Genomic DNA, 72,089 nt, shown 5'->3' with positions numbered 1-72,089 from the left:
GACATTTCAGTGAGTGGCCACTTGGCTCACACCCCTACTCTCCACCTTTTGAGCTAGCCACCGTTCCCATACCCTGAGAGTGTGCCACATACCTCTAGATGTGACACTAAATTTCCGGTCAGAGAAACTGCTCCTTCGGATTAGAGGTTCGCTCATTTTTTCCAGAAACAACTTAATTGTTTCTTTCTTTTCTGGGTTCATGCTTGTCAAGTTCAGAACCTTTCCGTGCACTTTTACGGTGGAATTGCTGAGCCCAAACCAGTAAAGGAAGTCAAACAGGGCGTCTGCCTTGAACTCATAGGCGAAGCTCAAATTCTCTCCATTGAGCACTTTAGTTCCTGGAGGGAAAAAATTCTTCACTACTTCCTGGAAATCAAACTGAAAGAGAGAAAATAATTCAATGACACGGAGCACAAAACCACCGTGGACATTACAGAATCAACCGCAACCCGAATGTCTGCAGCCTTGCTCACCGAGAGGGCGGTCCATCAGGAGGGAAGCGGTCCCTTTGCAAGGAGGTAGCCCTCCTGCTGAAAGCCCAGCTCACCTGAAGTCTGTAGCTTTCTCCAATCACCGAGGAAATGACCATGTCCATCCCCTGCTCTATCTGTCTTCTTATCTTGGGGTGCCTTGTGTTCACAAGAAACGCATAGGTCCTTTCTAGAAGTCAAGCAAGCAGCAGTCAGAAAAAGTGTCTGTGCGACAGGAACGTGCTTCTTCTGATCCGCAAAGGCATGCCTGGAGCCGCTTTGGAAGATTTCATACAGCTACTTTCTTTGCCGCCTGCTTCCTCAGATGTCCTGCGAGATTTCTAACAACGTTCCCCAAAACTTTGTCCCTTTGAAAGGTGCTCTGGGTTACTGTGAAAGCAGGTCTAGGGATCACCTTGGAAGTCAAAAGCGCCTTGCAGAAGAACTTCCCCTCCACAGCGTGTCTCCAGTGTGGAAAAGGTTCTTACTGTAATTTTTTTTTTTTACATTCGTTTATTGATTGTGTTTGTGTGTGCACTCAAAGGTATGCGCACAGAAGTCAGAAGAGAGCTTGCTCCAATAGGTTCCTGCCTCTACAATGTGGTTTCCAGGATGGTTTTTAGACTCCCTAAACCTGTAAGCCAGTAGTTCTCAACCTGTGGGTCACAACCCCCTCAGGGGTCACGTATAAGATATTCTGCATATCAAATAGTTACATCATGATTCATAACAGTAGCAAAATTATAGTTATGAAGTAGCAACTGTAGTTTTATGATTGGGGGTCACCACACCATACAGAATTGTATTAAAGGGTTGCAGCATGCTGAAGGTTGAGAACCCCTGCTTATGCCCTCTCTGTTGCTCCAGGCTGCAGTTCCAATCACCAAGGCACTGGAGGTGGCGTCTGCCCCGAGTCTTCCCCAACACACACAATAGAAACAAAGGGAGTCTTCCCCATTTCCTCATTTTTTAAAAATTGGAATCTTATTAACTGCTAATCTCTTTTCCAGACCCCGGAACCAAGCCCAAATTACTTTATCAAGTGAGGCAAGACAGGCACGCCAGTCCCTGTTTAAGTGTGCGACCAGCTGTTATGTGATTTTGAGAATATTCTGTTGCCTTTGAGATATCTCAGAGGCAAACGCTGTGGGCCAAAGGCGTGGGTTTACATTGTTAAGGAATGCGTTTTTTGAAGATTTATTTATTCTAATTTTGTGTGTGGTGTTTTGCCTGCATGTATATTTATGTACCACTTGCATGCCTGGTGCCCTCAGAGGCCAATAGAGGCTGTCATGTGCCTAGAACTGGAGTTATAGCTGGCTGTAACTCCACCTGGGTGCTGGGAATTGAACCCAGGTCCTCTGGAAGAGCAGCCAGTGCTCCTAACTGCTGAGCCATCTCTCCAGCCCTGAATGCATTTTATACCACTCTTACTCATTTTTAGTTTTCCTACCCATGTTTTCCCTTCTTCTGAATTTTTAAAAGGAATTTTAGATAGAAACCACCTTATAGGCTACTTGAGACGAGAGAGAAAAATAAAGCGAGCAGGCTAGTTGGAGCTTGGAATTGAATTTCATGCAAATCAACCAAGACCTTTGAAAGGCTCATTAAACACCCAGGTTGAGTCTATCCCACAGCGGGGCAGGTTGCACACTACACATTTACAGATCTGTCAATCTGCATGTTTACTATGACAGACTTCTCAGTGCTGGTCTCGAGGACATGGTAACTCCTAATTTGCATAAAATGTAGTCTAGAATAGCAGCAGGGCTGACATGTTCCCTTAGTTACAGTCATCATTGTGTAAGATAAGCCATCTTTTCTTTTTTTATATCATATAACTTTTTGCATGCTAGCTTTTCTCACAGTTGGCTAGCTGTTGGGGTCCCATACCTCCTCCCGTAGACATTATCATACAGCTATGCCCTATCCATGAATCTCTTACAGATTCCTTCTTGCGCCATTCTTAGAACTTGGATTAAAATGCTAAACTAAGAGTTCTCATTCTTTCTGTAGATCCCCCTGGGGGAACAAGTCAGGGGGGGTGTACTTGTATATCTGTCAGTTACAGTCCTGGAGACCTGGCCAGCTTCCTGCACATCACCAAGCCAGAGCACACGTGGTACTAGGGTGGGGCTGGTCGCCGCTGGCTGTGCTCTGGCCTCTCCTGCCAACAGAACATTCTGACTTTGAGTTGAGAATGAAGAACGGAGAGTGCTCCAATAACTAACTGAGAGAGGAGGCTTGAGGGGTCTGTCTGAAATGAGCCTGTCACTACTTATTACCCTGAACTCTCTTTAGACTATATAGGCCAGGTGGCGCATGCCTTTAATCCCAGCACTTGGGAGGCTGAGGCAGGTGGATCTCTGAGTTCAAGGCCAGCCTGGTCTACAGAGTGAGTTCCAGGACAGCCAGAGCTACACAGAGAAGCTCTGTCTCAAAAACAAAAACAAGTAAATAAAGAATACTACTTAGACTCAAGTTCTAGAACTTTCCTCTTATCACAGAGTGTTATGCTGGTGACTCTCCAGCATTATCACTGAGCAGAAGGAGAGAGGAAAAATGGAGAAACGTTCATATTGGAATTTGAGTTACAGGGTTGTTACCACTTACCCTGAAAACCATAAAGAGAAGTGTTTAAACATGCAACTCTAACACCTAGGGACACAAAACTTTAAGCACCTACAACTACCTTCAAAACAAAAAAAAGGAGGATTACTCTGCATCCTACCACAGTAGAACTTTATACCTCTAGCCTAGAAAAATTATTAACTGTGGGGACAGAGAGATGAGTCGGGAGCTAAAAGCATGAACTGCTCTTGCACAGAACCTGGATTCGGTTTCCAGCACACACATCAGGTGGGTGACAACCATCTGTAACTCCAGTTCCGGGGACTCCAATGCCCTTGCCTAGTCCCTGAAGATACTGTACTCATGGGCATATACCACACTGGACATACACATAATTTAAAATAAAATTTAAGGGCTGGAGAGATGGCTCAGAGGTTAAGAACATTAGTTGTTTTTTCAGAGGACCTACATTTTATTCCCCACACCCACATGGGGGCTCACAACCATCTGTAACTCCAGTTCCAGGAGATCTAATGCCCTCTCTGGCCTCCAAGGGTATATCAGGAATACAAGTGATACACAAATATATGTGAAGACCAAACATCCATCTACATAAAATTAATTGAAAAAATAAGAATTTTAAATCTTTTCAAAATAAGAATTATCAACTATACCTACTTTTATGTTCAAAAACAGCCCCATTTGGATGACAGGTTCCCTACATTGTTGGGTCAGCTAGTGATGATGAAGCATGCCTCAGACACAATATGTGATACATGAGGGTTTCACCACTCCAACCATTCCTACAACTCCAGAAGGCCCAGAATGTCAGATCATTTCCTGTCTAGAAAGGAAGTCAAACCTCTGAAGGTTCCGTGTCAGGTCACTTCCTGCCTGAACAGGAAGTGATAAGTCAAAGACGGGTTTCCATCATCAGAAGTTCACTGAGCCAGTGTGTGCAGTTCTCCAAATGGATGCACAGAGCAGTTAGCTTGCTGCTGCCCTCTGTATAGCTGACATCTACCCTCCCTTCTTCCGGCCTCTTTCCTACCTTAGCCCACCACCCAGCAAGGTAGAACCAAATGAAGATTACTGATCTACCTACCTTTTGAGATGTCCTTCTTGGTCTGCACATTAATAAAGAATAGCATGGGCTTGCTCAGTATCGTTTCCCTGTAGTCTTTATAATCAGAGTAGGTGGTCAGTTCCACATATCTATGGAAAAAGCAGAAATAACTGCAGATGTAACATCCACTCCCATGTGAGGAGCGGGATGTTCAAACTGGACATGCACCTACCTCAGCCGTGGCCTTTGAGGGATGTTTCCTAAAATGTGTCCTAATAGAGGTCACCACATTTTATACACATAAGGAAATCACCTTCGGGTCATTGCTGAGTGGCTGAGGGTTCTGTGGTCATTGGAGTGGCTTGGTATCAATGTGTTGCTTTCAGAGAAGCCAGAGGAGACCAACGTCATACATCGTGCGGGCAAAGAGTTCATCTGGAGTCCTAAGTTCCAGTCAATAATGAACCAACCCCCTCCCCCTGTCTTTCTGTCTCTCTCCCTCTCCCATGATCTCCCTTTCTCTATGTTCCTCTCCCTCTCTGTGTCTCTCCTCTCTCTCTCTGTCTCTCTCTGTCTCTCTCTGTCTCTCTCTCTCTCATGTGTGTGTGTGTGTGTCTGTGTGTCTCTCTCTGTCTCTCTGTCTCTCTCTGTCTCTCTCTCTCTCTCTCTCTCTCTCTCTCTCTCTCTCTCTCGTGTGTGTGTGTGTGTGTGTGTGTGTGTGTGTGTGTGTGTGTGTGTCCCTCTCTCTCTCCTCTGTTCTGCTTCTTCTTCTCCTATGGCCAGGTTCATTCTGCCAGCCGTCTTTCATCTATTACTTTCTCTCCCCGCTCTGGACCCTTCTAGATGCCTCTGGCTATTCTCTCTCTCATATCTACAATAAAAAACCTTCCCCTTAACCATAAACACAACACAAAACAAAAGAATAAAACTGAAGAAGTAGAATTCACTGAGTCTTCTCCAGTGGTTTCATCCTGCCTAATAGGTCTGGAATTTTCTATCTCCTCCCCCACCACCCCCTTCTAATCCCAAGATTAGCACACCTTCCTGCGTGGATCATACCATTAATCATTTTTCTTACAAACTATTACTAATTCACATTTCCTCCATTGTGTGTGTCACTGGGGACAGGTTTCAAAAGCCCATGGCTCATGTAATTACAAAAATCAAACTGTTAATGGATTTCTGCCCATATCCTCATTAAATTTTGTTATTCTCCTCTAGAAAGGTCTCCCGGAGTCCTGACTCATCCTGTGAGTTAGCTTTCCCTCACTACCCTCCAGTTTTTCCAAACAGCCTTTCTATGGCTCTGTGTAGGTAACAAAAACATCCAAATGCAAATTGGCTTATTTTGGGGGTGTGGTAGTCTGAATGAGAACGGCCCCCTTAGAATCATACACTTGAATGTTTGAGAACTAGGAACTTGGTCTTGTTGGAAGAGGTGTGTCACTGGGGACAGGTTTCAAAAGCCCATGTCAGGCCCAGTCTCTCCTCTCTGCCTACAACCCTGACATCAGGATGTAAAGCTCTCAGCTACTGTTCCAATGCCATGCCTGTCTGCTTCCCGCCATGATGGACTCACCCTCTGAAACTGTAAGCAAGTCTCAATGAAATACTTTCTTTTACGAGAGTTGCCTTGGTCATGGAGTCTCTTCACAGCACAGCAGTAACTAGGACAGAGGGGATGGTTCCTTTCCTAGCTGTCCCAAGCTCAGAGTCTGCGTGGGTGCAGGCAGGCGGAATGGCAGCCAGCAGGTGGATGATGCCTCAGCCATGGTCCTTCTTAAGCTTGGGTTGGTTCTGAGTTGATCCAGATGAAGCATCTGCCTGGAGTGAATGGGCCAGCTGACCAACAGCAGGGGCTGCCTGTGGCTACACTGGGCAGACTCTGCCATTCAGCTGTGATCAGACAGCTCCAGGTGTTTCTTGTCTGAAAGGCAGTCAGTCCTTCAGGGCTTGACGGGAACACCACAGCCTTGGGAAGCAGCTCCCTGCTACAAGGGGCGCGGCCACTCACTAGCCCTGAGTCCCTCCCATGCTTACAACTCCCACAGACAGGATGCAGGCGTGGGTCAGAAGTGCAGGGGAGGGTGCCCACCTGGAGGCTTTTGCTTGCTTGTCTCCTGGCTTGATTTCCCAGAAATATTGAATTATCAGACTGGAGTCGGAGAGTGATTAAACCGAGAGCCTTAGCTCACTAGCCTCTGAACTGTTTCCTGCTTTCTGTTTCGCTCCGTGTGTATGTATGTGCATGCGTGTGCGTGTGTGTGTGTGTGTGTGTGTGTGTGTGTGTGGCGCCTGTGACCCACCCACCCAGATAGCACTCTCACCACCTTTTCCAAGGCAATTCCTTTGCCTCTGTTCTGCAATCTGCTGGCTGCGCTCTGGAGGAAGGAAGCACCTGGTGCTCTTGTACAATGGAGCCCCAAAGGAGCAGTTTCACAGGACGACAGTGTGGCCCGTCCTTCTCCCTATAACGTCAACTGAAGTCTGACCGGAGACATCGCTGAATTCTGCTATCATCAAATTGTTTTCGAACAAACCCACAGTACAAGAAAAAGATTAAAAACATCAAGTCAGAAACGATCCTTAGCTGGAAGAACAAGGGGGCCCCTTAGAATTCTGTGGAAGGCCTTCAGAGAGCCATGGTTGGATGCAGAGAAGAGGATCTAGGAAGTCACATATAGAGTCTATGTCTAAACTACACATGATCACATTCTGTATAGTGTGAGCTGAATGAAATAACTGAACAGTAAAAACAGGGGCAGCAGACTTGACCTGCCTTTGGTGATCCAGAGGCCACTTCAAGCACCATTCATCCCAGGTGTGGCCATTCATCCCAGGTGTGGGCAAACACTGCACATCGGAGAGTTTTGAGAGCATAATTTATAGGAAAGAGATACATTCCCTATATCTAACCCAGTCACAAAGAAGAACCACAGGGATCCCTTCTTATCCATGCAGAAGGTGTTGGAACCATTGGATGGCACCACATCTGGACACAGGGCTGCAATCTGTAATACCTAGACAGTGGAGCTAAAAAGCTGGAAGTCTAAATGATGGCAGACGGGTAGTGAGCACAGCCTGCAGACTCAGGACAAAGGGATAAGCCGCACGCTGGGGTGGAGAGGAATGGAACAAAAGATTGTGTCATGCAATTCACAACGGTACACAATTTAAAATGCACCATTTATTAATTTTTTGAAGCTTTCAGTTTTAGGGTTTTTGACCCGCGTTAACCACAAGTAACTTAAGTGAAAGGATGCTACTCTACCTCATTAATTCCTCCATTCCCAGTTCCCAGTTACGGTCTCTTTGTCTAACGTGTCAAAATTCCAATGAAATAAGTAAATGTGGGTGTTTATTAAAATATAAAATTCATTACAAAAAAAAAACAAGATCAAAGGGTCTCATCATTCAGTTCCATAGGTGTTTCAGTATCTGTCTGGCATTTAGTTATTGCTTTTAATTCAAGATGTCTTACTAGATGGCATTAGGGACTAGTTATTCCATGTTTAATCACGAACACTTCTGAATTAGTAATGCAAATGTCACCTCTGTGCACTGAATATTATATTTGCTAAAGTTATCATAGGGGATGGTAAAATGTAAACAACTTTAAGATAACAGGTCCTTTTAACTATCATTTCTTCATTTTACACGGTCCCCAAATTACTTTTAGACTATCACTTTCTAAGCCTGACCTCAGGGCAAAGGCCAGAGAGCAGGACAATGTCAGAGAAAGCCATGTTTCAAACTAAGACGTAATTCATGTCCAAGCTCAGTGATGTGTGAACTCCAGTCCAGAAACAAGCCTCACTGTGACCCTTAGCCATAGCTCTCTGTGACCCACTGTGAGGTGGGCCTGCTAACACCAAGATGAGAAAGAAAATATCTCTGCCACCAGGAGCCACGTGGTGCATCTGAGAACCAGGTCAAACATGTTGATTCAGTGTGCAATGGCAGAGGCAGAGTCCTTCTTGCTCAGGGTGTGGTCCCTGGACCAATAGCATCAGCATGGCTGAGACCTCATCCAAGTGCAGAACTCAAGCCTCTGTCCAGTTTCATCCAACCAGAATCTGTGTTTTATCAAGAACCCCGGGAAATCTGCATGTTAAGTGGCCAACCGTTTGAGAAACACCAATGGAAAAGGGCGCCGCACCACCTAGACTTAAAAGTTGGCCCATCATTCTCACACAGAGACCTCAGGGGAAAGCCAAGGTAGGTACAGGTGAGACACTGCTCTGTCAAGCCAAACATACATACACAGGCAGTGAGCAAGAGGGCTGCTGTGGCCGGGTGGTGGTGGCGCACGCCTTTAATCCCAGCACTCGGGAGGCAGAGCCAGGCGGATCTCTGTGAGTTCGAGGTCAGCCTGGGCTACCAAGTGAGTTCCAGGAAAGGCGCAAAGCTACACAGAGAAACCCTGTCTCGAAAAACTAAAAAAAAAAAAAAAAAGGGCTGCTGTGGCTGGAGGGGGAGGCTGGGGTGGGTGGCTGGGTGTCAGCAGGCAGGCAGGCATCTAACAATGACCAGGTGTGCTGGGACTAGGAAGCAGATGGTGTGGCTTAAAACCATAGCGAGGCTCCGGGGAACAAGCCAGGAAAGGATTCAGTGTGTCTGAAGCCTTAGAGTGCCTGGGCTGGGATCTCTGAGGCTATTTAACTTTTCTGAAACTCATTTTCATCATCAGCCAAATAGGTGAGCTTCTCATGAGAGGGTGACCAGATCAAATCCAGTTCCAAGGAGGCTTCTGGGGCCCCCATGTGAGGCTTAGTAAAAACACAAAAACTAACAGCGGATGAGGGTTCAGTATGTACCAGTATTTATTTCTTCAGGACTTCACCAATTCTAATTCTAATAACTGAGATGATTATTTTTAATAGGTTTTATTTTTAATTATGTGTATACATGTTTCTGTGGATGTGTTTGGGCGTGTGAGTGCAGTGCCCACAGAGGCCAGAAGGGGGCACACCAGATACCCTAGACCATTGTGAGCCATCTGCCAAGGGTGCTGGGAATGAAATGCCTGTCTTCACTAAGCCATCTCTCCATCCCTATTTTATTTTAACACTTAATTTTTATTTTATAAGGTGGTCATTATTCTCATCTAACAGCCAAGGAAGCTTACTTTAAAAAAAGTAAGAAAATGTCCTCAGGGTCCCTCCACAGATGCAGGGCAGAACTTGCCACTCAGGCTCACACACACCTCCTCTAGGCTGGATCTCACCCTGCTCACAGTTCAGTGTGCAGACGGGCGTCATTTCACCAGTGTTGTGTGTCCTGGAGAAGGGTGCTGCACACGTCAGTTTCTACATCTGAGACAGGAGGGAGAGGAGGGGGTCGCAGGACAGGGCCCAAGCGGCCGAGTAGAGACCTGCAAGCTGACTCAGGGAACTGTGGCCCCACCAGGGCTGGCAGCCGGCTGTCACTCCTCCCTGTGGGATGGAGGTCAGGCTTGGACAGCACACACCTACTCATCTCTACCCATGATTCCAAGCATTTTACCCCACAGGGCGGGCACCCTGACAGGGTTGCTTATCTCCCAACTGTTCAGCTGTAGATAGGGCCAGGCAGATTCTATATTTTCTTCCTTAAAAACCTCTGCCCTTCGTTCCTTTACAAGGCCAATTTATGGTCAATGTGAACAGCTGATGGAAACCCAGTTATTTATTTGGGGGCCTCTGGAAGTGCGAGAAGCTACCACCAGCCATTGGAAGGCAGAACCGCTTCTTGTTTGTGGCAGTTTCCTGGAAACACAGGCATAGTCTGACAGCGCTACTTAGAAACCACGGTTCAGCTGATTCCAGCGTCTTCCACAGGTTCATTCCTTATTTTCCAGTCATAAAAAGCAAGCAACAACAATAGACCCCACTTTGTAAGATTTCACAAGCCGACAACTGTGAAATACTTCGCACCCTTCTGGAGACTCAAGTCAACCAACATTAGCAGGCACACTTCTTTTATCTGTTTAGATTACCCAGCAGCCTCTTTCATGCCAGGGGAACAGGGCACAGTCAGAATGCGAGGTCACGTTTGCCAGACTTGCCAACGCATGTCGGTAAGAGGCTGCATCCTAGGGGGAAGACGAGTGTGTGTGTGTGTGTGTGTGTGTGTGTGTGTGTGTGTGTGTGTGTACGCGCTGGTCAATGTGGGTTGGCCTTTCAAGTCACTTGGTAACCATTACATGAGCGTAGTGTCTTGAGCAGGCTTTAGATATGACATGGATAGAAATCTTGAACTTAAAAGAAAAATAATGATGCTGGTAAAGATTTGCTCATAATAACTCCACAAATTAAGACAGATTTTTTTGTTTTGTTTTGTTTTTGTTTTTGTTTTTGTTTTTCGAGACAGAGTTTCTCTGTGTAGCTTTTCATCTTTCCTGGAACTCACTTGGTAGCCCAGGCTGGCCTCGAACTCACAGAGATCCGCCTGGCTCTGCCTCCCGAGTGCTGGGATTAAAGGCGTGCGCCACCACCGCCCGGCTGGCTCTTAGCATTTTTGAGGGGTTCTGGGAAAGGGCCCCAGGAAAGGAAGAGAACACACCTTTGAGGCCCTGCCTCTTGATTACACTGTGGAATTATTCTGCACCCAGAATGCTCATCATGGGGGATATAAAACCTAGTTAATTAGTAGAGCAGGATCCTTACCCACACATCTGAGTCGGCCGGGGACACTGGGACTGCATCTACATTTCTGGGAAGGTCTCTGCCCAGTTTTCAAAGGCCCAGGGGTCCAAAGTGCTTAAGAACCTGCCCCTGCCTTTCCCAATCCTTAACCACCTTGGCAGCTCTTCTTGGTTAGAAGCCATCCCACACCTAAGGCTGTAGTGGCTGAAAAAAAAAAAATTTGCTGGAGCCCATCACCTCTAGGCCTCCCCTTGCTATGACAAACGTGAAGTGTGTTCTGTGGACACGCAGATTCTGCAGATGCCAGACACGTTGAAAGCAGGCCACTTGGCCACTTGCCTACACCAGCTTTGAGGAAATCCAACTGGAGCGCCAAGTCAGGGACGGTCAAAATTGGTGCCCTCTATCTTGAATCCACTTGGTTTGGGCTATGCTGTGGACACACTCTCTTCTAATATTGCACTCAGCCACTTGCAACCCTTACCTGCAAACTACACACACACACACACACACACACACACACACACGCACACACACACACACATGCACGCGCACGCACACGCACACGCGCGCACACACACCAAAACAATGCACCTAGCAACCTGTTAGCAATCTAGAATATCCACCTGCATCGAGCTGCAGCCCTCCACTGGGAACAGGGGAATAACTTTCTCCCCCATTTAACAGCCATCAAACTTAAATTCTAGTTAATTATACACCAGTCAGACCAGTTGGGAGGACGGCAATCTGGCTTGAGCTAGTTTTGGGCACATTCACAATAAGGCCAACTGTGCCCTCTGATGACCTATGAGGGAGAATCTTCGAGTTACTACCTCATGCCTGTGCATCATCAACAGTGTGGATGATGAAAATCAGATGCAACATGGAAAGGGGTGTGTGCAGTGAGCAACAGCTTGCATAATCCAACCTGTCAATCAACACAGCCACCCAAACTACGTCCCTGAGAAACCAGCTCCTCTGTTCTCTTCTGGTCTCCATGGGGACCACACACACACATGACAAACATACATACAAGCAGGCAAGACGTTCATACAATAAAAATGATTTTTAAAAAGGAAAAGATATCAGCTCCTCCTTCCTTCCCACCATATAAAGAAGCCTAGGGTAACATTGGGCTCAGATATCTTCATTCAAGTGGTCCACTGCCACTCTTAGCAGCATATTCGTGACTAATTTGTATGATTGCTTTGCTTTGAAGAAAGTTTTCCTGGGGCTGGGGAGATGGATCATCACAAGCCTCTGTGACTCCGGCTCCAAGGGATCTGATGCCTCTGGTCTTCACTGGCATCTGTACTCACATACACACACACATTCCAATACACCTACACATAATTTAAAAATAGTTTAAAAAATTCTCGTAGAAAAATAAAGCTTCCTTGCTACTTTGCAATCATTTCTTTTCATCAAATTCCAAGACACTGGAAACAGCGAGGTCAGACCTGTGCCACAGGTAATGCTATCTCCAGAGTCAGTGCCAACTGGATCCATCTTGCCCATCAGAGCAGGAGACTCTTGATTAGGCTAAGTTCAGAATGTTTCCACCTTCCGGCTGCTGCACAGAGCCCAGTCCTCCATCAGACTCAGTTCCCTCCCAGCCCTCCTCAGGCTGCCCACACAGTTAGACAAGATCCTACCATGGCATGCCCCCTACAAGAAAACACTTTGCTAATTCCACTGTTTAAGTCTTTCTTGGTGGAGCCCTCATATCTCCAGGGTGTGAAATCCTTCACACAATAGTACATGTGAGGAGAAGCCAGTGTGTATAAAATTGCACCTGCACCCTGCTCTGTGTCACCCAGTCACGGTGACTACACTTTGACTTTCCCAGGAACCACAACTAGTTTTTATTTGCTTTTATAAAGCTGTTCAAAGAAAAATATTAATGACAAGCCTCAAATCTATTCTAAAATTTCTAGTATCCTATTACTAAGATTGGGGGAGCTGATTCCGTCAAACACCTTACCTTGGCTTCAGTTCATTGGGAACATTTTAATTGGTTTTTTGTGCATGCATATATGCATGTGTGCATGCGTGCGTGTGTGTGTGTGTGTGTGTGTGTGTGTGTGTGTGTATAAGAGTATGCAAGTGCACCAATGCATACATGTCCACCTTATTAGTTTTGAATGGGTTCTCTTACTGATTCTGGAGCTTGTCAGTTTAGGGACAGGGTGGAGGCCAGCAAGCCTCATTCTTGTCTTCATGCCCCTAGCGCTGGGGTTCCAGGCACACGGACATTTTCACATGGATGGTGCGAATTCGAACTCAAGTCCCCTCACTTCAGGCACTGAGCCATCTCCCCAGCCTAAACCTGCTTTCTAACTTAGCTCTTCCCACTTCCTCTTACAAATTGGTATTTTTATTTACCTACCAAAGAGAAATTCTTGGTAGGGGATGTTTTCTCAAGCATTCAAAACCCATGCATTCCTGAGGGTCCTACGTGCAGTGGGAAGAATGGACTGTCAATGTCTCTCCTTTGCTTGGCCCTTGGGTTCCACCCTTTCCACAGAGTACACATCAACCTTTCCTGGTGGCAAACGCATTATATCTTCACATCTGGCCTGTTGCATTGCTCAGACTCCCGACCTACTTCTGGGACACTCAGCACCCTACTAAACATGTATAAGGGTCTTCCTGCAGGGTGACCCAGCCAAGTGGAATCCAGCATGGACAGTCCTCCCTTATGCCACTGAGATCAAAGCCTGCTTCGGCATCCTTGACTCCTTCAAGTCTACCAAGCAGTGTTTGAGTCGCTTTGGCCACAACAGTTCGGGAGAAGCATTGGATGAAGGCTGGGGTCTCGCAGTACACTCTGCAGCAAACCAGGAAGACACACTTTGCATTTATTTCTGCCCTAGCTGTCAAGCCGACAACGGCTCTGGATTGGGCTTCTGGGGGCTTTGCTTTCTTCTCCACTATGACTGATTGGTTTAAGAAACATCAAGAGAGCAACTACTACCCCCAAGAAAATGACCTTTCTGCATGCTTCTGCTGAATAGTTATTAGTGCTCAGGACTAAAGCTAGGTTGGGGATCTGCGTTCTAGTCCTCCCCTGAAGGGTGTGCCTGCGCACTGAGCTCATCTGACCCAGTTAATGGCATAATGGAAAAAGCAGCCACCAGCTGGCGTGTTGGGTGGGGCTGAGTGTGCTCCCACCCTGTCCTCACTACACTGTCAGCAAGACGCCCTTCTTAGCTGCAAAAAAAAAGCGGGGGAGGGGGGATTCAAGCGGATAGATGGCAGGTAGGATGGCCAGGTCTCCTAGAGAGGGAGGGGACCGCAGCCAGGTAGAAGATTTGCAGGGGCAGAGCTACGGGCTAGGGCGCACAGCGTGGCCACCCACCTCTTGATGTAGCTGCTGAGGCGGTACAGCTGCCCGTCGAAGCTCACTAGGCCGTCCCCGAAGACGTTGAAGCCCCCTCGCGCGTCCGTGGCGGGTTCCCCCGGCCCGGGCACCACGAGCTGCTCACCACGCAGCTGGAAGGCCCCAGGCTGCAGGCGGAGCAGCTGCGACAGGGGCAGCAGGGCCAGCTCGCAGTCGCACGTCCACAGGCTGCGGAGCTCCCCGGACGATATGGAGGTCAGGCTGGGTCTAGCCACAGGTTCGCACGCCGCGGCGGCCATAACCAGGCTGTGGCTCGGTCCCCTTCCTACCCAGAAGGTCGCCAAGTGGGAGGATTAAGCCTGTCTGTCCGAGGACTACTGCATGCAGCAGTCGCTCGGGAGCCCTCCCGTCACCCTGAAGGCTGCTCACCCTGGAGGAGTGCTGCAGGCAAGGCACGGAGGAGAAAGCGGTCCCCGCGCTGGGCAGCCCCTTTTATCAGGCACCGGGCACGCCCCTCCGGCCCCCAGGCAGGACCCCAGATGCTCCACTCCAGCAGAGCAATCAGCGTTTCATAACTTGGCGCACTCCCACCTCGCCTGCTCACAGCCAAGACGAACTTAGTCATCCCACTGGGGTCAGACACTCAGCCCCCGAGTGGGGCCCTCCCTGCCTGGTGCGCACTGCCCGGTGCAGCATCTTCCCCGCGACAGATGCCCAGGCCTGGTGCAGTGCCCATCCATCCCTCAGGTACCATTGCTCCCAGAGGACTACACAGGGTTACCGACCACCTCTCCACCTGGGGCCCAGGGGCTTTCGGAGCTCAGGCTGGGAGCTCCACGGCATCTACATTCCCCATCCCATGCCCAGTCTCGTCTCCAGCTTCCTCCACCTCCACCTAGATGATCTGGCTAGTCCTTCTCTCGGCCCTTCCTGGAGCGGGTTCCCACCCACCCAGCATCCTTCCACGAGCAGCCAGCCACTTTCCCACAAGGCTTTTTTGCATCCCCTGTGCACCCCATTTCTCGACCCTCTTGTTCCTGAGGCTCCCGGGAATCCTTGGTAGCTATGTGCTTGGATCCAAGTCAGAAGACCCTAGCAGGCCTCCCCTGTGGGCTGAGCTCCCCAATACCAGAATCTGATCATCAGTTTATAGTTTATAGATACTTGGGTGCTCTCGCTACGTGCTTACAAGTTTCTCGAGGATGAAAGGACCATTATCCCTTTAAATTTAATTAAATGAAGATAGGCAAATAACCACAAACCCTGCTACCATCCAACTAAGCAAGTTACACTGACCGAGTGAAGGTCTTCTCTAGATAAACCTGCAGGAGAGGGCAGGAGACCCCAGGCAGCACTGAGTCCAGGCAGCGCTGAGTCGGGAAGGTAGGACTTGTAGTCGAATCCAGAGACTATTCAGTTTGTCTCTGAGTACCTCCCTGGTGCCTGGGTTTAGTTGAATCTAACAAAAACTGTTTCGCTGTATTTTATTTATTCTTTATTTTTTGAAGATTTTGTTATTTTTATTTTTGTGTATGAATGTTTGCTTGCATATATGTATGTTCACTACATGACTGCATACATGCAGAGTCCAGAAGAACACATCAGTCAGATCCCCTGGAACTGGAGTTACAAGTGCCATGTGGGTGCTGGGAACTTTTCCTTGTTTAACAGTAAATGCATGTTGCGTTTCAAATGGCTTTGACTTTGCAAACTGTGTTTCGAACCACTATGCCATCTTCCATCAAGGGAATGTACTCTTGTCTGGACTTTTCTTTCCTGAAACACTAAAATCACTTTGTTTTTCCCGTACTACAAACAATGACACATCTTTACACTTTGATCTTTTTCGGCACTCTACCTTTCAGAAACGGAATTGTTGGGATAAGTGATAGGAGGCTATGCGAGGCTCTGGATACATGTACGTTCAAGTCTGTTTTCTGTTGCTATGATAAAACACTGACCAAAACCAATATGGGGAGGAAAGGGCTTCTTTGGCTTACAAATTACAGCCCAGTCCATTATCAAGGGAAGACAAAGCCTAAGGCAGGAACTGAAGCAGAGACCATGGAGAAACACTGCTTACTGGCCTTCCCCCAGACTTTTTTATACAGCCCAGGCCCACCTGCCTAGGAAATGGAGCTGCCCATGGTGGGCTGGGTCCTCCTACACCAATTAAGAATCAAGAAAATGCCCTCATAGATGTACCCACAAGCCAATCTGATGGAGGCAATTTCTCAGCTGAGGTACCCTGTAGTGGGTAGCCATTCCAGCTTTGATCTGGAAGTTCCAACCCCCATTGAGGCTTCAGTAACCATCATGCCTACAAGGCGGGGCTGAGACAGGAGCCCTTAAGACCCAAGATCCAGATGTGCCAGCTCTCTTGGTTCCTGGACCCTGGACGCTAGAGGTAGACCGAGCAGAGTTCTCCAGAGAACAGCGCTGGACTGCGCTACACCTTTCCCAGACCCTGTAACCTATCTCTTCACTTGTAAGTTACCCCACAAAATAAACCTCCCTTTTAACACGTGGAGTTGCATTAATACTACACTAATAGTACCCTCTTCCCAGGTATGTCAGGGTTTATGTCAAGTTGACAAAAATTAACTATGACAGGATGTCACTGTTTTCCAAAGGAACGCTACCTTTTTTTTCTTTCTCTCATCAGCAGTGAATTCTTATGGTTTGAGTCTTTGATCCTGGGGAAGCACACCCCATAACTATATGTATGCATTTGAATTGTTTACAACTAGGTTCACAATACAGCATTGGTGTTACACTGAAAACCCTCCTTATAGAAGAGTGGACATGTGTGTGTGCACACACATGCATGCACACGGTTAGGCTTGTAGTTAAGAGGAAGACAGTCTGAAGATCTTGCCATCTTCATGTGCCCCTACTGGGGTGATAGTTACATCATCAAAGCACAGGGGAAGCCTTTCAGCTTCAGAGCTTTAAATGGTCCTGTTCAGCAACTGTGATGGTCAACTTCACACAATGTCCAATCACCTAGAGCGAGTCTTGATGGATTGTCTACATCAGGCTGGCCTGTGGGTGTGTCTGTTGGGAACTGTTTGATTGTCTTAATTAATATGGGAAAACCAACCCCAAACACGGGCAGTGCTTCTGATAGCCACCTAGATGAAAGGACGTGGAAGAAAGAAGGCTTTGCCTCTTTTCCTCACTTAGCTTTCACTCTTGCTGGTCAATGCATCTACTCTGGGCTGCTGCTGCTGCTGCTGCTGATTCCTTCCGTAAAGAACCATGCTCTTCAGGCTTCCAACACAGACTGAAGGCCAACAGCTCTCCAGGGGTCCTCTAGGTCTCTGGCACCAGATTGGGGCTGCTGAGGCTCACTGCTTTAAGGCAACAACTGGGGGAGGGCAGTCAGCCATTTTTGCACTACTCCAACCATATTTATAGGCCAATCTAATACGTGCCCTGTGTAGTAGAGATCCATTCTATCAGTTCTGTTCCTCGAGACAACCTTGAGTGATACTGAGCCTTAACTCAGATCCACCAAGCTCTCACAGACCAGTTACCAACATTATTTTCACTCCTAGAACTTGCTGCCAGAACACAAGGACTTGGGGCTAATGAGATGCTTAGCAAAGTGCCTGCCACACAAGATTGAGGATCTGAGTTCAGATCCCCAACACCCACATAGAAGCTGGGCCCGGCACAGGGGCACATGTCTGTGACCCTAACACTAGAATTGGGGGGAAGACAAGTAGACATGTGGAACTCATTGGCTAGCCAACCTGGCCGAATTGATGAGCTCTGAGTTCGAGGAGAGACTCTGTCTCATAAAAATGAGGTGGAGTGTGATCGAGAAAGTCACCCAGCACTGATCTTGGACCTCCACATACGCACACAGGTGCACACCTGTGCTTCCAACCCTCATGTACACGTGTACATATCCACAGGAACATACACACACACACACACACACACACACACACACACACACACACACACACACACGAGAGAGAGAGAGAGAGAGAGAGAGAGAGAGAGAGAGAGAGAGAGAGAGAATACAAATATCTGTGGTCTTCCTCTCTCCTACATAAAATGGCCTTTATTCTTTCATCCCACCTCCCTTACACTATTTTTCTCAAGGTCAAACTCAAAAAGAGTCATCTAAATTCCCTCTCTGCCATCTCATCCCATGGCACTATTGTAACTGACCTAATAAAGTGTCAGTGACCTCTGAATTGTCAAAGCTAGAAGACATTTCCTGCTCTGATCCCTCCAGACCACCCTCATCCTCACCATTCCCTTCTCCCCTAGCTCCTGAAGAAGTTGTGGGGCAGTCAGTCCATGGGCTTTGTTAGAATTTAATGTCTGGCTTGGGAAACCTGCTAACTGTGTCAACTGGAATAAGTTTCTTAAACCCTTTGGACTTTGGATGTTCTCACCACTAAAATCTGGTACAATTTGAGACTAGGGAGAGGCAGGGCAGGAATACAGCCAAGGGTTCCAGCTTTGGTGCCTCGTTACGTAGGTTCAAGGTCCACGTTAGCTCCCTGGACACTGAGCACACCACATCAACCCTGTGTGTTCCAGTCGCTTCACATGTAAACTGTGGGGTTTGGAGGCAAAGCACTCTAAGCAGTGCTGGCCCACAGCAAACATCACACAAGTGTGTGTGTGTGTGTGTGTGTGTGTGTGTGTGTGTGTGTGTTGCCCACATCAGGGGATTTCCGTGAGTTCAATGGCTGACAGCCCACACGCTGCAGCCAGAAGTCATCACAAGACAATGCCGCCTCCCATCTCCTCCTTGTTTTCTCTCATCTCAGACCCTTCGTTTTTCCTGAGTCTCAGGGCTCTGTCCCTGGCAGCCCCTTCTCCTGTGGATGCCACTGCTCAGCTCTTTGGCTCTAGTGGCTCCCTAAAGCTGATGATCCAAAGCTGATGATCCCGTATATCTAGGGACAGTCCAGACTTCTTGCCAGGCTCTCAGACAGTCCAGCCTCTCCACATGGCTTTCCACTGGTAACCCCAGGGAATCTTTGTCCTCCTGCTGAATACGCTCATTCTCCTGCTCCTAGCATCCTATGAGGCATGTCCATACCTCTCGTCAGAATGCTGAAGGCATCCGAGACCGTGCCCTTTGACCACCACCCCCCACTCTGGCCTTCCTCCACTGCCTGCCCACCCCTGTCCTCTGGGCCATTGGCTGCCTCCACCTGCTGAATCTGACACCTACAAATTTCAGGCATTTTCTTGCTTCCTTCTCAGCCCCTTTCTCTTCAGGTTTTCCCTGGACGTGGCTTCCCAGTCACAGTCCATCGGGGCAGAGAAGCCAGAAGAGCAGGAGCTTGAAGCAGCTGTCAATGGACTTGAACCCAAAACTCTGAACTAACCAAACCTTTTTCTCCCGTAAGTTGCTTTTGGCAGAGTATTTTATCACAGCAACAGGCAAGAAACTGTGACAATTGGTGTCCTTAAAAGAAGAGACTCAGAGAGTTGGGGACAGCCAAGAAGAAGAAATACCATAGTTGGACCCAGTAAAGGCATTCCCAGCCAGGAAGATGCCAGAAACAGAACTCATCCCTTGTTCTTGCCTTCTAGCCTCACACATGCAAGGAATTAAATTTGTTGATTCTTAAAGGTTTTATTTAGGTTTTTAAAGATTTATTTTTTATCTATTTTTAAGATGCATTTATTTTATGTTTGTATTTCACCTGCCTGTATGTATGTGTACCACATGCATGCCAAATCCCTTGGAAGTCAGAAGAGGGCATCAGATCCCTTGGAACTAGAGTTACATACAGTTATGAGCCACCATGTGGGTGCTGGAACTGAGCCCGGGCCCTCTGCAAGAGCAGTCAGTGCTCTTAATGACTGAGCCATCTTTTTGGCCCTTAATTATTACTTTTAACTATGTGTATGTGGTGGGGAGAATGAGTGTGGATTTGTACACGCAAATGCAGAGCTGGCAGAGACCAGAAGAGGGTGTTAATTCCCCTGCAACTGGAGTTACAGGTGGTTGTGAGCCAGATATGGGTGCTGGGACCTCAGTTCTTTTAAATGTGTGCTTCTTAAGCTGTCCAATCTCTGATGCTTCATGACAGCGAAACCCAACCAGACTCCTGATTCTTACATACGTGTCACTGGCTTAAGAATTGTAAACTGTGGCTTGCAACTCCTTAGAAGTGAGGGCTGCCATCCCCACCATGGTGTTCCTGATGTGTGGCTCGTATCTCACTTTACAGGTCTCTGCTCTCATTTTAATACAACAGACACCCTATACTTGAGGTTAAGTTTGATGACCCTTCCTCGTAGGGGCAAATGACCTCTGTGGTGCATGCCTGTATCTCACCATGTTCTAGAAATGCTGCCATTCATGTGTGTCTCTGCATCTCTCACTGGGAAAAGAACAGCTTCATCCTATGCCTTTTTATTCCAGGCACATTGTGGTTTCATAAAGATATCCAATTTATTTCCACTGAATGAATGAATAAATAAATGATAAAACAGCGCTGTGTCATGGTTATGCATAACATTCTAAAAACAGTGCCTGGCATAAATAAGTACTATTGAATGTTTGTTAAATAAATGAACAAAACACACTGAGCATGCTTCAGATCATTTTTTTCCTGTGGTTAAAACTGTCAAATCCGTGTGAGAGCCAAAGCAGGAACATATGGAGCAGTGAAAGCCCAGATTTGCAAAGATGTTTTATGCAAAGAAGTTCACATTCATAGTTACTGTACTGACTCCTGGCAGCTTTAGTCATGACTGAACCAAAATGGAAAATTCTCCTTGCTCCCCTCCATGCTTACCTCACTGGGCTCTGGCCGTGGTGGTCACTGAGCTCAGTGCTTCTGTCGGCCCAAATAAACACTGCCCTGGGGTCCACACACATGCCTACCAGGCCAGTGGGATGATCCCGGGAAGGTTTACTCCTTGCCTCTTGAATTACATCTTCTTCTTCGCTGGCGGGACACTCCGTGCTCTGGGGCACTGAGGCCAGCATGGGTCAGGAAACTGCTGCAGCTGTGAGATTTGGCAAGCGGGCCAGAGGACGTGCAAATGGCTCCTGGGAAGACTGGCTTGGCCTGTGGGAACCAAGTGTGGCACTGGGATATGGTTCAGCTCTACAGCACACTTACACGGGACTGGACTGGCTGCTTTGGACCGTCCAAGGTGGTCTCCTCGCCTGGCCCCTGGGCTGTGCAGAGCAGAGGAATGGTGACCCCTCCCCTGAAGTGCCCGCTGGAGGAGGTGCACCTCAGTGATGCGATGCGTGTTAGCAGCCTAGTCCTGGGCCGTTAAAGGAGGATGGGTTCTGGCTTACAGTTCAAGGGGATCAGTCCTAGCAGGGATGGATAGCATCAGGTGGCGGGCTGGAGGGACGCCAGCGGGTCACTTTGCATCAGCAGGCGGGAATCAAGAGTGAACCAGGGCTAGCAAGCCTCACAGCTGGTCCCCAGGGACCCACTTCCTCCAATGAGCTCCACCTCCCAAAGGTACCGCAACCTTCCCTAACAGTGAGTGCCACTACCTGAGGACCAAGCTTTCAAACACGTGAACCCCTGGGGGACATTTCCCACCCAAACAGCACGCTGAAGCCACTAATCCTAAGTTATTCATCTTGCCTTGTCTTACCTCCCTCAAGAAACCCCAGTAAAAGCATTGGCCTCAACCTTCACCCCTGCCTGCTGGACACACACTGTCCTTCTATGCACGGTCCTACATGGCCTGCTGTGCCTCTTGGGCCTAGGACTTGTGATGTCACAATTCTCTACTTACCCCAGCAAGGTCACACCTTCTAAACCTCTCCAAACAGCACCCACCAGCTGAGGAGCAAGTGTGCCAATGGCCAAGCCTGGGGGACCGTTCCCCACTGAAACCACTGAGGCCTCTACGTTGCACGTCATGCATCTGTTGGCCTAGCTATCTCTTCCGGCTTCTTTGAAGATATTTTCATCGAGTGGCCAATTGCTTAGAGGTCCATTCCACAGTGCCTCTCGGAGAGGAGGAAACAAACTACTTCTGGATGTGAATTCTCCTTTCCTTCACCCACCGGGGATCTGTGCAAGTGAAGCTAGATTTGGCTTCCTATTTATCCGTATGCTGTCTGTTATTTTCAAGCAGACTGTCACTTATTTTGTAGATTTCCAAAGCTCTTCCTCTCTTTCCGTCTCTGGGACACAGTCTATCCTTCCTTGTTCTGATGCTCTCCTTCCCTGGGTCACACAGATGCCATTTCTAGCTCACTGTCTTACGTAGGAGGCTCTGGAGACACTTTTCATCATGACCACTGCCCTGGCAATGTCAACCACAAGGTCCTTCTCCATCCACCAAGTTATAATAATAAACTTTCTTCTTCTTCCAGCCCATTTACAATTTCATGGTTATACTTTAAAATGAAATTGATTTCAATTATTTTCCCCCCCTTAAATCTAATCTGTCTTTATTCTCTAGACTTAGTGACTCTGTAAGCTGAGCATGATCTAAGTTGGTAATGGATATATAAAACAAAATCTGTCAGTCTCTTTGCCCTTCCATGATCTTATCTAAAACATGAAAAATTACAATATTCTCTGGGAGCTGGAGAGACCGCTCAGCTTTTAGAGCACCATGGCCTAGATTCAATTACCAGCATCTACATGGTGGCTCACAACCATCAGTAACTCCAGATCCAGCAGATCCAGCGCCCTCTACTGGCCTCTGTGTGCAATGCACACATGCGGCACATACACACACGCAGGCAAACACACATAAAATAAATAAATCTTTAAAATAAATGCCCTCTGTCTAAAAAAAATACTGTGGGTAGACAGGTCTTGAAAAGCGTCTGCGATGGTAATGTACACAATTGTGAGCAAATCTGGCTTTGGGGTGTGAAGAGTGAGGCTCAAGGGGTAAGATCAGGGTGTTTCTCCTGAGGGTTTGAGAGGTAGTGAGAATGTCCAGCAGGAAGCCTCCCTCACTCTGTGGTGCTGATAAGCTCATTAAATGAAATACAGGGAGCAGCTGGGATCATACAGGACAAACACACTCTCAGGGACACTTTATACTGTCGGCCTACCACAAAACAGACTGTTTTTATACCGTTAAAAATAAAACAAAATGTTTGTAATGTTAAAAACAGTTACTAATAATTAGATATTTCAGCGGGAAGCCTTACATTTTCTAGGTTGTTTTGATTCTCTGGAAGTCGATTGCCCAATTTGTTATTTTAACACAATAACTCTGCTTCTGTTGCACAATATCTGTGAACTTATATCCTGTTAGTTTCTTTAATCAAAAAAGTGCAGATGGGACCGGAGAAGCCCAGCACCAAAGAACACTTACTCATCTTACCTCTGTAAGCTCTGGGTCTGCTTCTAAGCACCTACATGGCAGCTCACAGCCACCTGTGTGTGATCCAGTTCCAGAGGAATCCAGTGCCCTCTGCTGGCCTCTGCATCCATGTAGTACACATACATAGTTACAGACAAACAAACAATAAAATGAAAAATAATAATCTTTTTTTAAAAAGTAAATAAAAGGAAAAAGACAGAAAAATAAAGATCCCAAGTGCTAGGCTCCGCCTAGATGTTCTTGGCCCTGCTTAGACACTTGAGGCTTTGCTGGGGTGGGGGTGGGGGGTTACTGAGAGCTGATTGACTCCCACCATCCTGCCTCTGCTTTGCTCCTGAACGTCCATGGCTCAGTCCACTGATGAGTGACAAGGCTCATGTTCCAGGATGACAGAAATCACCCAAGGGCAAGCATCGCAAGCTTATGAGTGAAGAGTTAAGAAATTGTTTTTAAAAATGTCTGAACATTGGCCAAGAACTTGCTGAATAATTCACAGTCATCATCTCATTCAAAGTTTGTCCAAGGGCCTGAGGGACATCAGCAGAAGCCTGAGCCATTAGGAAACAGTGTCCAAGCATGTGAGCTAAGCCTCCTCTGTTTTCTCAGTCAAAAGCTGGTAAGTCTCAATGAGAGACAGAGAGGCGGGCTCCATCCTCCCATGCACCTGTGGTCACAGTAGGATTTTTTGATTCTCTAGAATGCACCGTGTGTTCCTCATCTTCGTCTTTCTCTCTGTACTGCTGATGCTCCAGAAGACACGTTTTAATATATTTTAGCTACAGCAGGAAATAAGTGTGACAGCACCTTTTTAATGAGCCCAAGTTTGTCCTACTTACGTAAAAAGAAGAAAATAAATAATACTTTCCACTTCCTATGAGCTTGGCCCTATTTGGGTCAATAGGATCAGCTTTCCAATGAGGAGATGACGTAACTTGTCTCAATGGTCAGCAGTCAGGGTTAAAACTCTGTTTGGTCTCACTCTAAAGTTCTTGCTTTTTCCATTCTCAGGGATGGATGGCGCTGCCAAACTTAATCTCCAAAACATACCCAACGTACGCCCCTCTCTGCTTCTACGCAGGTCAGAGCTAAAGGAAAGAAAACATCAGTGGGTTGTTGGCTTGTTTTTTAAATCTTAAAATCATTTCCACCAGCGGCCCATGAGTCCAACTTTCCAAGTCCCTGTTGGATAGAGGGCAAGTTTCTTGGCCGGGTCTTTGCTCACTTGTGCACCCCATGTCTAGGGAAGCTCTTCAGACTCCTCCCTGGCTGCTTGGTCTCCAGTTCTCACCTGACGTCTCCCTGACACTTTTCCTGACTCAACAGTCGGACATCAAATCAGCATATTGCCTTCATCTGAGAAGTATGAACTTTTGATATACTTTAAGATACTGAGAGAGTAAAATTCCGCTCTTAATGGTTCCCAGAGATAGAAAAGGCTGGCCATCTTAACACACTGCTAGAGACTCTGACTTCAATACGCAGTCTGTGCTGAGCACACACAACACAAAGCAAGCGTAGGCTCTCCACCCCGAAGGTGAGCCAGGCAGAAACTGTAGACACACGAGACAGAAAAGGAATTTTGAAACCCAGGGATCCTCTCTAGCAAGTCACGACAAGATTTTTAAACATAAATAATCTTTGAACTTTAAAAGAAGCACAGGGACATTGAAGATATTGACAATTCTCCTCTTTTACAGTCCACATCCTGGCCTAAAGGGCAGTGGGTTTTCGGCACTTGGACTCATGCCTAGCCCACAGCAGACATTCGGTAAATATTTGCTGGGGGGGAAAATGAATGAATACTTGTCATAGTCTATTTCCTGTTGTAGCGACACCCGGCCACAGGATGGTTAAGCATTAAAGAGAAGAGGTTTCTTTTAGCTCCTGGTTCTAGTACAAGAGTGAGGGGCCTTATCTGACAGTAGCCTTCTTGTCGACAGGGTCTCAGGGTGACATGGGGTGCCACATGGCTTTTATAGCAGTGCCTCACGATGCCCCCATAAACTCCCGGGCTTCCCGTTATGGCGGCAAATACTGGAAAGAAACCATTTAAAGGAGGAAAAATTAATTTTGGTCCATGGTTTTAGAGGTTTTCATGGATAGTTGCTTAGCTTCTGCACTTCTGGGTCCACACACAGTGGGACAGAAGAACATGTCAGGGAGCATGCATGAAGCAATGCAGCTCATCTCATGGCAGACAGGTGGCTGAGGCCAGGAAGGGGTGACGAGATACGCCCTTCAAAGGCACCTCTGTGACCCGCTCTCTCTAACTAGACCCCGCTTCCCAGATGAACTTATCAGCTAGCCCCCCCATAATCCCACCCCCTCTGTAGTGCCACACCTGAGGACTGAGCCTTCCACAAACGAGCTGTTGGGGCAGATGGCACTCAGTGTTCAAACCCTAACATCTATGAACTGAGTCATCCACTCACGGGGGCAGGACCTGTCATCTCCTAAAGGTCCCACATCCTCCCAACGTTAATATCTCACAATGGGGCTTGAAACCCTAGAAAGCTGAGTTTTAGAGGAGACAAACCACAGATAAACCGTAGCAATAACTAAAAACACATCCCTTCTTCCTCCTCTGTCGTTGTTCTGCTTTTTGATTTGTTCATTCAATAAACATTTCTCTATCCCACAGACAGGCACATAAAACAGGCTGGAAACACAGCCTTCAGATACATTCCTCCCGGCTCTGCGTGACTCGATACAGCTTGCTCCTGCCTACCCACGCTTTTACCCTAGATCAACACCACCCATGTTTTCTTCCGGTTAAAATGAGAGGAATAACAGCGTCTATGGCTCTCCCTGTGGAGTCATTCTGAAAATGAGGTAAAATAAAATGATTTGTAAGCTGTTGATGCCAATGTATCACCCATAAAATATGTATGTGATGTTACTGCGCGTTTAGTTTTCATTTTTGACACATCTAACAGAAGAATATAGGTCAAATGAGGAACCTTTAAATTAGGCAATGTTTACATAGTTGGCCCAGAAGCTAGATGAGTTGGTGTCCTAATTAGCTTTGACTAAAGGCCAAAGGTCACCTGGGGGATTGCCTAGATCAGATTGGTCCATGGGTATGACTGTGGGGGCATTTTATTGATTGTTAATTGATGTAGGAGAGTCCAGCCCACTGTGGGTGTCACCACCCCTAGGCAGGTGGGCCTGGGCTGTGTAGGAAAGGTAGCTAAGCATAAGCCTTCCTGTGAGCCAGCAAACGGTGTTCCTCTGTGGTTTCTGCTTCTCGTTCGTACTTTCAGTGATGGACTGTGACCTGGAAGGGTAATCCAAATGCATCCTCAGAACCTGAGCTTTCTCTTGGTCAACAGAGTCACTGAACTGACTGCTGGCTTTTCTCTACACCCTATTTCTGTACTGTTGAGTTAGTGTATTTGTCCATTCCAAACTCTGTACCAGGCCTGGCCTGTATGTCCCAGTCTGTGTCTTCTTCCGGTATTCTACAGTATGGGCATCAAGCTCCTTTTGAGGGTCCACAACACACTGGTGTCACCACGCTCCTCCTTAGGACTTTCATTGGGGGGCTCTCCCTTCACATTCTCTGAGGCTGTCCATATGTCAAAGCCCCCAGTCAAGATGACAGAGCTTTTGTTCAAGTAAACGCGGGAATGCCGCAAGATAAGCTGAGGATAACCGGCTTGCACAGGAAGGCTTGGTGGAACTGGATGTCCCCAGTCATAGTCCACATTACCTCAGCAAGTGTCATTGCCCTCTTGGATGACAACGTTCCTGATGGATCTCTGGGAGACTTTACCAATGCTTCTCGCAAAGCTTGATGGCATTTTCACAGGGGCGTCAGATCTCGGGGAAGCTCAAGGCTGAGGTTACCCTGTTGGTGTGCAGCCCCATTTGGTCCTTCTTCATAGTCAGGGCACAATGTGGCCTCATCAGTCATGGTTGCACCTAGCGCTGTCTGCAGAGTCTACAGAGGCTCTGGTCTTCCAGGTGGGACAGTGCACGGCATGCAGCAGGCCCGCTTTCTCCTCTGCAGGACTTTGTGGTAGCTACCAGAATCTCCTGCTCTTGGAACTCTTTGCAGGGCTCCTGTGGGGTCTCTTAGGTCTCTCTGTTTGTGTTTTTAGGATGAGAATCCTGCTCAGCTTTTTTTTTTTTTCATTAGAACCTGTCATCTTCATGCCAGCTAGATGAAAGACTCCAGAGAGGTACCGCGGTCAAAACATCAACAACAGAATTTGTTTGTAATGCGCTTGGCTTCTTGCCACTGTGGAAGTGAGTGAGTTCAGCACAGGTACTGGGCGTCGTGTTCTTCTGGAGCTGTGGCTTCACCATGGCAACAGTGCCGTCAGGGACCAAAGAGTCCTGAGAGACAACAGATAACTCTGATCCAGAAGCCTCTGCACGCTTCTGATACTTACAAATTCCACAGCCCTGGGAGCAGAAATGGGCGTTCGGCACTGGGAAGTCCCGAAGACCCTGCCGGACCCTTTCTCCAGTATAACCAGGTTGTGGCCCCAACCTCAGGACCCTCCCTCATACCCTGAGCAAACATGGATCTGTATATGCAATAATCTACACAAAAATGTTCGATTTTGTGTTTTTTTTTTGTCTGTGTTGATAATCTTGTTAATAAAAACATCACGAGAATGAAAAAAAACAATCAATTTTTTCTGGTTTTTTTGAGACAAGGTTTCTCTGTGTAGCTTTGGAGCCTGGATCTTGCTCTGTAGACCAGGCTGGCCTCGAACTCACAGAGATCTGCCTGCTTCTGCCTCCCAAGTGCTGGGATTAAAGGTGTGTGCCACCACCGCCTGGCTAAAATGATCATTTTTTAATAATGGCCTGAAAGTAAAAACAGTTGAAATGCCTTTGTCAAGTCGGGGCGATCCAAACAATGGGCACAACGCACACCTTCCGATCCTGTAGGGCTGGGTGCTTGTCATAAATGACAAAGAAAATGTTAGAGCCAAATGACACACTGAATAAAAATTATTTGCAAATTATAGCTTAAAAATCCAGCTTTACGAACTGACCAAGACACTTAACTGTGAGAAAAAGCAGCAGCATGCCCGGTGTGAAGGCCACTGAGCCATCTGGACACATCTGTGCTCTCTGGTGCTAGAACTACTGGAGAAGTGAGCTCCCTGACCCCAGCCGTCTCCCCCTGGGTGGCTTCAGGACTAGACTGGCGTCCTGACCTGGGAGGAGAGAGTGTGCCCTCCACACTTCCAGGAAGATGGCTATTTCCCAGACCTCCAGCGGGGACTCAGTGATACAATGCTTAGGACTCAGGACAGCGCTAGCCAGTTGGTCCTGATATCTGGGCACAAAGTAATATCCCCCTCATCTAGCCATTTACATGCCCCTGCAAGACCTCTCCCCCCAAAAAAACGAATATACTCTGCAGATAGTAGCCAGGTGCACTGAGCTTAACCTTCACCCCTAACTGCACATAAAAGATAAATGTCACTACAGTAAAACAGTGACCCCCAACTTCCTGCTATTGGAGAGCAGGGCTAGCTGTCACAAAGGGCATATTGGGTTTCGGCTTGCTCAGCCAACAAGCTACAAGTCGTTATAAAGGAACTCAGAGTACAAAAGATGTGAACTCTGGCCTGCGGCCTTCTGGTTATTTAGATCTCTGCAAATCAACTCTTAGAATATGAATTTCAAGGCAGGTCCTCAAAGTGCCCCAAGTTTCTAAATGAAGAAAAAAAAAAAAAAAGGTGACCTGCCCCCGTGGAAGCCTATTGAGATGGTGGTACTGTTTTGTGCTGTTGACATCGAGTCCCGAGACTGACCCCAGTGAGCGACACCACAGCCCAGAGAGTCACCGTGCTCTCTGTAGCTCCTCCAAGCCCTTGAAGGACAGGAATGCTTGCCTCTGTGGTGGCCACTCTTCAAGCACAGGCCATGGCTTAATCTCCTTCACATCATCAACTCCCAGGATTTCATTCAAACCCTCCCTTTTTTTTTTTTTCAAAGTGACAGCAAAAACACAAAATCCCAAGTTTCCAGACATGATAGAAAATGTGTGTGATGGTTCTCAAAATGCTAGGAGGGAACTAAAAACTGAACACCCCAAAAAGACAGAAAGGATGAGACGGAAGGGAACAGACCGCTTCAGTTGAGTGGAAGGGGCCTGCTGTCTGACCAAACAGAGGCAGCCCCGGTGTCTGACCCACCCAGTGGGTGCAATGGTGGGGCACAAGGGCTTCCAACAGCAGACAGGGTGCTTTCTGGGAGAAGAAAGGAGCCGTGGGTGCTCTGCCTGGGTAGATCACAGAAAGGCAGCCACATCCCCCTGCTCTCCCTCAGCAGTCTGCACATGCAGTGTTAATGTGTGTCTTTATCACAGAAAACTCAACAGTTGGCACAAAACCCAAGTGATATGAGAACATGAGTGGTAGATGTCCCAGAAACAGCCCAAGAGGTAAAGAATGGAACGCAGAAACAAAAAAGTAAGTAATAGGGGACTGGAGAGATGGCCCGGAGGTTGAGAGCAATTACAGCTCTTGTGTAGGACCTGAAGTCCAAGCTCCTGTTTCAGTAGCCACAACCACCTGGAACTCCAGCTGCAAGGAATCCAACTCCCTCTTCTGACTTCCACGGGCATCTGCACACACACACACACACACACATACACACACACACACACACACACACACACACACACGTACCCATGCATGCACGAACATGCACACACAAACACACATACTTTATAAAATAAAACCATTTTCTGAAAGTACACAGTATTATGGATAAGAGTCAAGACACCAGAAGCCACCTTTGGAGAGATCTGGTAGGAACAGCACAGTTCCTTTCTAGCATGCTGTGGAGAAGTAACTGTTCTAGAATTTTCCACCTGATCCAATTATTATTCAAATATGTGGGGAAATGTCAGATATTTTTGAACATTTACGAGATGAGAAAGCCCCCAGCCCATCAGCTAGAAGACATGGTCCAATAAGAAGAAAATGTATTAGAGGGAACTACCAAAAGCCAAAGGCAGTCTTTTTTTTTTTTTTTTTTTGGTTTTTCAAGACAGGGTTTCTCTCTGTAGTTTTGGTGCCTGTCCTGGAACTCACTCTGTAGACCAGGCTGGCCTCGAACTCACAGAGATCCACCTGGCTCTGCCTCCCGAGTGCTGGGATTAAAGGAATAAACCACCACTGCCTGGCCAAAGGCAGTAATTAATAAGCAAAGAAATTGGCAAAACTTTTAGCTGGGCCTAACAAAGAAAGTATGTGCTCATGTGTCACTTAGTGACAGGGATACATTCTGAGGGCTGTATCAGCAGGTAATTCAGCACTGGTCACTGCTCTAGTTTGCTGTCTGAGACTTGTGATAAAACACTGACCAAAAGCAATTTGTCAGGCACAGAGTTTATTTCAGCTTACAGGTTACAGTCCATCATCAAGGGACACCAAGGCAGGGACTCAAGGCAGGAACCCAGAAGCAGGAATTGAAGTAGAGACCACAAAGGAACACTGTTCCCTGGCTTGCTCTTCATGGTTTGTTCAGCCTACTTTCTTATATAAGCCAGATGTGGGGGTTTGAAAGAAAATGGTCCCCATAGGGAGTGGCACTGTTAGGAGGTGTGGCTTTGTTGGAGTAGGTGTGGCCTTGTTGGAGGAAGTGTGTCACTGTGGGGGCGGGCTTTGAGGTCTCATATGCTCAAGCTACTCCCAGCACACAGTTCATTTCCTGTTGCCTGCTGATCAAGATGTAGAACTCTCAGCTCCTTCTCCAGCACCATGTCTGCCTGCATCCTTCTGTGTTTCCTACTATGATGATAATGGACTAAACCTCTGAAACTGTAAACCATTGCCAATTAATCGTTTTCCTTTATAAGAGTTGTCATGGTCATGATGTCTCTTCACAACAACAGAAACCCAAACTAAGACCCCAGGACCACGTGCCTAGAGGTGGCACCTCCCACAGTGGGCTGCGCCCTCATTAATCAAGAAACTGTCCCACAGGCACACCCATAGACCCACCTAATGGAGGCAATTCCTCAGCTGAGGCTCGCTCTTCCCAGGTGGCTCTAGATCGTGACAGGCTCACAAGACCTAACAAGCACTTTCACACATCACAGCATACATTTAACACACCCTGATGGCTGTGCGTCCATGCTGCATGGGGTGTGGAGAGTTGCTGCTGGGACTACGACAAATGAGACAACATGATTTCAAGTCAAGTGCAAGAGAAGAAGATGCAGCTGGAGATGAGATAATCAGACGCGTGAGGCGGCTGCCGCGTTGCGGGTCTGTCTTCGAGCAGTGCATGTTCAAATAGCAATAAAGATACAGCATGACAAATACATAACCCAGTTCACAGTCATCTACTGTCGCTGTCGGGCATTGCATGTGACTCACACACACGTACTGTTTCTGTACAGGGGACCACAGGGCAGGCTTGTTGGCACCAGCACCAACGCAAGCACATCGGAACTGCACTGCATCCTGATGTTACCACAGTTACAACATCCCTGAGCACTGGGAACTTTTGGCTCCGTTATACGTTATTAGACTCGCACCGTCTGCGCAGCCTTTCACAGACTGGAACGTCCTTGAGAGGTAGAGGGCTGTGTGAGAGGAAGAGCGTGGAACTAATTTTGGTGCCTCTGAAAACGGTCCTAGAACTGCTAGTGAAGAAGTGACGAGGACAAGCTTCTGTCCTGTCTCCTCTGGGATATTAGCCAGTCTTCCATCATGGTTTTGGAGGCTTGTGTCCAAAATCCGCAGACCATGGTGATTTGGGTCTCTGATGAGAGGACTGGGTAGTAAGAATGGGCAGTGCAGGGGGATGTGACTGTTTACCTGAAGGCTAAGAAGCCAAAGGGAGCAAGGAAGAGGTTGGTGTCCCACAGTTCTCTGCAAGGGCATATACCCAATGACCCAAGGAAATCCCATTAGGCACTACCTCCCACCAGTACCACCTTGTTAGACTAAGCCTTTACCACATGTACTGTTAAGGGATACTATTCAAATCCTAGCAGCAGTCAACTATGGTCCTGAGGCATCTCTGCTTACACTCTGGAAGGATGGCATGACTTGAGGAGTTACCCTTGCAGTCCCAGATGGGTATGATTTGTTTTCAATGCCATCAAGTGGCTCAGGAGGGATGTTCCACCTGATGGATGGTCCTTTGGAAGAAGTCAGACATGTGTACTTCATCTTCCTGATGCCATGTGTCCACTGAGGAGTGCTCACATACTGCAGAGGTGAGGAGTAGGTCTCTTGCACAGGACAAGTTGGCCTCTACGTCAATGGAGCCTCACCCAGAGGGTGTCCTCCCTGGGAATGGTCTGGGGTCTTCTAAGCTCTCCTCCAGGCCTATCTGCCCCCTAGAAATCACTGCACACTCAAGTTTGTTTAAATTGTCTTAGAATACCTGTAATAAAATTTTTAACTACACACTCTTAAGTGTGTAGCTCAGTGCTATGAGATATATTCGTGTTGTGGTAACGGTCACCACTGTGTATCTCTGTAACATTTTCTCCTTTCCAAGCTGCATTTCTCTGCTTCCAGGGGGCTGAAGAGATGACTTGGTGAGCAAGAGTTCTTGCTGCACAAATATGAGGACCTGAATTCAAATCTTCAGCATCCTCATGAAAAGCCACACATGACAGAGAACACAGACCGCCAGCACTGTGGGCGCAAAGGCAGAGGATTGTTAGGGCTGGAGGGCCACTGCCCAACTCCACTTCAGGGACACGTGCTTATCTCAAAGAACCAGGGAAGAGAGAGAAGGACACTTGACAGCCTTCTCTGGCCTTGCACACAGGTGCGAACATCCTGACACACGTATATAACACACACACACACACACACACACACACACACACACACACACACATACACACACCACTCCCATTTTTGTGCCAGTCCCTGGTAACCTCTGTTTTTCTGTGATGGATCTAAGTCCCTCATATAAAACATAAGAGTCACACACTATTTATTCTTATGTACACACAGTAATAGTCCAAAAAGCAGATTATAAATCAACATGCAGGGTTCCGTGGTCATGATGGTGTTTAGTTAAACTGAATAGGATTTTCAAAGCCTCGGCTCAGTCCTGCATGTGAACCGCAATCAAACTCAGCACACCAACTTAAAACCTCACTCAGGAATTTGCAACCAACCTCTGAGTAAGCTGAGTGGCCAGCTAGTCTGTCATACAACCACATATCAGCCCAAGTCACCCTGACCTCTTCTGGTTCTGAGAACTGACTGTCCAATAATTCCTTGCTCACTCCATCACCTCAGAAGGATTTCTTTTGAATGCAGGCTTGCTGCATCCTGCTGCCTCTGCTTCTGTGGGAGGGAAGTGACTCCAGCTGCTGCTGCAGGGGGGCTGCTCTAAGCCATGTCGTGACACACTTGGAGCTGAATGCAACAGCCCACCAGAAAGACTGACTGAGGTCTCCCCCCAAAGTGGAAATGGATTATGAGCTAATTCCAGATTTTTTTTTTTAAAGAAAATGCATATATATGGGATAGCACAAGGCTCTTGCCCTAGCCTGGGCAACATCTTCCAAAATCTTGATAAATAGCAATTAAGCAAGAGAAAAAGGTAAGTGGCTTTGGGGGGGGGGGACAGCAGGATGAGGGAGAGGCAAGCAGATCAAGAGAGGGTCCTAAGGGCCCTACTTCAGGACCGCCTCTGGGAAGGCTTTGAGGGACCCAAGGTGGTTCTTGTCTCTACAGTGGATATACTCATTGTACCCGTTTGGATTAAAGCTGTCTGGGAGTGTGTCTTAGTTAGAGTTTCAATTGCTGCAATGAAACACCATGACCAAAAGCAACTTGGGGAGGAAATGGTTTGTTTGGCTTATGTTTCCATATAGCTGTTCTTCACGGAAGTCAGTCAGGACAGGAACTCAAGCAGGGCAGGAACCTGGAGGCAGGAGCTGATGCAGAGGCCATGGAGGGGTGCTCTTACTGACTTGCTCCTCGTGGCTGCTCAGCCTGCTTTCTTACACAACCCAGGACCACCTGCCCAGGGATGGCACCACCCACAACGGGCTGGGCTGTCCCTCATGAACCACTAATTAAGAAAATGCTCAACAGGCTTGCCTACAGACTGATCTTATGGAGGCATTTTCTCAGTTGAGGCTCCCTCCTCTCTGATGACTCTAGCCTATGTCTAGTTGACATAAAACCAGCCAGTACAGGGTTGTATTTTTAAGTTTGGTCAAAGGTTTCTGCATAAATACTGAACTGCAGCCTAAGGTGATGTGGAACCCACCTTGTAATAAATCACAGAGCCTTGGCCTTTCACCAACAGCCAGCCAAACAGTTCAAATAAGACAGATCATCTCCACCTCGTCCAATTTCTTCACCTTATTTCCTTCTTTCTGGTTATAAACGTAACCTGCCCTCTTGGTCAGCAGCCTGGAGCATTTTTGGTGGCCAGTCTAGAGCCACAAGGGACACCAGTCAGGACCTTCCAGGGTGGACTGTTGTGTTCTCATGTGTATTCTCCCTCTGAGACCCGCCTTGGGTTTCCTTATTTTTATTTTATGTTTACAAGTGTTTGCCTAAGCATATGTATGTGCATCATGTATTTGCAGTATCTATAGAGGCCAGAAGAGGGCGCCAGATGCCCTGGAGCTGGAATCACAGATGGTTTTGAGCACCCATATGAGTTCTGGGAAGGAAACCTTGGTTGTCTACAAGAGCAGCCAGTGGTCTCCGCCACTGAGCCATCTGTCCAGCACCCTGGATTTTCTCTTTTGACATCCCCAGGTGGGTGGCATCTGTTACAGAATAGAAAACACAAACCGAATTAGAAAACAGACCACAGTCGGAGCTCCATTTCCCTTCAGTGGGCAATTGAAGGCAGTTAAAATTCTCTTGCTGAGCCTCAGATGTCTGTATAGAAAAATCAAATCCATAATTGTTACAAAATCTTACCTTTTTTGTTACTGATACAATTGACACATCCCTTTCATGTAGACATTATCCAATTTAAACACAATGATGCAGAGCAAAGCATTTAGGGAAGAATAAAATGTGTAACACATGTGGGAAATTCTCTCCCTCCTTGGAGAAGTGCCCCGGGGGGTTGGCTCTTGTTTACTTAAGAGAGTTACACAGTTTTGAGACCGGCTCCTTATCTTGGGTAGACTGAAAGATGATCAGTTACTCATGTCAGAATCTGAGGTAAGGAAAGGGCTACTTCAAAGGGTCCACTTACCCAGGGGAAAGCGCTGAGCAGAAACAGAAAGAAGGATATAATTTCCTCTCACCATAGCCACTTCATATGTCTCCGAGCAAGAATTTCAGACCCATCTGTAGGGAGGAAGAGGCAGGAATAAGAAGATTTACTTGTCTTGATGTTTCGCTGCCTGTGCAAACGACCTTCCCCTCTCAAGATAAACAAACAGAGAGAGGGATGTGTTCACCCCTGTGGGGCGGGACTGTTCAGTTATAAAGCAACATCTTTTTATCCAAAAGGAAGGTTCCAGCAACAAAAAACAATTATAAATGGACATTAAACTTGGGGAGTTCCTGTGCTGCCCGCCCCACTTTCAAGAACAAATGGTGGGGACAACCACAGGGTGCAGAAAAATCACTGATCCACCCAGGGCCGGCCAGGCAACCGTGACTCCAGATCCAGGAAAGGTGTAAAGTCAACAACAAACATAACTGAAGTATAAACCAAGGCCGCCCACACCCCATCCCCACTTTCACCACCGCCTTTTGGATACACCCCGCTCTCTCCCTGCATCTCCCTCCGTGGTTCAGCATAACGCCCACGTTTTCCTAGCTTGCCCTGTGGAGATGAACGAGCCCAAACCCCAGACACAGGTGTGAGCTATGCATAGCCCATTCCATCAAAGAGCACTCAAACACAACCTTGTGAGTAAAATAATGTCAGCTATAATTTTCCTAAGAGCCAGAGGGGATCCACAGATGTAATCTACAGTGTACGCAAAGAAAGCATCGTCTTCTGTGTATTTCCAGTCCGCCCCACAGCTGCACCCTAAACTTGTTCAAACACCCAGTTCCCCACCTCCCTGTCCCTATACCCTACCCTGTCCAGTTTTCATTCCAGAGCTGGGGTTGGACAAAAGTCAAAAGTTTCTTCATTTTTGGAGGAGAAACTGAGGCACACTGGGCTTGACCGTGACAGAATAGGCTGCTCCTGGGTTGGAAGGTGGGATGGTCACGAGACACAGGAAAAGGATTGACGGAACTTTGAGTTTCTTTGGTTCTGGCTGGGGAATCCAGCCCGAACCAGTCTCCTCTAATCCATCAACCCAGGAGCTGTGGGAGCATCAAAGCCTGAGTTCTCGCTCAGCATCCTGGGTAAGGTGGTAAGCGCACAGAGGAAAGGCTTAAAAGAATGAGGGGGTATTGGGGGCTGGGGAGATGGCTCAGCAGTTCAAAGCACTCTGCTCTTGCAGAGGGCCTGGGTTTAATTCCCAGCACCCACGTGGTGGCTCACAACCATCTGTAGCTCCAGTCCCAGGGAACCCGGCACCCTTTTCTGGTGTCCTTAGACACACAGTGTTGAACAGGCATAGATGCAGACAAAACACCCATATACATAAAACATTTTTTAAAAATTAATTTTTTTTCTAAAGTTCAGAGAATCCTAGGGAAAGCTCTCTTACCACCTCCTTGACCCCACCGTGGCCCCCGAGGCTGCCCTTGAATCTGCCTGCGCAAAACCCTGGCGATGATGGACAGCTTCTGCCGAGAGTGAGTTTGTGCCAAGCCCAACCCACAGCCATGCCCTCCTCAGCATCAGAGGGCCGGGATGGAACAGAGCCCAGCATTTCTGAAATCTTTATTTCATCCCTGATTGGGGCAGAACTGAAAATTCAGGGCAAAATTGGAACTTTAAAAAAAAAAAAAAAAAAAAAAACTAAATCCGCCACGGGGACAGACGTGGGTGTTGGAGGATATGCTTCCAAGGAGCATTTGCTCTGCCCAGTAACCTCTGGGGCAATGCCTCAGCATTAGTCATTGCTTGCTGGGAAGGAGTTTAGAATTCCAGAAAGTATTACCGAACTGGCTGTGTGGTTCTAAATCACAGAGGAAAGGGTGGAGAGGCAGCTGGCGCCCTGCTTAAAGGTCACAGCACATTATTTCTACTTTAGTACCCAGAGTCCAAGTGGAAATAAAAGGGAAAGTTAAGATCCAAGTTGGTTTTCACAAAATAAACTGAGGCCAGGGAGCCACAGAGTTCTCTGAGACCCACCGGCTGCCATTCCATGAGCACCACTGAACACAAGACACACACAATAACAAAGATGGCCACATATTTCATATAAGCAGGGAATGTCCAGATCAGTGGGTGGAAATCACTGCCTCGTGGACTCTGGGAACAGTGCAGATACAGGAGTTAAATGCAGATCCATAATCAGTAACCCCACTGTGTGAAAGCCCCGGTTCCTCGGGCAGCTACAGTCTGGCAAGCCACTCCAGGGGACCAGGGTATAAAAACCAATAACCGTGGTCCTAAAATCCTACTGCCTCTGATCTCATCCAGAAGAACCTTCAGCCTCTGTTTCTCCCAAGAAGGTCTCAGAGAGTTCGCACCATATCCCTGGTGACTCATGCGACCTCCTGGCTCTTTCCAGCCATCCTTCCAGCTTTCCTCTGCCTCCGCTTCGGTTACCAGTGGTCAGCCATGCCTCAGCATGGGAGCTGACTGCTCTCTCAACTGCCGACACTGGTGTCCTGCCCTGGTTGTTCACATACAGAAAAAAATGCTTCTCTTAACCAGGTTTGAAGTAAAAGGACATGGACTTGCATTCTTGGTAGGGTGGAACTCCCCTCTCTAGCTGCGTGGTTTCCAGGACAACCAACACACTTCTTTTAACAACCCAATTAAGTACCAGGACAGATACTGTGAACAAGGTAGAGAGCTAGCGAGCATTTGGAGTGCTTGGCGGCTTGTGTAGATGATCCCATTTCCTCTTCCTATCAGCTCCTGAGGCAGGTATTTCCACCGTCCCATTCTGAGGACACAGACTTGTAGAGACCCAGAACTTTTGACTCAAGTTGAGAGGATGGGACACTCTAGCCAGCTCCTGTTTGGGAGGAGCTTTCGTTGGTGCCATCAAGTGTCCAGAGGAACCAAAGCTGCAACTCTCCAGAGACTGTCATCTGGCATATCTGAGGAGCAGCTGGACGTTGCCCGTGTAGATAACCTTGGTTTTCTTTTGGCTGTAATGCATTTAAAACTGTGACTAATGCCTTAAGAAACAAGAAGGTGAACTGGATAAGAGAAACAGCCAAGATGCTGAGTATTTAGTGACGTCAGGCTCTGCTTTGGGAAAACGCAGTCCTGGTAACAACCTAGGAAGCAGGCACTAGTAGTGTCTCCAGTATACAGGCACAGAGATGGTAGCTGTCTTAACGTTTCTATTGCTGCGATGAAACATCCTGACCAAAGTGCAAGTTGGGGAGGAAAGGGTTTATCTGCCTTACACATCCACACTGTAGTCCACCACTGAAGGAAGTCAGGACAGGAACTCAAACAGGGCAGGAACCTGGAGGCAGGAGCTGATGCGGAGGCCATGCGGGGGAGCTGCCTACTGGCTTGTTCATCATGGCTCGCTCAGCCTGCTTTCTTATAGAACCCAGGACCACCAGTCCAGGGATGCACCACCCACAATGGGCTGGGTCCTTCCCCATCAGTCACTCATTAAGAAAATGCTCTACAGCTGAATCTTATGGAGGTATTTTTCTCAGTTGAGGTTCCCTCCCTTCAGGTAACTCTAGCTTGTGTCAAGTTGACATAAGAGCAGCTAACACGGTAACTCATGTAGAGTGCATAGATATTAAAGTGCAAGGGCTGTGTCTTAGCTTCAGCTGTCAACATGACACACTTGGGAAGAGGGAGCCTTAGCTGAGGAACTGGCTTCTTGGATAGGCCTATGCGCATGTCTGTTGGGCATTTTCTCAATAATTGCTAATTGATTCAGAAGAGCCCACAAGACATCAGATTAAAAATAAGATACAGGAGAGTAGCTACCAGGAAGTGTGTATATAAAAAGAGGACTGTGGAGTCCAGCTTTCTATCTGATCCCTCCTCTTCGTTAATGAATGCGATTCTACACATAAAAATGTATTGAGATAGAAAGAGGTGAGTGCCTTAGGGAGGACCTAATTACATCCCTGGAGGAGCTTAGGTGACAGGAGAGGGACTGTTAAGTCACTGAAGTGACTAAAGGTGGAGATGGAAAGGACAAGAAGTAGGGACACTCCAGGCAGAAAAAGAGCTTGGAGGTGGGAAAGGGTCCTTGGGTCCCAAAACAGCTTCAAATTGAAGTGGGTTGGGCCAACATGATGAATGGATGAGTCTCAGCATAAAACTGCCTGAAGTTATCAGAACTATTAGCAGGGAGACTTTTCCAGCATTCCCTGCATTTCCAGCACACATGTAGCCTGAAAAGCTCTTGGTAGTGCCAGGGGCAGAAGAATTCTGTGTACCAGTGCCAGGGGGTGCAACTCTACCCTGGCACACTATCCACTCTCGAGAGCCACCTCCTATTCAGCAAGTGGAAAGGTAAGATCAAACACGTCAGCGGAGTGAAGGTCCTACAGAGATTATGGGGATGACTCAGCTCGCCACCAAGCCTGACGACCTGAATTCGATCCCCAGAACCCACGTGGTGGAAGGATAGAAGTGATTCTGCAAGTTATCCTCTGACCTCTGACATGCATCATTATACGTGGGTGCCCCCCCCATAAAACAGTTTTTAAAAAAATCGTGGCTTTCAAGTTGACATCACAGTGCCCGAGTGACAGAGGCAAAGTCTCTTTTTGACTGCAGCTGTGTATGACCACAATCACAGCTGAATTCTAAGTCTAGACTCAGTTCTTCCTGCCTCATCCCATTTGGCAGGGACCTAGGTTTGTGAAAACCAAACAAACCACACCAACAAAAATCCAGCTAGTTTCTTTCCTAAGGACATACAGGGCATTTCTTCTAATCAACAGTCCTCATCTGCTTGCAGTCAGTGGACAGCAAGGAAAGAAGCCTAACACGGTGATACAAACCTACTGATAAGGCTAACTTTTGCTGTTGTACAACTGCTTTTGAGTTTCAAACAAACTAAGCCCAAGAAGTCAAAAACTGAGTTAACAATGAATTTCAAAGTAAAACACGAAGTACTCTGAAACAATGGAAGTGTCCAGCTCTGTGGTTGACCAGTTGTCTAGTTCTCTACAGATGCACTAGCCTATTTGAACATGATCTAACAGATGTCCAGGGGTCCCACAGTCCTTGCAGAAGAGGGAACTTGACACCAAGGAGGCAGCTCTGACCATGCTTTCTGCTTGGACGTAGACTCTGCCTCCCATGGGTAGAGTGCAGGCTTTTTCACATAGCAGAGTCTGTCTTAGTCGATTGATGCCCTCCTTACTGGCTTTTACTACTGCATGAAGTTGAAAGGCTTGATGTTAATGTGTCTTAAACTTCAAGACCACAACGCACTCTTCCATTAAAGCATAGCCAGGCAGACCAGTGTTTCTTGATCAGTCACATGTGGTAAGCTTTGAGCATTGCAGACAGGGGATTTGTCTTTTTTCTCTGTCTCTTTTCTGGCTGTTCTGTGACTTGCTCATTGGAAAATGGATAAATGATGATTAAAAACTGTTAATAAAGCTCTGCTCCAAGAAGCATGATTTTGAAAAGAATTTGGAATAAAAACAGTGGAGATGAAGCAAATTGAAATAATTGTCACTATGATTAAGGGAGAAAAAATTCAGATGCTTCCTGTTTTGGGATTCCAGTCTCCAAACATTTCATAAATCACAGATAGCCAGCTGTTCAACGTCAAGGTACATACCGTGCATGTCACACACACCAGGGACAGGCTGTTTTTCAAAGTTCCTGCCCACGGAGTCAAGCTTGTTCTCACTGATGCTTTTAACCCTGTCAAATAAGACCATTCCAGTTGAAAGGCTAGTAATATGTCCTAGCACCGTGGTTCTCAACATGTGAGTCATTCTCAACGTGTGGGTTGCGACCCCTCTGGGTTTGAATGGCCCTTCACAGGGGTCACATATTAGATATCCTGAATATCAAATATTACATTATGATTTGTAACAGTAGCAAAATTGCAGTTATGAAGTAGCAATGAAGGTAATTTTATGGTTGGGGGTCCCCACCACATGAGGATCTGTATTAAAGAGTTGTAGCATCAGGAAGGTTGAAAACCCACTGTCCTGGCACATTTACTAGGAAAGCTTAAATTTTGTCCTTCATTTTTTAGAAACATCACACCTAGATATGATTTTTGAAGATTTATTTTTTAATATGGGTGTTTTGCCTGCAAAGTATATATGTACACTGTGTGTGTGTGTGTGTGTGTGTGTGTGTGTGCGTGCGTGCGCGCGCGCGTGCCTGAGGCCTGTGGAAAACAGAAGAGGGAACTGATCCCCTGGAACTAGAGCTACAGACAGTTGTGAGCTGCCATGTTGATGCTGGAAATTGAACTGGAGTTCTCTACAAAAGAGCACACACTCTCGACACAGAGCCATCTCCCCAGCCCCCACCCCATTGTGTTTTTAAAGAAATAAAAAGTACATTGCTAACACATAGAAATCACTGTCTTAGTCACTGTTATATTGCTGTGAAGAGACATCAAGACCAAGGAAGCATATAATTGGGGTGGCTTACTGTTTCAGAGGGTTAGTCCATTATCTTCATGGCAGGAAGCAGACAGACAGGCATGGTGCTGGAGCAGTAGCCGAGAGCTTTACATTCTGATCCACAGGCAGCAGGTAGAGAGATAGAGATAGGCAGGATTAGGCCTGGTGGGGGCTCTTTGAAACCTCAAAGCCCACCCCCAGTGACACACTTCCCCCACAGCCACACCTCCTAATCCTTCCCAAACAGTGGGGACTTCATCAATGGGGACTAAGCATGCAAATATATGAGCCTATGGGGGCCGTTATCATTCAAACCACCACAGTCACTGTCAGAAATAAAGTATCACATATACACTCATTTATACAGTCATACATAGCCTATAAATGTGTATCTTTTTATCCTAAGTATAATGAAATTCATACATGAAAAGTTATCTCAATCAAATTAACTTACTTTCAGACCCTCTAGGTCTGAGGAGACCCAATTCACAGGAAGAAAAAGACTGGAAAAAAAAATATTTGCTCATGCCTAGGAAGTTCTGGCATACTTGAAATGTGGTGAATTGAAACAATGGTATAAAATACTTCAACAGGAACCCAATGGGAGCTAAGAAACTAATCAGTTTAGCTGCTATTTTTTATAGTCATGGCACGCAAAGACATGGAGCCCTGGAATGATGCAGATAGAGCCCCTGGGTCCAAGTTCAAGTTCAAACCAGCAGAACAAATGAACTATGAGCATGTGCCAGCCCCTGTGAGCTATGAACAAACAACACTAGGGTGGGCTGAACGGTGGCCCTCAGAAAAACATTCCACACACCGAACCCAAATTCTTTGTGAATTCAGCTTCACTTGGAAAGGAGGCGCGTTTTAGATCTACACAAGTTATACAGCTTTGGATGAGGTACCCTGGTGCGTTAGTTACTTTTCTCATCACTGTGACAAAGAAGCAACTTAAGCCGTGACGGGTTTGTTTTGGCTTACAGTTTGAGGGGTGACCCATCATGGCAGCGAGAACAGTTCCGGCTGTAGCAGTGGGAGCAGGAGGCAGCAGGCCACATTATCCCTGCAATCAGGGAGCAGAGAGAGAAGGCTGGTGCCCAACTCACTTTCCCCATTTCCTCTTCCTGGCTAGCCCTTAACCCCAGCCCATGGAATGACGCCACCCACATTTGAGGGTTTGTTTTCCCTCAGTTCAGCCTCCCTGGAAACATTCTCAAATATGCCCCCACCCCGGGGTGTGTCTCCTAGGCGACTCCAAATCCGGGGAAGTAAACAAAGAAGATTGAACTGGATTAGCTGGGTAGACCCTAACTAAATTCAATGGTACACACAGGAGGGGCATACAGGAAGAGAAAAGAACTATGTCAAGTTGGAGTCTGAGAGTGGAGTTATGTAGCCATTGGCGTGGAACCTCCAGAACTATCAGAAGTCGGACAAAACTAGAAAATATCCCCCTTGAGAGCTCTCAGGAGGAACATGGCTCTCCTGACAAACATCTGCCCTCCAGAACTGTGGGAGAATGAAATTTTGTTATTTCAAGCCACCATATTTGGGTTAATTAGTTACAGCTGCCTTCAGAGATGAATACAAACAGTATCTAGGAGCTGAAGGATGTTGCACAGGGCAGAGGAAGCTAGATAAAACTTAGACTGTGACCAAGAAAGCAACAATCAGAAATGTATAAGGGTATGTGTGATCTCGTCTGCTGCTTTGTGCGATGAGACTTAGTGTGGGGCCCAGGCTAGCACCAAACCCATGATCCTCCTGCCTCAGCCTCCTGAGTGCTGGGATTGCAAGTATGTATCACCATATCCAGCCTGTACGTGTGACTTTTAAAGCACACGGGACTCCTATAAGTCTTTTCAAGAGACACTGTCTGGGATTCTCCCTTCACAGCTGCAGGAATCCTGGCTAGCTGGATTTGGAATGAGGCCTTCATATGCAGACCTTGGGGGATGGCTTAAGTAGACACTCTTGCCTTTCCCGCTTGTGCATATTCTGGAATATGGGAAATAAACAGTGCATGTTCTAAGGGCGTCTGCTTGGCCTGAGCCACACCCACAAGGGACTTGTCTATGGCTGGGTGTGTCTGGCAGCTTGTGAGTTGGGCTAAACCGAAATCCACAGCTGGAGCTAGAAAGTTCAAGAGAGAAAATTTCTCCAAAGGCCAGATTCTTCCTGGTAGGCCATAACCCCATAGCTTCTCTGTGAAATGCCCCCATTGTACACAGTTCTCTGAGAAAGGGTTAGTAATCTTTCAAAGGGTTTATGGCTCCAAGAAAAACATGTCCTAAGATCTGATGCAAGCTTGCATGAGCTTGACCCATTAGAAAAGCCTCCGTTGTGCAGGAGAAGCTTCTAAGTACAAAGACATGGACTATCCTTTCTGGGGTTCCTAGAGCCCAGAGGATGAGTAACGCTGAGTCTGATAGAAGGAGACATCATTGTGAAGAAAAATTGAAAGTCTGGTGTAGGAATGGAAGCCAAGGCAGCCTGCCTTGGGTCTGCCCTCTCACAACTAACATAGCAAAGAAAAACATGTTACACACACACACACACACACACACACACACACACACACACACACACACACCCTACAATAGCCACCATGGAAAATAGGCATGCCTTGTACATTAGAACACTGAGAGGCACCCCTGGGAACTCTGAAAAAGATGGAAGTAGAGTTCCAGGCCAAATGTCCTGCTTCAGTCTGAGGGAATAAGAGGACTAAAGGAATTCCAGTTTTCATGTTGCTGGTAGCTAATTTCCACCCACTAATGTGGGTGTATTGCAGCAATACACCATTATAAAAGATACAAGACTTATCTTCTCAACAGACCATACAAACATCCTCATGCCCATCATTTCACATTAAACTGGTGACAATTTTAACATTTGGTTCCATTTAAAACATCCCTTAGATTCATGCTAAGATCCTTGTGGCCAAAATAGTAATGGTAATATTTGTGCCCTATGTAGCATAAAATATTAACCAGGTGGGGCTGGAGAGATGGCTCAGCTATTAAGAGCACTGGCTGAGGTCCCAGGTTCCATTTCCAGCACCCATGCTGTGCCTCACAACTGTCTGTAACTCCAGTTCCAGGGGATCCAATGCCCTCTTCTGGATTTCCTGGGTTTTGCACACAATCATATATGCCAGCAAGGATGCTTATACATAAAACTAAAATAAATATATATATTTTTTAATTAGCCAGGTGTTTCAGTCAAGGACAATGGAGCTGAAGAATTCTCACTCAGAAGTTGTCACAGCATGTAACACAGCCTACCACTCACGTTTCTGCCGATGCTGGTGTGAACACACCTCCTATACCGACTGCTAGCTGACACATCCACTGTGTACACCACGTGATGCTTGAACATGGTGTGTCATCGCAAAACAGCTCTCACTCCAAAGGGAGTAATAGTTTATTCGGAGCCCAGTGTGAGTGACCATGGCCCAGAAACACAGATTCAAGCTGCCCCCAATGACACACTCCACCACGGAGGTGACTACATCGACTCTGCAGTCACAGAACAAAAGACTAAATCAATGCATTCCACCGAACACATTGGTGAGCAGGTCACAGCAAACTGGGAAAGCTCGGCTACAGGTTCTAAATGATGATGCTCCTAGCTTCTGTGTTTGTGGAAGCTAGTGGTCTGCTAGGTTAGTGCCTTACAACGCCTTCACCTGGTAGTCAAAACAATGGGAGAGAATAGGTCAGAGAGTGAGAGCCATAAAAGCTGCCCAGTCGGCACGGGAAAGAGATCCATCAGGCAAGAGGAGGGCTGGGACCCTCCCTCTTCCAACACAACACACTGCGCCCAAAACAACTAGAACTGGCTGGAGCACAGAGGGCATCCCAGACTGTGTGAAGGTGATCTGCAGCTCATTATAAAACTAAAACACACACCCCCTGGGTGGAGATTTAAAATGCTAATTTTAAATGCATGGAGTATGCAGAGCCGGTAACTGCATTTGTGAGAAATCCTGTGCCATGCAAATGAGCCAAAAGCCGCACTGTGCAACATAAAAATCCCCACCCTTGGCACAGTGGTTGCCCTTAAGCATGCACACTTGCCCTCAGCGCTGGCCTACTTCCTCCCATGGAAGTGTATTCTTCCCCCAATGAATGCTCTCCATTAATTGCTACCAACCATCCCCATGTCTCCATCCAATCCATCCTTCTGAGACACAAGCACATGGAAGCCGTTCAGAGGTAATCACAGAACCCCGAAACCCACCAGTATCAAAAGAACACTGAGGTAGATACAGAGCTGAGAAACAAACAGCCCCAGATAATTTTGGCTTTCCATCTGCAACATTCCCATTTTCCACAATCACATAAGTTTTACTTGGTCAATCAGCCTGCAGAATCTTCTACATATGTGTGGCTCTCTGGGGAACCCTGGTTCCTCAAAAGAATCACATTACCCTTCATGTCACCGTTCTATTAAATGTAATGGTTATTTTAGAGTATACTCCTTCTACTCATAAATAATACTTTTTTTCTTTAAAGTTTACTGTAACTAGGGGCCATGTTTCAACAGAGGCACCTTTAGGCTGTTACTATCTACAGGAGCCTCTTGATTGTGTGAAGTAGACCGTGTGAAAAGACTGGCCTACAGACTCCCATGTTGTGTAAGTACCCTGTCCAGTGTTTGCACAGTGACATCAACCAACGACAACTCTCCCAGCACACAGCAGGTGGACTGTTCTATGCACGTGAACAACGGGAGCATTGTAAGAACACACCAGTTCTGGTGGGTCTGGCAAGCAACAGCAGGATGTTTACAACTCCTGGTCAACCTCTGCCGCCAATCCAGTGACTGTCAACCTCTGCCACCGATGCAGTGGTTGATTGGACAGGTTTTCCATCCACTGTGGTGGGGGTAAAGGATGCAGACATCTGCAAGCAGGCTGTGGCAGTTCACTAGAGCCTGTACACAGATGGAAACAGGAAAAGTAGACTCCATCCCTTCTTCAGACAGTGGTAAGGGACAGAGAGAAAAAAAGATTGTACTTCTCAGGCTATATTATACTCCACTGAGGTGGGTAATGACAATGTATTTATATACAATGGGTTTTTTATAAAATAGTTTAGGGAGTTCCCATTTTACCCTATTTTTTAAGCTAAATTTTCAGCCTTAGTAACTATTGGAAAAAATAGGAGGGAAAAAAATCAGAAAAGGGGACTTGTGGGAAAGTGCTGTGAGTGCCTCTCCCCCTCAGGCCTGCTCAGCTGTCACCATGGAGACGCCTGCCGGGTCCAGGAATGACTCCCTAGATTCCCTGGCAGAGCCTTTGAAATGGAAGCAGCTAGAAGCACAAAGACAAACTTAATGTGCAGTCCTTGAAGAAAGCGCCTTTGACTCCTGCTGCCATGAGCGAGGAACAACAGACAGCGGGCATGGCCGTCTCTGCTCCCAGGCATCATTATTTGAGGTGCTTTACTGCAGAGAGCCCAGGTCCAACTGTGCCTTTGCCTTGGGTGGGGCTCTCCCATCACTGTTGAAGAAACACCCCTGCAAGGTCCGGGGGTGCGTCCTGGAAAAGGGAGGCAGGGCCTTTGAGATTCTGTGGAGGGTGTGTGAGAAGCACTCTGGGCCTGTGAAAGGTGTGCAGAAGATGCCCCTGCTCAAGGACAGCTGAAAACACTCTCTAGCTGTCGATCCCTCCTGCAGAACTGGAGAAGGCAGGCTGCCTGTGAAAAGGGCTTTGGGTTTCATCTCACTGTGACAAGGATCCAAATTCTGAGAGCCACAGGACGAAGAGCAAAGTAAAAAGGCATACAGGTCCAGGGAGTGCCCATAGCTTTACCCACAGAATTCTTCTGCAAGCATTATGTGCTATTAACGGTACTCAAAGGCCCTTGCCCAGGGCTGAAATGGGTGCTGGCCCTGAGAACCCACACATGCAGATTCCATACAGTACAGTGGGATGGCATCTCTCACAGGGAGTTCCACAGATGCTGAGGTTCCCAGCATAGTTGGTACCCTTGAGGTTATGTCACCACTCAATGTGCCAGTCAGCACTGCCAACCTGGCACATTCTCTGTCAAGGAGGGTACCAACTCCTCCAGGCCTTGTTCCTGACTCATTGCCAGCACAAGTCACAGCTAGGAAGACTCTGCCAGGGTGTCTCCACACTTCCTCCTAAAAAGGAAGCTTGCCAGAATCCCCTGGTCCAAAATGCATGGGAGCCCTTTTCTTGCCCACAAGGGCAAAGCCAGAACTAAGTCTTGTGTTCTCTCCTTCTCTGGCCAGGCAACTGCAGACTTGCCTGACCTCGAAAACAAACAGGAAGTAAAGGCTGTGCGAAGGCTCGGCTGCTTCCTCGAAGATATTTATTCTGATTTCCCGACAAGTGAGTTAATTGGATGGGCTCCGGTGACAGACATCCCAGGCGAAAACTCATAGCTTTCTGCCAAAACAGCATATTGCACACGTTATTCTACTTCCTCATTGGGACTGAGAGCCACTGTGCGTCAGGAGCAGCTGTACGTGGACCCAGGAATCAGGCGGGCCACGTGGACCCAGGAATCAGGCGGGCCACGTGGACCCAGGAATCAGGCGGGCCACGTGGACCCAGGAATCAAGGCGGGCCACGTGGACCCAGGAATCAAGGCGGGCCACGGGGACCCAGGAATCAAGGCGGGCCACGTGGACCCAGGAATCAAGGCGGGCCACGTGGACCCAGGAATCAAGGCGGGCCACGGGGACCCGGTCCCACAAAAGCAGTCATCCCCTGTGTGTTTTTGCTGTCGTTTGGCAGGCATTTCTGGGTTCAAAGTTCAAAGGCAGCCAAGGGGAAGAAGAGAGGGAAGCATGTTTGGACATAACCATCGAGAGCCTCCCAGCAGGCAGGAAGGAATTACCGTGTCTGACGCCGTCTCCTGGTCCCAGACGCCTTTGACGCAGGCAGGTTCCCTCCACACATCCCCATGGGCGTTCTCATGCCCGTGGGACACGCCCACTCAGGCTCCTGGATCACCCCCACCCCCACCCACCCCCCACAGTGGTGCCTAACTCACTCACTGTTGCTCCAGGGAGGCAGGGCTGGTCCCAAGTGCCCAAACGGAAAGGCAGACACCTGGCGGGCCTTAGGCTCTGTCATCCAGAGTCACCCAAGATGGTTCTGCACTCTTCCGTCCTGGCCATGAGCACGGACCCAGCCTTCCTGCCCACCCCATCAGCTGGTCTGGAGCCAAGCACTGAACCTAGAAGGCTCCATTCAACCCTTGCCACCACACTGTAGAGAAAGCCCAATTTTAATCCCGAACTTGGAAACAGAGACACTCTGATTCAGATGGTTCATGAAGGTGTGCAAAGACTCACAGGAAGAAAGTGGTTTCAGGATTCCCGCTCATCAGGCAGGATGGGACTGATCTCCCTGAAGTTAGCCTTCCCCAGGGCAGGACCCCAGGGAGTAGAGGCAACCCACTTTTAAAAGGGAACACCAGTTCAAAGCAAATGGGACCTGCCCTGGACCATGACCGCCAACTCATTCCTACAACACAACTACCTCTGAGGAATGGGACCCCGAGACAGCCACCCGGCCGTTCCTCCCGGCAAATGCCAGCCGAGTATGGCATTCCCATGTGACTTCTGGGCATCCCTGAGGTGTGAGCCATTCCATTTCCATTTTCATTGATTCCTTCCTATTGATTAAACTTTCTTAAATGGTTTAAGTAGCATGAGAGGTTTCAAGTTGGGATAAAAGAAAACAGCTAGGTTTGGGGAGTCGGGAGATTTTATACTTCCTTATTAAGGCTTTGCCTACTAAGGAAGTCTACGCACTCTTAGAATCTCTCTCCTCTCTCTCTCTCTCTCTCTCTCTCTCTCTCTCTCTCTCTCTCTCTCTCTCTCTTGCCAGAATGAGTTTGAAGGGGTCCAAATGAAGCGACCCCTTGAGGTATTTGTAGCTAGCTTGATGATTCCCAGCTTAGAAGGTGGCACTGGGCATGTTTCAGTTCAAATTCCAGGTCACAAACAGGCTGGATACTTACAGTCTGCACACTTACTTGTTTTAGCACACTTAATGTTCTCCATGGAAACCTCAACTTGTGGTGAAGATAACAATCCGTTGACATAACAACCCAGGGCTGTGTGGCTCGGGAGGCCACCCTGGAGCGGGTCTGCAGGCCTCCTTAGACGGCGCCCGCATGCTCTGTGCATCAGTATAACCGTCCATGTGACCCTCCTGGTGTCTTTAGGTATAAAAGTTGTAACATCATGGGACACTGTCAGGTGTCAATCTCTCAAACACGCCCCTTTCCATTAAGGTGAACTCTGAGTCCTGCCAACTGTTGTAAAAATGGCATCATAGCACAGATGACCAGCTTTTGCTCTGAAAGTTCTGACGGCCACACTCCTGTTTTATCTCTCCATGAAAACACAGTCAAACCAAGTCTCTTTCTCGTTTTCCTTCACGGGGGAGCCAGAAGTACTCACCAGGTGTTGAAACACAAACTTAGGTCTTCCAATTGACAACTTCCCTGCGCTGACGGCCGCGTTGATTTCCGCCTAATGAGAGATCCAGGGTAGGCAGGAGTCTGGAAGATACAGCCCAACCCACTGTTTACTCTGCTGCTAATCACAAGCACGTTTACAGGAAAATGGCCTCATCTGCTTCCAGCAGCTCCAGCCACTCAGCCATGTGAGAGCTGTCTCCAAAGTCAATTGCCCGTCATTTTACTGATTTATGTTGAACAGCGGGCAAGGACCCCTCAAGGAATCTGCAGCTAGCTTGATGATGCTTGGCTTATAAAGTGGCACTGGGCAGCATGTTTTGGTTCGAATTCCATCAAGACAGAATTTAAATCCCCAGCCCCGCCACTGTTCACAACGTGAACACTTTAGATAAGCGGGGCCATCAAACCCTAAATGAAGGAGGAAATGCAACCTGGATTTCTTCAAACAGAGCCTGATCCCACATCTTCTTCCAGACTAGTGTTTAAAACAGCCGTCACATATGATTTTCCCCAAGAAGTGCCCGTGAGTAACAACGGGTAAGAATCATCAGATAAGGCCGTGGGATCTGGGAATTTTCCTATTTGCCCAGATTCTTACATTTCTGATTTCTCTGGAGCCTCCTAACAGAAAATTTCCTTTGAAAATGTGAATCTTACAGAAAAGAGTGGCCTGCTCAATTGCTAACCCATTAAGGTTCTGATTTCACTTAGAGTTCAGAGACCAGCTTCACTTCTGAGCTGTTCCCTCTCAGTACCCCGACTGCTGCACCTCCCCATGTGCTAAAGTATAGAAGCTTCCAGATCTCTGGGAGCTGGCTCTGACCAGCAGGTTCTGAGTTACCACATCCTGGAAGACTCTCTTCTACACTTTTCCGAGGAGTCTTGAGCCACAGGATGCTGAAGACAGGCGAGACGGACGTGTTCAAGTCTCCGCTTACAGCAACTCGAAGCCACACAAATGACTTAAGGACTGCCAACTGTATGCAATCTGTACTGCATTTCTCAACAACAAATTCACACAGTGTTTCAATGAAGGGAGACTCAGCGGTCTGACTCAGCCCACAAAGCAAGGAAATGGGGGCACAGTGACTTCTCAAGCTCAACAGAGCCCCGGGATCCTTAAGGATCCAGGCGCAAGCCAGGCTGAGCCATCCAAATGGAGGCTGACTAGAAGCTGTCTTGCCGGCTTCTCTGGCTCCCAGAGAAAACTGCTCACATCTAACCAATTCATTGCTTTTAATTCCTCTCTTCACGCTCCAGCTCTCCGCCCCCCACCGCCCCTTTTTCCCTATGGCCTGCACTATTTAGCCATTTCCAAGCTGGCTACTGTCTTTGTGCCATCTGAACTTCTGCAGCCCGGGGCTGCGTAACTGTCGTACCTCATCACGCCACTTGGTGGCAGTGTTTCAGAGCAGTCCCGAGCCCTGCAACGTGGCTCTGGGCTGGGCCCGGGTTCTTTCCAGCACAAACAACATCGGGCGAGCAGGCAGAGAACAGATTCGCTGGCGTGGTTGGGAAAGGATGAGCATTCAGTATTATGGTCACGAGGAACAGAGGTCTGTAACCTGTCCGCGTGCGTTCTCTGCCTGCTTTATCCACAAGGCTGGCATCTGCTGTCCCCTTAACAAAGGAATCTCAAATAGGAAAGCTGTTTGGGAGGTGTCCTTAGAAAGAATGACTATCACCTTCTGCTCTCCTCATTTTTTGATTTTTCAACCCACCATTGGGCCCTGATTTCATCCACAAGAAAACATCAAACGAAGAGGAAGAAAGGCAGTCCCTGGAGCATTATGTGTGTGCTGGACAGAACAGTAATGGTCTAATCCTTCTAATGGCTTTGGTCACTGCAGGATGTTAGCTATTAGAAGGGTCTGTTTTAAGGGAGGAGGGGGGAGTGGGGGGAAGGTAGGGCCATCTGCTGATTACAGCACAACCAGGAATGGAAAGGACATTTAAAGGGACACAGTCCACGGATCTGGACACAAGTAAGTTGTGTGTGGGTTTAAGGTCTATTTAGGGCTTGCATTGTAATGTCTGAATTATTTGCATAGTTCAAACTCTAAATGTGATGTCTGGGGTGATAGATGATTCCAGGAACTACTCAGCTCCACCCCCTTGTCAAGAAGTCCCCAAGGGGGACTATCAGGAATGTGGCCCCAAATCCCTCACTGTTTACATCATGGTCGGCTCCAGGCTCCTGTGGAAGACAAGCCAAATGTTTTTATTACAAACAGATCAGAGCCAGCCTCAAACTGTGAGGGACATGTTTGATTGTCTGGCATTCTGCTCCAGTCGTGTGTCGTCGTCCCCCCCCCCCCCCCCCCCCCCCCCCGCCACCAGCCTCCACTTAAGAGACAGTTCTCAAATCCCACTGGTGGGCCACCCCCTCCGGCTCCCCCCACCCCACCCCACCCCACCCCACCCCTATTCCTTCCTCTGCACTTGGCCTTCCCTTCCAGGCCTAACCATAAAATGAAGAAACTGAAATTTTACCCAAGTGTGAACCATCAGGAAATGAAGGAGGCTCTCTCCACTGAAGAAAGTTTGGGGCTGGCCTTCCTGATGTTCAGAATGGAGATAAGACCAGGCTTCCCCTCTGGCTGGATAGGTAGTAATTGTTGGTCTATCTGGGATTTTATACCCCAGCTCGATGGGAAGGAAGATGTCAATTGCTTAGATATCAATGCATCCTCTCATCGAGCAAAATAGCTAACATCTGTCCCCTGAACTGAGACTACGGAAAGTCTTGAGGAGAGAGAGTTCTGGAACACAGACCAGGGAATGGTGATGCTCGTATGGAGAGAAGGATACCTGAGGGCACAGAAGCCATCACAGCAAAGCCGAAGAAAGAGAGTAGTTCTAGCCACGAGGAGGGCAGGAGTTGGTCTGAAAGGTGGCCTCACATTGGTCAGGCACTGGGGACAAGAATGTGAGGCTATTTATGAAGACAGCCAGTACACGCTCGCAGCCTTGGGGACCTCAAGGAAAAAGGGGCGAGGCAGCTGGAAGAGCCGATCAGAAGGAGAAAAACAAGCCACCTGAAGAGTGGGGACAACCACACAGCCAGACTCCACAGACATGGGCATGTCCTGTAGAATCTGAGTGTTTTAGAACCGAGGCATAAGAAAGCCAACGGATCAGGAAGTAGCTGCCATTGGCATGATAGTTCATTCAGGTTCCAAGCAGAAGGAGCATACTATGCAACCGCAGGTGGGGGATGAAGGGGTACAGGACGGACGTGGGGGGCTTGGGGGGTGAGGGGTGAGCACAGGGTTGAACCTGGTCAGCAGCAGAGGGCAGCAGAATCAGCAGGTTCAGCATAGACTAAAATGTGTGCTTCGTAACTCTGGGATCTAGGGACAGCTTCTAGCTTGGCACCTAGATCAGAGGTGATCAAGAAAGGCGGGTACCCTTGAGAATAAGAGCTCAACAAAGGAGAAGGTTGGGGTGGGACCTTTGGTTGATTTGCCTCCGAAAGACATGCTAGGATGGGAGTGGAGAAAGCAATTGATTACTAATCCTAGGACTTTTCCCTCCAGAGTCGGCAAGCCCCCCGCCACCACCGCCTCCCCCCATACACACACAGATGTCAAAACATCAGAATAGAGAAATAAAAGGCACAGTCAGTGCCCCATGAGATCATTCAGGACACCGCGTCTCACAGCGCCATCGTTATCCTTATGGCTGTCACTCCAGTGCTCTGCACTGGGTGACTCATCCTCAGCCCCTCGCTGACTCTCCTCTGCTGCTCCCTTCAGGAATGAGACTCCCAGGAGAGGTTCAAATTGATTCAGTGGCCACCGGCCAGCACTTGCTGTTCTGCGTGGGCACCGCCTGCGCTAGCTGCCCATGAATCAAGTGTCTATTCCTGGTCCAATCCATTTACCGGTGGGTCTCAGGGCTCGGCAAGCTATGCTGAGAAGCCCTCCCTGGTAGGGTGGGGGACTGCACGGGGAGAGATTTCTCTGAACGTTCCGAGAAAACAAAAGGAGCCGGCTCTTGGCTTTTCCCATACCACGATTATAGAAACCAGGAAGTGAGTCCACGTCACAGCTGCAAATGTGTCCGAGGGCTCTGAATAGGTGACAGGTGGAATCATCATTTTTATCCAGAAGATTAGCTTGGTAATAGTTTGTGAAATAGGATGGAGAGGAAAGTGCTTGGAAATGGGAGATTCATGGGGATCTTATGACGGGTCCTCATGGATCCCAGCGACTGGGGGAGATCCTGGCTGTGGTGACAGAGAAGAAAGGGGAATTCCCAGGGACCAGCTGAGGGAGGTCCCGCCAGGGCCTGGGAGGTCCCGCCAGGGCCTGGGAGGTCCCGCCAGGGCCTGGGAGGTACCGCCAGGGCCTGGGAGGTACCGCCAGGGCCTGGGAGGTACCGCCAGGGCCTGGGAGGTACCGCCAGGGCCTCGGAGCTGACTGGTCAAGGAAGGGGAGAGAGAACAACTCACAGACAATGTTATTAAGAGAAGGATGTCTCACGAACAAAACCCAGCAAGGCACAGAAAGGGGACAGAGGCAGGAGGATTCAGTTTAGATGCACAAGGTGTGTTTGATGATGGACACACAATTGATTACTCTGGCACCTCGGTGACCAAAATACTTGAGGAAGTAACTTACAGGAAGGCTTATTGGATTCATGTTTCACAGGTGTTACTCCGTCATGGCGGGGCAGGGGGGGGTGGGGGCGGGGGCGGGGGGGGGGGGGGGGGGCGGGGGCGGGGGGGGGGGCCGGCAAGGGCAGAACAGCTCAATGTTATGGTGGATGGGATGCACAGGGAAGTCACCAAAAGGGACCAAGGCAAGATGTAGCCCCTAAGACCATCCTCCAGTGACCCACTTCCTCTAACCAGGCAGGAAGTTGCAACACCTTCCAACCATCTATTCAAATTTTGAATCCATCAATGGATCAGCGTGTTCATTAGTCAGAGCCTTTGCCGTCCAATTGTCTCAAGACACATCCTCAACGGATTGCCCACGGGTGTACTCTACCGGTCTCCTAGGCGACTCTCAGTCCAATCAAAATGACAGTCTAAATTAACTACGACACACAGCAATGGTCCCCCGCTGCTGCTGCTGCTGCTGCTGCTGCTGCTGGGTCCCCAGCTGCTGCTGGGCCGGCAGCCATATGACTCTGCCAATGATGCTCTCCTAAGCCATCAAAAAAGTGGCTGTTACTTTTCACCCATGTGTTCAGCCGCTCTACAAACACAAGTACCACATTCCTAGGTATCCTCAGAGCCCTCAAAAGTCGAGATCCTGTGTGCGTAGTGGATAGGTGCTGGTAACGCTTGTTCGGTGTTCTCCCCCCTACCTGTCTTAGTGTAGATGTTAAAGGATGAAAACATGACTCTCTGAGTGCCTGTAAAGGACTTGCCTCCCTGCCTGATGCTGCTGTTGTGGAATATTAGTTGAAGATGTGTTACATTCGTTTACGCTGTGGAACATTTGTTTAATGATGCAAAGATGGGTTGTATTCTTTTATGTTGCATTTGTTTAACTCTGTGAAGCTGTGTTCCTGCGCCTGCCTAAAACACTTGATTGGTCTAATAAAGAGCTGAACGGCCAATAGCAAGGCAGGAGAGAGAGAAATAGGCGGGACTGCCAGGCAGAGAGAATGAAGAGAGGAGGAAAAGAAGAGAGGAAGACACCAGGGGCCAGCCACCCAGCCACACAGTCAGCCACAGAGTAAGAAGGGAAGAAAAATGTATAGAATAAAGACATATAGAAAGGTAAAAAGCCCAGGGACAAAACATAGAAGAGAAACAGATTAATTTAAGCTAGAAAAGCTGGCTGGAAACAATCCAAGCTAGGCCAGGCATTCGTAAGTAAGAATAAGCCTCCATGTATTTATTTGGAAGCTGGGTGACCCCAAAGAGCTAAGAGTTAAAAACAAAACAACAACAAAAACAAACAAACAAACAAACAAAACTCCACGCTGGAGCCAGAAGACAGAAACACAGGCTCAGAGAGCTTGTGTGGAATCGGCGCTTATGTGCATTCTCAGGAAAGAATCTTGAAATATTTGCTAAGCTGGATGCAAACAAGTTAGCCTTTTAGGTTTTCTTTTCATTCTTAGTTTTTTGTTTGTTTCTTTTTTAATGTGTATAAATGTTTTGCCTGCATGTATATATGTGCACCACACATGCATGCAGTGTCTGCAAAGGCCAGAAGGGGGCATCAGATCCCCTGGAACTGGAGTTACAGAGAGTTGTGAACCGCCATATGGGTGCTGGGAACTGGACCCAGGTCCTCCGCAAGAACAGCCAGTGCTCTTAACCACTGAGCCTTCTCAACAGCCTAATAGGTTATCTTTTCTACTGAACAGACATTTTTGCCCCTCTAATACATAAAAATAGCAATAATCATAATTTGTAATTTAGCAGTATTCTGTGAATTAACATCTAATGTCACACAGCTGTATGCCTAGTTGACAGTGAATAGTAGGCCAGACTCAATAGAGAATTGGGTTGCCCTTGCATGGACTTCTTGGATGGTGCCCTGGTGTACGGCACTGAAAAGTCAGCCACCATCCTTTTGCTTTCTCTCTAAGCTTTGGGTAACTTCTGTCTTGCCTTAATAAGTTAGAGCTCACCTCCAGCATCATTGTCTTAAGAAGCTACCCTAGGTTCTCTCTGTTGCTATAACACAACACCTGAAATAAGGTTATTTATAAAGGAAAGAGGGTTGTTCAGCTCCAGTTCAAAGTGGGGCAGCCTCATCTGATGAGGGCCTCCTGCTACATCACAACAAAGAAGATGGCATCTATCACGTGATGAGATGATGGGCAGGAGTGTCACGTGGGTATCGTGGGTATCGATGAAGGCACAGAGGAGGCTACTTTACACAGCCCACTTTCACAAGGGTGGGTCCCGTTGTGACACACCTCCTAATGTGGCCACACTGACAACTGAATCACAACATGAGCCTTAACAGGGACAAAACCCACCAAACTCCCGCACTAGCCTTTCTTGGCCTCTGGACACTGTCAGAGTGTCTGTTCATTTGCTTCCAGGAAATCAACAGTTTTCCTTTCATAGCAGTCACCATGAAAATCGCTTTGACACCTGTTAAAGTAGTGAGGAAGACTTTGTTCAAGACTATTGCGATAGATGTTGTGAGGCAAGCCAGGCCCACGTGACTAGGGGTGGCACCCACAGTGGGCTGGGCCTCCTCCCTCTTGATAGAGGCAAGTCTTCAGTTGAAGTTCCCGCTTCTCAAGTGTGTCAAGTTGACAATCAAGATTATCCAGCACAAGTGTGGGGTTTTCTGATCAATAATCACGGTAAAAGAGCCTTGGGATTGAACATTACTAAGAAGAGCTATGAAGCTTCTTGCTAACCAGATTAGTCACTTTCTGTTACTCTCATAAACTACCTGAGATGGCCAACTTATAAACAGGAAGGATATTTTGTCTCAAAGTTTTAGAGGTTTCGATGTATGACTCTTTGGGGACCCAGGTGAGGGAACACTCAAGGTGGGAACATACAGCAGGGTAAAACCACTTACGTCACGTCCAGCAGGCGGAAAGGAAGAGAGCGGCCTCCCGCAGCCTCCCACGGCCTCCCACGGCCTCCCACGGCCTCCCGCGGCCTCCCGCGGCCTCCCGCGGCCTCCCGCGGCCTCCCGCGGCCTCCCGCGGCCTCCCACAGCCTCCCTTGAGGACAACTTCCCATGACCTAAAGACTTCTTCCCACTAGACCCCATCCTCTTGAAGGTCCTGATACCTCTGAGTAATGCCACCCTAGGGCCCAAGCCTCTAACACACGGGCTATGGGGAGCACTCATGTAGGATCCAAAATACACCACCACCAAACAAGAATTTTGCTGAAGACAGGCCCACAGTAATCAGAGACCGGTGGCAGGGAGTAAAGACTTGATCAACTGCCCTATCAAGTGTGGGAGTTTCTTCGTAAACTGACTTAACAGGAAAGATGCTAGCAGTGAGTGACGCAGGCCAGGCAACGACAGAACCATGGCCAAGGTTGAACCCTGAAGTCCAAAGTCTCCTCGAGGACTCAGCTGAACCTGACCAAAGCTTGTCTAAGGAGAAACCGCTTCCTCCGCTCCAGTTTCCACGTGTGGTGGGGCCACGTGGCGACATCTGCCTGCTCTTCCAGACTCTAAGAAAACAAGACCGTTGTTGGCTTCCTTTTATCGCACCAGCACCTGCCCTGTGGCTTGAGGCGCTGGTGGTGCTCAGTAACTCTCTCCTGCCCAGGCCCAGGGGTGTGGCTCACTGGCAGAGCACTTGCCCGGTGTGCGTGAAACCCTGGGCTCTAGCACTGAAAATCAAAGTGCCCATTTTTATGACATGAATTCACGTAGTAAGACATTTTGTGCACATTGACTTGGTGAATGACAGAACAGCCAGCGTTCTGAGGCGGGGGAGAGCCCGGCAGACAGGAGGCAGACCACAGAGTTCGCTCTCTGCCTGTGGTTATTATACTAGTCTTTGCTTCTATTTGCTTCATTGTGCTTTTTCTCAGCTGGCTTCCTGGCTGGGAATTTATCTCCAGAGGATGGGAGAGCAACGCTGAACGCGAGCTCCCCGTGGCGTGTCGGGCTGCTGGCTTGGCCTACAGAGACCCAGGAAGGTGTCTCTGTGTGGGGAGCGACTGCCCTGTCTCCCCTCTGAGTGGCTGCTCCCCTCCATGGTGCCCACCCTCTGGATACAATGGCTACCCAAGGGGAAATTTGTTGGAGGGGGCAGCAGGACCCTTGTTGGGCTCACCGTGGGGGAACACCTCAGGGATCAGTCTTCTTGAGAACGGACGCGGAACGTGATCCTGCATCTCCATGTCTCAGTTCCTTCCCTTCTGTTTCCATCTCCCAGCGCCTGTGGAATCAGTCTCACCCGCAGCCTAGACTACATCTTGACGACTTCTTTTTCATGCTGTCCATTTCTCATTAGATTCCGTTTCCCGGAGGGTGGAGAGCCCAAGCCCAGGACTCAGCACGCCTTTCTGTAAACGTTATCTCCCAGTGACTTCTCTACAGAGGCCCGGACTTAGAGAAACCAGTGGCCGGCTGCTCGGCCCCTCCTCAGGACACCGGGCTTACGGGTTGTGTTGGGTGACGCGTGCGGTGACCCCCGAGAGCCCTGTGTTCAGATGTCACCCAGATTCTCCAGTGTGGGCTGCTAAGGGGAGAGAGCCGTCTGGCCAACTCTCACGGGATCTATCGCTGCTCACTTTGATGAAGGCCAGAAATGGTGTCCTCACGCCCTGTGGCTCAGCACGGAGGGCAGTCTTCAGACACCAGGCAGGAGCGTCGGAGGCCCTCGGGCCAACAGCTTCTGAGGACACCAGTCCCGTCAACAGCCCACTCAAGAGCTCAGAAGCAGACCCCCTCCGGTGAACCTTCTGACCCCGGAGGAGGCTGTGCCAGGCAGGTCCAGCCTCGTCCTGAGCAAACAAGCTTGGGCCGAGCTTGGCCTGAGGAAGGACCCAGGGCAAGGCCCTCGGAAGCCACCTCAGATTCCCGTGGGAGACAGTCAAAGCATGCTGTTCCAAGCCACCGCACTCAGGGACAATTTGTGACATCACAAAAGGCACCCAGCGCTACACCTGTTCTGCTTGGAAGCCTGAAGGGCATTTCATATTTCATCCTGGTAACCCAGCTCTTGATCTCCTGTCCCTAAGACCACAGGGGACAGAACAGAAACATGGGCACAGGCAGGACCACTGAACCGCTTTGTCACAGTGGACACCCACCCTGCTGAGGAGCCTCAGAGGAGGAAGCAACCCCCTCCCCCACCGCACCCCCCTGTGGGACTCAGGAGGTGCCATTGGGGGTTGGCGGTTAGGGGTAACTGGGTCAGCCGGCTGACTGTGATTATCCTGTGTGGACTGGTTGCGAGAACTAACTGTGCCTCCTTCATGGACACTCCACCGGACACACAGACATCCCAGGTGGAGAAAGGGAGGGCGTCGCCTCTGGGACAAAGCCATAGAAACAGCACCGGGTTCACACCATTCCAACGGTTTGAAAAGTCCCCTCGGGGCCCGGGAGACATCCACCGATGTGTCGTCTCCTGTGAGACCCCTAACTCAGCCAAGAGGACAATGAGGACTGTCCCTCCTGGGTCCCAGCGAAAGGAAGGTGGCAGCCCCAAGAAGCGAAAGGGAATGGGAGAGCAGCATCCAGGGCTGTGCAGAGGCTCACCGAGGACTTGGCCAGGCTGCAGAACTGGAGCTTTGAGGCAACCCTGACTTAAGACCCAGGGAGGTCCCTGGTGAAGTCACCTTAATCATGAAAGGATTATCAGGAGGGTCCCAAACTTACACAGACCATCAACTCCCGCCCAAGCTGGGGTTCTTTTAAATCCTTCGTGATCCTATGTATTAGGCCGGATCATTTGGCTTTGAGAGTGTTCCCTGTCTCCAGGTGACAGCCTGTAACATTCGTGGGCTCCGCACCCATCTCTCCCCACCCTTGGGTCCCAGATGGCCTTATTCTAAATGCCAGTCTCTGCCCATCCTGCAGATGTTTCTCAAGTCTATGCCCTTTTTCGAAAGCTTTGCTCTCCAGACTCATGAAATAACAGGTCCTTGAAAATCCGTCACCAGCTTGCTGATTGTGACCGTGTGCTCGAGGGGCATAGAGCGAGCGCGTCTCCTTCACAGACACCGCCCAGAAGCACTGTGATGCTCTCTGCCTGTGCCTTACAAGACACAGCGCTTCCCTGGTGAGGCGAGGGGATGCCTAGTTCATTGACTGACAGCTAAGACCTGTTCTGCACAGCTGGGAAAAATATCCAGGATAGAGACAAGCTCAGATCGTATAGCCCAGTGGAGAGGTTCTCTGGGCCTGCCTTCCACACAGCCACAGGAGACAGACGGCATGCCCCTACTGACAACACACAGTGAGTGGCATAAACTCGTGGCCTGTCCTTCAGCTGAAAAGGTGGTGCACAGAGACTGATAAGAAGCTAAAATGAAGTGTCTAGTGGCGGCTGGTCATGATTCAGAAAGACAAAATGTCAGATTAAAAAAAAAACTCAAATATTTTAATCCTGACAGATCTGAATCCCCAAAGTCTAAATCTCTACAAGTCCAAAACCCTAACTATTGAAATCCTGGAAACGCCAATTCATATTTTACAAGAGGACTCCACAGGGGTAGGAGCCTTTCGTGAAGAGATGAGTCCATGCTCAGTTGCATCAGAACAGCTACTGCTGTGAGGTGAAATGAATACACACGGTAACCATCGTGGGGTACATCTGCTTCTGTGATTCAGGCCCTCACAGCCTGCTCCTGGGGTACACACACCTCCTCACAGCCTGCTCCTGGAGTACACACACCTCCTCACAGCCTGCTGCTGAGGTACACACACCTCCTCACAGCCTGCTCCTGAGGTACACACACCTCCTCACAGCCTGCTCCTGAGGTACACACACCTCCTCACAGCCTGCTCCTGGGGTACACACACCTCCTCACAGCCTGCTCCTGGGGTACATACACCTCCTCACAGCCTGCTCCTGAGGTACATACACCTCCTCACAGCCTGCTCCTGAGGTACACACACCTCCTCACAGCCTGTTCCTGGGGTACACACACCTCCTCACAGCCTGCTCCTGAGGTACACACACCTCCTCACAGCCTGCTCCTGAGGTACACACACCTCCTCACAGCCTGCTCCTGGGGTACATACACCTCCTCACAGCCTGCTCCTGAGGTACACACACTTCCTCACAGCCTGCTCCTGAGGTACACACACCTCCTCACAGCCTGCTCCTGAGGTACACACACCTCCTCACAGCCTGTTCCTGGGGTACACACACCTCCTCACAGCCTGCTCCTGAGGTACACACACCTCCTCACAGCCTGCTCCTGAGGTACACACACCTCCTCACAGCCTGCTCCTGGGGTACATACACCTCCTCACAGCCTGCTCCTGAGGTACACACACTTCCTCACAGCCTGCTCCTGAGGTACACACACCTCCTCACAGCCTGCTCCTGGGGTACATACACCTCCTCACAGCCTGCTCCTGAGGTACATACACCTCCTCACAGCCTGCTCCTGAGGTACACACACCTCCTCACAGCCTGTTCCTGGGGTACACACACCTCCTCACAGCCTGCTCCTGGGGTACACACACCTCCTCACAGCCTGCTCCTGAGGTACACACACCTCCTCACAGCCTGCTCCTGAGGTACACACACCTCCTCACAGCCTGCTCCTGAGGTACACACACCTCCTCACAGCCTGCTCCTGAGGTACACACACCTCCTCACAGCCTGCTCCTGGGGTACACACACCTCCTCACAGCCTGCTCCTGAGGTACATACACCTCCTCACAGCCTGCTCCTGAGGTACATACACCTCCTCACAGCCTGCTCCTGGGGTACATACACCTCCTCACAGCCTGCTCCTGAGGTACATACACCTCCTCACAGCCTGCTCCTGGGGTACATACACCTCCTCACAGCCTGCTCCTGAGGTACACACACTTCCTCACAGCCTGCTCCTGGGGTACATACACCTCCTCACAGCCTGCTCCTGAGGTACACACACCTCCTCACAGCCTGCTCCTGGGGTACATACACCTCCTCACAGCCTGCTCCTGGGGTACACACACCTCCTCACAGCCTGCTCCTGGGGTACACACACCTCCTCACAGCCTGCTCCTGGGGTACACACACCTCCTCACAGCCTGCTCCTGGGGTACACACACCTCCTCACAGCCTGCTCCTGGGGTACATACACCTCCTCACAGCCTGCTCCTGGGGTACACACACCTCCTCACAGCCTGCTCCTGGGGTACACACACCTCCTCACAGCCTGCTCCTGGGGTACATACACCTCCTCACACTCTACTCCAGTGTTTCAACTCCTCTCACATCAAATTTTCTTCTTAGAGTTTTTTATTTTCTTTTTCGTTTTCTTTTTATTGCTGTTGTTAAATGTATGTAGACATCCTAGTTTCTTGGAAATCACTATGCTGTTCATTTCATCTTTTCGTTACTTCTAATATTGGGGGCATACATTGTGTGAGGACTTTTAGAGAGTTCTTATTTCATGCATCTTGGTAAATTTGACTCGTTGAAGTTCCTTACCATGGCACTGGGTTTGTGTACGTCCTTTGGGCTAACGTGAAAAGGTTAAGACTTTCTCAATAAACAAAGACATGTCCCTTTTATGTATCTACACTTGGGAGAGACAGAACTTTCAGAAATATTGTTCCTCTGTTGGCTGCATTTGCAACTGTCCTTCACAGTTTTGACGCCTCACCTCAGAAGACTCGGGGTGTCTTTTACAATATAGCAGATGATCAAACGTAATGTTGGGTACACGGAACTGTCAATCCCAGAAGTATGCACATAAGCATTTCGTGTTTTGACAGCTCTCTTTGTGAGCACAATTTATCTGTTCACAACTGTGTGGCTCAAGTAACTGTCCTTGTGGACCTGAGTGCTTAAGCTTGTGAACACACGCTATGATTGCCTATTTTACTCTGTGAAGTTACCAATAACCGTTCTGTCCTTTTTCATGTGTTCCTCAAATGGATTTCCTTTTTAAAATGCTTGTTATTTTTCCAGATATTGTATTTTTGGAATCCTGAGGCGTGTGTACATGTGTGTGTGTGTGTGTGTGTGTGTGTGTGTGTGTGTGTGTGTGTACAGGTACCACGGTATGTGTTCAGAGATCGGAGGACAACCTCCAGGTTGGTCCCAGCCTTCCATCTCGCCCAGCAGCGTCTGCACAGGGTAGGTGACCCCCGGATTTTTCTTGCTCCTGCAGTCTCTGCTCCCCTTGCCCCAGTGGAATCGCAGGAATGCAACCTTGTGTGGGTGCTGAGGACCCAGACTCAGGTTCTCACATTGCATGGAAAATGCTTTCCTCCTGAATCAGCTCTCCAATCTGTCTTCTTGTTTGTCTGTCTGCCTGTCTGTCTGTCTGCTCGTTTTTTAAGATCTAGCACTACCCAAAAACAAATTAAAACACTGTTTTGATGACTATTTCTTTTTTAAACAGATATCCTCTCCATTGTGGTTTTTTTTTATTTTTTATTTTTAGATTTCTTTTATCTGATATATATGAGTATTTTGTTCATACGTGTGTCTGTGTGCTACAGTGCCATGTGGTGTGCTGGGACTTGAACCCGGGTCCTCTGCAAGAACAAGTGCTTTTAACCGCTGAGCCATCTCTACAGTCCCTTGACTATTTCTTGAACATCTGCACTTTCAATCACTTTTCTAGAAGCTGAAGACAGAGCAGTGAGAAAAAAGATGAGATTATGTGACCTCTGGAAGTTTCCTTCCAGCTAAGGAAGGCTTACAAAAAAAGACATACTATGATGTTATAACATGGTGTGTCCTATGGATACAATAAAAGAGAATGGAGACTGTGTTGCTGGGGGTCAGAAGTACAATGTTTTTGTTTTTTGAGACAGGGTTTCTCTGTGTAGTTTTGGTGCCTGTCCTGGAACTCACTCTGTAAACCAGGCTGGCCTTGAACTCACAGAGATCCGCCTGTCTCTGCCTCCCAAGTGCTGGGATTAAAGGCGTGCGCCACTACTGCCCAGCACCAGAAGTACAATTTTAAAAACAAAAGTCAGGCAACCTTATGCTAAAAGGGTGGCACTGGGGTCCATACCTCAAGGGAGTGGGCCAACTGAGTACATAGAAGAATGTCTGAGACAGAACAAAAAACAGGATGTGCAAAGACCCTGAGGTAGAGCTTACCTGATGCGCTGAAGCACAGAGAGCCGATGAAAGTAGGTAGGACTTAGCAAGGAGAAAGGGGAGCGACCTGGCAGAGGGAGTGTAAAGAACACGGGAAGGCTGGGTGTTTGGGCCTAGGATATTGGGCCTCCAGCATCAACATCATCTGAGAGCTTGAGAAAAATGTAAAACGTGAGGCTCCATTCAGAGCCACCAAGTCAGAGCTATGCCGTCATGTGATCTCGCTCCAGGGCATTCACAAGTGTGTGGAGCACTAATGTAGGGCCCAGGCAACCTGCAGTGATGTCCATTCTATTTACCTGAGCAACGAGGCCAGTGCAGTGGGGAGTTCTGCACCCCACCCCACTGCAGGGGAACACGATCTGAAGCCCTGGCTGGTGTGAGAAGTGAAGAACCGCAAGACTGGCCCCCTTTCATTTTCCAACTCTGCCTGTGTCCCCTAGCAGGCACCCAGAGTTTCCCCCAACCGGTAAGGGCAGCTACCGCCACCCCCTCCTCAACTCCATCCCTTTCTCACGGGCAGGTCTGAAGCTGAGAGTCTCAGGAGAGAGAGAAGAAATCAGCCCTCACGGGGCTTGTCTTCTTCAAACCATTCAGTTCTCAGAACTGTGAGCGCCTCGTGGCTAAGCACAGGTGCTGAGGCTAAAATTGAACACAGGTGTGATGGTGCCAGGCTCTGAAGACAGAAGGAGACGTGTGGGGCTGATCTGCCCACTACAGAGAGACCGGCTGCTGCCGGGCCCTGCTGACGAAGGGCAGTTCCGCGGTTAGGTAAGGGAGACCAGGCAGAAGGCCGCAGGGCAGAACTCTTCATCATGCCTTATTTCTGCTCCCTTCATCACCTGCCCACAGGAATTCGTGTGTGTGTGTGTGTGTGTGTGTGTGTGTGTGTGTGTGTGTGTGTGTGTGGCAGATACAGGGCTAGAGGCTGACTGGCCAGCTGGCTTCAAAATGAATTCCCCAAGAAGACAACCACCAGTGCGAATGTCAGGCTCCACCCAGGAAAATCACCCACACATTGTCAGTAACTCTAAATTCTCCCTTTCCAGAGACTGATTCTTGCCATAGGATGATTCTTCTTCTTCTTCTTCTTCTTCTTCTTCTTCTTCTTCTTCTTCTTCTTCTTCTTCTTCTTCTTCTTCCTCCTCCTCCTCCTCCTCCTCCTCCTCCTCCTCCTCTTCTTCCTCTTCCTCTTTTTCTTCTTCCTCTTCTTTTCCAAACAAATCATCATTAATTGCCAGAAACATAAAAAAATGCTAAAAAGTGGAATGTTCTGTCCACGTTTTGATTCTTTCTTTAGATGAATGTCATCACACGTGAATGCCCAACAGTCTAAAATGCAAGCTGAATAGTGTGACAGGGCCCCAAAACAGCTTGACCACACGGCAGCCATGACAGGCTTAGGGGCCTAGACACAGCTTCTGTGACAGGCTTACTGGCAGGCAACACCCAGATCCAGGAAAAGCCTTAAACTGATACTACCCAGGGATCCACCCAGGGGTGAGGAAGTACCTGACATTCCAAACGTTCCAACCATTAGATAAGGTGGCCAGATGTCCTTGAGTCTAGCACGCACCTGTTTTTTTGTTTTACAGATACCTAGACAATTGTCAGCCAATCAGGGTCCTGGACCCTGGAAATCCCCTCACCCCAACCTCTGCTATGATAAAAATCCCACCCTACCTGAGCTCGGGGCTCTCTGCTCTCACCGCTGTGTTGGACAGACAGAGGGACCAAGCTCTGGAGCTTGAAGTAAAGGCTCTTTGCTTTTGCATACTGGATTCAGTCTCCATGGTGGTCTTTTGAGGGTCCCCACAATCCGGACATAACAAACAGAAGCTGGACTCCTCTGGAGAACAGCAAGCTCTGGTCTCACCGGGGAACAAGATCCCCCTGTTCCATGGACTGACGGGTGTGTCCTAACGCTTGCTAGTTGTTAGGACATCCATGTTCTTATATCATGACCTATGGTGGGCTGAGCTTGCACGGCACCTGTGAGTCATCAGGGCCCACAGATGCCCACAGAGATGGCACTCTCACTCATTTGTGCCAGTTGCTCTGCCCCAAGTCCTGGAGCATAATAGAGATTCACAGGCTCCTTAGAACCAGGGTCAAGAGCGGAGTATGTCTGTGTGGCCAGCTCAGATACCGACAGGCATCAGGAGAAGGTAAGCATGAGCAGAGGCACTCAGGTGCCACCTCATGGCATCTCCATCCCCCAGTGGCATCTCCAACTCCCCTGCAGTTGGTCCATTGCGTGAAAACACTGCTTTACACTCTGTCGCTTTAAAGACAACTGAAAATCTGACCTGGTAACTCTATCTCCCAGGCAACCCACCCATCTCTCTTAGGAAAAAGGAAAAAAAAACCACTTCTCAGAATGGCAACCTCAAACCAAGGCTTCTTCCATCGTCCTGTGTATTCTGTTTATAACCAGTGAGGCTGACATGGGTATCTGCTCTGGATGTGCGTAGGGTGTGAAACTTTATCCACCTTTGGCATTTTGGACTTCGATAACCACGCCGGGATAGCCCCTCCAGGTATAGCCCTGTCCCAGAGAGACAAAGCAACTCACCCAGCTGTTTTGAAAACAAAACCAAACAAAACCAACTGCTTCGAAAATGCAGATCAGCCCATCTCAGGCCCAAAGTCCAACCTCCTCTGTGGGTCTCTCTCATCCAAAGACCATGATTCACCTGCCATCATTCCTCAGTCCCTAAGACTGGAAAACTAGTGGTGACTTCTGCATGCCGGGGCAGCTGAAAATACTCAGACTAGCCCAACCTGAGCCCCCCTGCCTCGCCCTGTTTGTTCTTTCCCATTGAAGTCATAACAGTGAGTCTCAGCTCCTCCCACATGCCTGCCTCTTGACAGGGGCGCTGCCCCATGGCCTGACATGCCCCCTTCTGGAACTGTGAGTAAGGACCTGTCCTTTCAGGCATCTCTTATCTGCGGGTCTTTCTATGCCTCTAATTTCCTGTGAAAACATTACATTTGAAAATGAGAAAGAGGACAGAGAACCATCATGGTCCCTGAAGGGTCGCCCTCCGTTAGGGTAATAGCGCGGCCTTTGCTCATCCAACGGTAATATTGGGACTGGAGTCCTGTCTCCTGGTGCTGACACCCCCAGAGGGGTGTTTTGAGGTGTCTCTCACTACACTGTAGCAAACTGAATCCAAGCTCTACACACACACACACACACACACACACACACACACACACACACACACACACGCGGTCCCTCCCCCAGTCCCCTGCCTCCACGTTTATCCACGTTTAGCATCTCTAGCCACTGGTTTCCTCAATGCTGAGACCCTGCTGTCCTTGACTCTGCTCTCTGTCCCAGTCCGTCACTCCACCCCGTCCACTCTACCACCTCTCTACCCTCCACTACTCTCCCCCTCTGCTATCCTCGATCATTTCAGCTGGTAGCCTTGCCAGTCTGAACAGTTTCAGTCGCCCCCCTCTCCATCTCTCCATGTAATAAGCCCAACTACCATCGTAAACCGTGCATCACTTACCCTAACACCCTTGCTGTAAAGTAGTCAGTTGGGGGCTGGGTATAACCTCAGCACTAGGAGGGTTGAGGCGGGAAGATCAAGGCTAGAAGGCCAGCCTGAGCTATAGAGAGACCCTCTCTCAAAGCCAAATTTTAAATAAAGCCGTCAATTGTGATTGGATTTGAATTCCTAGCACACACGGGGACTGCCTCTTCACTCTTACTCTTCCGTCTTTGGTTGACAACCCTAGCCGCCCCACATTTCCTCGTCCCCCCTGACCTGACCTTTGATGCATGCTTAGCCCAGGTTAGCCCAGGTGGCAGACATTACCAGCACTCACCAACATCTCTGGTCCTCTCTCACGCTAGGTTCTGATCTCCTAGGAACTGGGTGTGGCGTGGGATTCTCTACAGCCAGGGAAATGTCAGTGGAAGGGACACGTGCCACCCCCAAGCTGAGGCAGCTGAGAGCCAATGCTCCACATTCCAGCTCCTCCCAGTGATGTGCTGGAAGTCAAGCTAACACGGGGGTGCCGGACCATCAAAGCCTCCTGGAACACGGGGGCACACATGGAGGACAACTGTCCTGAAGAGCGGCCCAGCCCCTCAGCCCAGTGATGTGAACAAAAAGTACAACTTAATTATGCTGAGCCCCTGAGATTTGGGGGTTGGCTCGCCTACCTAGGACGAATGCAGCTTAGTTCAGACTGTTGTTCTTCATACCACAGACGGGTCCCTAAATTTGGTCTCCTTTCTGTCCTCTGGAAACCTTCCTCCTTCTCTCTTACTGTTTATCACAGTTTGTAATTATGTGTTTGCTTTGTATTTTTAGTTATCTGTTTCATCCAGCAGTTGCAGAATCCATCTGGGCAGGGACTTGGTCAGATGTGTGTGCGAGGGAGCCTCTAGTGAGTCTACGCACAGAGCCCGTGTGCCAGAGGCACTTAAACAACATGAATGAATGAATGAATGAATGAACGAACACTGAAAAACATAGCTGCTATGTATTCAGCCAACTCAAAGAAAGAGAAGAGGCATGATGGGAAACGTGGTAGCTCTTCAGCTACCTGTGCGCTGCTTGCGTTCCACCGTCTGAGGAGGGCAGACCCTTTTCCTCTCCGTTTTCTGTAAAATTCTTTACATGTCTGATAACAGACCCAAGGGTGGAGTTGCTGCAAGGACTCCGGGGCACCGCATCTGCCCCACGCATGGACTCCGGAGCACTGCATCTGCCCCACGCATGGACTCCGGGGCCCGGATCTGCCCCATTCAAGGACTCCAGGGCACCGCATCTGCCCCACGCATGGACTCCAGGGCACCGCATCTGCCCCACGCATGGACTCCGGAGCACCGCATCTGCCCCACGCATGGACTCTGGGGCACCACATCTGCCCCACTCAAGGACTCCAGGGCACCGCATCTGCCCCACGCATGGACTCCAGGGCACCGCATCTGCCCCACGCATGGACTCCGGGGCACCGCATCTGCCCCAAGCTCTCACTGACCCTCTACAGAGATTGAGACACAGGGGCGGTGTCAAGAGCGAAGTGAGATTCCAAACAAATGAGAGATTCCAAACAAATGAGAAACTGTCGTAGCGAGCCCTGTTGAAAGTGCCCAACGGGGCAACATCCTTGAGACCTTCCTGTCACGTACGTCTTATCACAACCTCCAGAATCGTCCCCAGTCCCTAGGGAGGAAAGGGAAGTCACAGGAGGGACAGAGACCCAAGGGAGAGTGCATGGTGTCATCACCATCATCATCTCATTGGTGGGTGTGTAACACATAATGGGCTTGACACAAAGGCTGAGGAGCAGTGGGCACCCAAACCAGTACCTGTCCCCGCCCAGGGGACTTACATCCCACCCTTTCTCCACGTATGTGTTGAAAAGCTCCCTAAAGTCCCAGCCCCTGGGCATTTGTGTGAAAGGGATGTTGGCTCCACAGCAGGAAGAAGCCACTCTAGGCCTCATTTGGGTCCTTGGAATCGGGCTTTGAGAGGTGGCTTTGTGTTAATCCCCAATTGTCTGATATGTCGGTGTCAATGCTCTTTGTCACCGGGACCTGTACGGGACCATCCTCAAGTCAAACTGCCACCAGCTTCATCAGGTCAGATGTGGCCTCTTACAGGACATCACCACACTGGGCTTGTGGACTGGACATTCCTTCACAGAAGGAGGGTGTGATGGTTTGAACAAGAATGGCCCCCATAGGCTCATATATTCGAATGCTTAGTCACCAGGGAGTGGCACTGTTTGAGAAGGATTAGAAGGATTAGGAGGCGTGGCCTTGCTGGAGGAAGTGTGTCACTGGGGGTGGGCTTTGAGGTTTCAAAAGCCCATGCCAATCTCAGAGTCTATCCCTCTCTCCTCTCTCTCTGCCTTTGGGTCAGGAGAAGCTCTCAGCCATGTCTCCAGCACCATGGCTGCCATGCATGCCACCACGTTCCCTGCCGTGATAACGGACTGAGCCTCTGAACCTATAAGCAAATTCCCACTTCAATTACTTCTTTTGTAAGAGCTGCCTGGGTCCTGGTATCTCCTCACAGCGACAGAACAGGGCCTAAGACAGAGAGAGGGGCAGGGAAGGTCAAGGGACCCCCACCCGCACCCAGTCACCACACTCCACTCACCAGTTGTATGCCCTTCTGCCCTAATTGCATGTGCCCTCGGGGGGCTGGAAGAGGAGGAGCTACAGAATGTGGGTGGGGGAGGGTTAGGGGAGGGGGCTTAGGTGGGGGAGAGTGCTAAGGGAGAAGGGGCTCTATGTGGCCATGGAAGAGTCATCATCCATGCTGGGTTCAGACCATCCAGTACGGCTGCGTTAAGGTCCCCCATGCTCCTGCTCATAACCCCTCACTCAGTCAGTGCGCTTTAGGTCAGCCTAATGAGCTCATTGGCTCCCCCCAAAGTAAGCTCCAGTGGAATGATACCTCCACTTGTCATTTGGGACCTTAGAAGGAGGGGCAGACGTTGCTTATGTCTCCATCGGGGAAGGAATTTTAGCAGTGAAAATTGTACAGCCATGTAGAAGATGGGCACATATGTTAAACATCAGAGCTCAGGCTCCCTTCCCTGTGTCCTCTCAGCAGGCCTGTGATTTTTGTGGCTGCTTGTGCATACACAATGTACAGATGCTGGCAGCTGTGGAACATTCACGGGGGGGGGGGGGGGGTGAGTGCCAAGAATGCTGGGAGTTGTCAGATTCACTGGGGCCCATTTTAAGGGGTCTAAATGTAGATGGCATACTCAAAGCCCTTCAGGAGAGGATACGAGACCCCATAAAACACCAAGAGTGCCCTCACTCTAGCTCTGGTAAAAAACTGTCCCTGCTTATTCTGGGATAGAGCTTGTTGAGAAAAGGGAGAAAAGTGAACTGAAGAATTTGAGGAATGCTCCAGTATGAACTTCCCCCTGTGGGGACATA

The 72,089-nt window shown here is 48.7% G+C and overlaps 1 protein-coding gene and 1 long non-coding RNA gene across 3 annotated transcripts in view; both read right to left on the bottom strand.

The window, feature by feature from the left end:
• Positions 1–14,552, bottom strand: part of Medag (mesenteric estrogen dependent adipogenesis) — a 17,494-nt gene extending 2,942 nt beyond the window's left edge. Inside the window, exons 1-4 of the mRNA XM_059249215.1 lie at positions 14,095–14,552; positions 4,147–4,256; positions 548–660; positions 93–378 (exon numbers count right to left, since the gene is read on the bottom strand). Of these exons, the coding sequence (XP_059105198.1) occupies positions 93–378; positions 548–660; positions 4,147–4,256; positions 14,095–14,375 (790 nt within the window). The 5' untranslated portion in view covers positions 14,376–14,552. The remainder of the gene's footprint in view (positions 1–92; positions 379–547; positions 661–4,146; positions 4,257–14,094) is intronic.
• Positions 14,553–34,871: 20,319 nt separating this feature from the next.
• Positions 34,872–60,134, bottom strand: LOC131897821 (uncharacterized). 2 transcript variants are annotated; one of them, XR_009375808.1, is made up of 4 exons: positions 59,207–60,134; positions 42,019–42,104; positions 41,186–41,271; positions 34,872–35,666 (listed from the first exon to the last, which is right to left on the bottom strand). It is a non-coding gene; the product is annotated as an uncharacterized LOC131897821 (long non-coding RNA). The 2 variants fall into 2 exon arrangements; XR_009375807.1 differs by lacking the exon at positions 59,207–60,134 and adding an exon at positions 42,975–47,650.
• Positions 60,135–72,089: the final 11,955 nt, after the last annotated feature.

This window comes from Peromyscus eremicus, chromosome 23, assembly GCF_949786415.1.
Source record: "Peromyscus eremicus chromosome 23, PerEre_H2_v1, whole genome shotgun sequence".
In the NCBI taxonomy this organism is placed as follows: domain Eukaryota; kingdom Metazoa; phylum Chordata; class Mammalia; order Rodentia; family Cricetidae; genus Peromyscus; species Peromyscus eremicus.
This window is presented reverse-complemented; position numbering and strand designations above follow the sequence as displayed.